The following is a 72,089-nucleotide window of genomic DNA, read 5'->3' as shown; positions in this document are numbered from 1 at the left end:
TGAGTAGTGAGAACATGCTAGCAAACTGACTCCACAGTCTACTTATAAATGAGGAGTATGAGGAGTGATAACATTGTAACAAACTGACTCCACAGACTACTTATAAATGAGGAGTATGAGGAGTGAGAACATGATAGCAAACTGCTGTCCACGGAAACCCGGGGGAAGTAAATTCTTGTCTGCTTCCTCTTTGAACTCCTGGTCTTGGCCATCCAAAATAACAGTATTTTTAATTTAATTTTAATTTTTATACGAAACTTTCAAAGTGGCCAGTAGACCCATGTGGATAAAGCAGAGGACATTCCCATTCCCTTCTGGACCGCTGCTCTGATGATGGCACAGTGTATGTTCTGTGAGTTTATATTCCTGAAACTGTTGGCATCACAGTTTGCATGTCAGCTTGGTCTGTTTCAACGAGAAAGGGATAATGTCCCAATGGAAGAAAGTAGTTAAAATTTGACTCCTTACAGCTCCACTCTCTCATTAGAAGGTTTGCAATTTTTTGCAGCATCCTGTTTGAGGCCTCTGACTCTCCAGAAACCAGAGAGGGTCTGAGAACCCAGAACAGAGATGTAGATGATACTGACTATTAATATTAGTATCACTATATTTTTCTTTCCAATGACGAAACCCAGAAACTGAATAAATTATACAGGTGGGTGTGTTTAGCTTACAGTTCTGCAGGTACAAGAGCATGGCACTAGCAAACACTTTTCTTTAGTGAATACCCTCTTAGCTGCATTGCGTGATTGGTGGTGTCTGCAGGGATGCAGGTGCAGTAGAGAGACATCACATGGCAAGACACGAAGCCAGCAGGGATCAGTTTATTCATTTGCTCTTCTTATATAACAGGATCTAACAAGGGTTTGAGAAATCTGTATTCTTACTTCTGACTCTCATACCGTCAAATGTCCTCACCACCTCCAAGCAGACCCTTCCTCACACAGATTTCACAAATCTCATTGTGGCCATACTGAGCACCAAGCCTCAATCATACAATCCAGTGTGGGATAAAAAACATCCAACCCTAGCAACCATCATAAGCTAGGTTGTGTAGAAGAAAGAATGAGTCAATCTTAAGTAACTCAGTTGATGATGTCTGTGTCTCTAAAGGTTGGACATGGAGCAAAGATTATGATTCAAGCTGTGACGAGGGAGAGCCTGCAGGTAGGAACAGCACTTGGGGTATGACAAAATGGGAAAGGTTTCATGGCAAGATTTGAGTTCACCTACTCATGTGGGAAATAAGGAATGGGAATAAAATTGAGAAAACAGAAATATGTATTATTTTCATAAAAAGAAGGGTTAGTAGACCTTCTGAAATCCTGTTCATAAGAAGACAACTTTTGCTTTGAAAGGTAAACACAATCTTCCATGTTAAGTCCCATTCTGTCCTAAATTTGCCTCTAATAAACATCAAGTAGCCTGGCTTTCATTATTGATTATTTTTTGGCATTGTGCATGAAAGAAATAAGATCTGCACTTTAGGTTTGACCCACAAGGGAAAGAATCTAGTGGGACATACTTTCTTAGAAGCACTTTGCAAACCTGTAATTGAAGCTCTCACTAGTGATAAGTAGTGAGTAAGAAGTCACAATTCCCCTCTGAATGTTATCTTTTTAGAGCAGCACTTTCTCTTCTGTGTTTTGTCTATTTCTGGTCGAAAATGAACTCCCAAATGTGGGCAACTTAAAGAAAATTGTTTCTGTGCACCCTGGACAGGCCACTGTGTTCTCCTGTAAAAGAGTGGGGAGAAGTTCCTCCGTGAACATGTTTCTAACCTCCAGTCTTTGTCTAATTCCCAAGCACTTGGACTAGGGGAAATCTGAATTTGCTTGTATTTAAGAGGCCTAAGTCCAGAAAATCAGGAAGACTGTGGCTGCCTCTTGGAAGAACAGGATGACACAGAATCCCTACCAAGTACAATGGCAGAATGTGAACTGGTGGAAAAGATCTCTTGGGATGCTAGATCTGTTTCTCATTGCAGAGGTGAGGTGATGGAGACCAGGAGACAGGAATGCAGACAAGAGGAAGAATGGAGAGCTTTGACTGTGCATTCTAGAACACCAGGAGCAGGAGCAACTTAAGTTCTCACCTTGAATTTAACTCTGCCTTTCCTTTTTTTAAGGCCACATCATGACCATCACGGCAATAGTCCACAAAGAAAACATAGAAAGTGATTCAGAGGATGAGGAGGAGGACAAAAGGACAAGAAATCTGCAAGTAATTGATTTTCTATTGGTTTCTCTTAATTATTCTTTCTTATGTAAAAACTCTGTAGATTTTCCATGTTTCATCTTTCCCACATTTTATGACTTTTCTAAAGGTGCTTTCCTCATCCAGATCTTTGAGGTCCTTGGATCTTCAATGTCTGTTAAATCTCTCTGCAAAAACATTCTTAGTCTTTCCCTACTTCTTTTTTACCAAAAGCAACACCACTGAATCATGCTGAGTAATACTGCATACCCATATACTGAGTTTGAGTTGTAGGGAGCATCAGAAATACTGAGTTGTTGCCTGATACATGAGACACAAACAATCTGGTTCTGGTTTACTGACCACTGAATAGCTGGGATCTGACTTTGCTGGCTCTGAGCATGCATGAATGTATCCTTCCTTTCCTAGGTCAAGATTACGCAATTCGAATGTAGGTCCCTTAACATGAATTGTTTCCATGGGCCCTCTCCTGATTTAAATTATGGGCTTAATGCAGCAAAGGCGATAAAGCAGTTTAGGAAGAGGAAATGTGAGTCTGGAGAGAATGGGAAGGAGAGCAGAGGTCAAATCAGTCCACATATTCTCCTTTGCTTTCTCAAGTTTCTTTGTTGCACTTTTTTGCAATCCATCAGAATCAATTAGAGCACTGAAGATTCTATAGTTGCATGTGACCATGGCCATGCAAGGGAAGGTACAATTTGGTAAAAATCAGTGCAGGAAGCTCTCTGAGGAATGGTAATACAGAGGGTAGGGCTGGAGGAGCCAGGGTCCTTGCTCCACCCTGTGTCATCACAGATGCTTCCCTTCAGGATTCCAGATGTATGCTACTCAGCCTTTACACCCAGATGTCCTAGAGAACTCTTCCCATTGCCTCATGTTCACTCTCTAGGAAAGCAGCGTCAAAGGTTCTGAAGGTGAATATCCATGAGAATTTCCTTAGTAGGACATTCATAGACACTCTTCCCACAGACAACACTCTCAGCTTAGGGCAGCATACCAGTCTCAGTGCTCCCTGCCCAGACCCCAGGAGAGATCAGGGCCCAAGTTTATCTTGCATTTCCTGAGGACAATTGTGATCCTGGTCACTCTCTGTGGCCAGTAACTCATCCCAAGTGACCTTTTTACCTTGTTCTGTTTTATAGACCCCATAGGACACCAGGGAGAGCAGAGACTTTGGCCCTGGAACACAGGAGAGATGATACCTGCAGTGCATAGCAGCTGAAATTAACCTGTAAGACTCGGAGCAGGAGCTTGTTTTTCATTTCCAGTGACATGACTGTCTATATTATATGGAATTTGCAGACTTATATGTTCCTTGTTTAATAATTTTAATATTAGTATTTCATGTCAATTTTTTCTATTAAATTATATTTAATGGTAACAGTTGCTTTTAAAATTCATTCTGTATAATAAAACACACTTGGTATTGAGGTGGGGGGGAAAGTGAGGGAGAAGTGGAATTGCACGGAAGAAGGAAGGAGACCCTCATCGTTATACAGAATACATGTATGATGATGTGAGGGAAAAAAAAAGAAGTGTGTCACATTAGATTGGGTAGAGAGAACTGATGGGAGGGGAAGAGAAGGTAAGGAGGTAAAGGAAGGTCAGCTGAATAAAACAGACATTAGTATAGCTGTATGCATATTCATGACTGTATGACCAATGTGATTCTGCAACCTGTACACTCAGAAAAATGAGAAATTATACCCCATCTTATTCAAAAATATGATATGTCAATATCATTGTACTATCATGTTTAACTAATTAAAACAAATTTTAACAACACACACACTAAAAGAGGAATATGTTCCTGAGGCAGATCTTGATGAATTACAAAGATTTTACCTGGTAACTTCTATCACCATTACTCCTCTCCTCCCATACTCCTCAGTTTGCTTTTTTGGTTGTTTTTTAGATTGGTATTATAACATTCACAAAATTATTGATGTGGGTGAATGGATGCAATAAAGAATCAAATAATTAAATTACAAGCTAAATTAAATCCCAACTAAATTTCATAAGTGTTTAATTAATTTATCCATTAATTAGCTAACTGAATCTCAAGTCAAAACACCCAACATAAGAAAGGGCTTCGAAACAATTGGCAATATTCTTTATGAAAAATTGTGGTTTTACATTTTATATCCTTTTTTCAATTAAGAACAATATTTTTGTAATGTATCACATACATATAAAACAAGTTGGAAAACATACATTACAAACTTGTAACAATGGCTTTAAATACATTAACTGACATGTTTCTCATTGGAAATAGGTTGCTTGCTGTATATATATATAGTGCATGAAAACTACTGATATAATAAAGTCTAGACAAAATATAATTGTCTGCTCTATGGTAACATATGAGCATCACTCTAATCTAACTATGCTAAAAGTTACATAATACTGTAAAAATGTCTTAAAATCTATAAACTTTAATAAGAAATAAATTCAATAAAGAATGATAATACAGGGACTGGGGATATGGCTAAGTAGTAGAGTACTTACCTCACACATGTGAGGCCATGGGTTTGATTCTAGCACCACACACAATAAGCCAAACATATAAAGGCATTGAGTCCATTTACAACTAAAAGTATTTTTTTTTTAAAAAAGAATGATGGTGTTGGGTTGTAGCTCAATGGTAGAGCACTCGCCTCGCATATTTGAGGCACTGGGTTTGATTCTCAGCACCTCATATAAATAAATAAAGGTCCACTGATAATTAAAATATATATATATATATATATATATATATATATATATATATATATATATATATATATATATATATATAAAGAATGATAATACTGAGAACCAAGGCATTCAGATTTCAAAATTCATGCTTCTTTTCAGGTGATCCGATGTTTTGCCAACTAAGTTTTCAAAATTTGTTCTAAGCCAACATTACTCATATATGTTACACATCTATTATTTCATAAATTTACTTTCCTCATGAAAGACCTTTGATAAACATCCAAAATATTTAGGTTAATTATATTTGAAATGGAGCTGAAAGAAATACTGGTATCAAAGAAATATATTTGAAATGGAGCTGAAAGAAATACTGGTATGGTTTTTCACTGTGACCTCAAGTATTTAAGTATTGCAAGTTATTCAACCAACACAACAAAGTTAAAATCATAATGGCACAGCATGTATTGTAAATAAAACAACAGAATGTGTAACACAAAGACAGAGCAGTGGCACATTAAAGGAGAACAGGCTGAATACAAATAATTGACTACTGCAGAGCATAAAATTAAAACAGTTCAAGTGAGACAAGGTGATGGAGAGGTCACCATGAAGGTGACAACTGATGATTCTGCTGACCACTGTTGTCCAGAATGGAAATTAAAAAATCATATTTTTAAAAACTTTGATAGGTATACAATTATCTCCAGAATTAAAAAAAAATAAAGATTTCCAATGCAGCTTCCTTCTCTGAATAGAATAAAGCTCTAAGTTTGCCTGTCAACTGGTGTTTTGATCACACATATTTTTTACCTCTGAATTTTTTGGGTTGACATTGATGACTGTAACAACCAAAATTAGTCCATGATTACATGTTGTTAAAAACTTTTTAAAAACTTACTACTCAGATATTAGAACAGTTATCAATTTTTTTACAATATCAAATTTGTCAAATTTTCATTGAGTTCATGTGGCACACATCATTTAATTCAAAGCCACAACTCATTTGTCCCCGTGATATCTTCTTCACACACACACACACACACACACACACACACACACACACACACATGCACACACACACACACACACATTTCTTCATCAGCAATCTTGTATATTAAAAGTGTCTAGTTTTTGTTCATTTTTTAATGCAATACACTTCTATCTACAATTTGATTACATGCATACAGCAAACAGGAAATTATGGGTTTTACATCCTTCATGATAATTTTATATACAGAGAGATTTAAAACAGTACGTCAACAGTTTGCCTAGTAATGTGACACAGAATGATTGTATCTTGTTCTCAAATTTTAATAAGAAGGTATAAAATACAGGTTCAATAATTTAAAATCAAGTATCCATCTTTTAAAAAATAGTGTTGCAGCATTGTGTTTGCATTACTTTTAAAACTTTTTAAGTTTCTCTCTCATGGCACAATCTTCTAATACTTCATTATGAGAGGAAATTTTTTTAAAAATTGCAACTTCTGCCCCTGGAAAGGCTCTGTAGTGACTGAATGGCATATGAATTTTTATTGATTTTATATATTTACGTATACAACAGTGGAATGTATTCCAATTCTTATTACACATATAGAGCACAATTTTTCATACCTTTGTATATTAAGAATGTTTACACTAATTCATGCCTTAACACAAATACTTTCTGGGGTTTTTTTTGGATTACAATTCTTATCCCACATATATACCACATTTTTTTCATATCTCAGGTTGCATATAAAGTATGTTGACCCCCAATTCAAGTCTTCATACATGTACTTTGAATAATGATGTCCATCACATTCCACCATCATTTCCAATTCCCTGTCCTTCCCTTTACCTCCCACTCCTATTTCCTATGTAGAATTCATTTAATCATCCCATGCTCCCCATCCCTACCCCACTATGAGTCAGCCTCCTTGTATCAGAGAAAACATTTGGCATTTTTTTTGTGTGTGTGTGGATTGGCTAATTTCACTTAGCATTATCTTCTCCAACGCCATTCATTTACCTGCAAATGCCATGATTTTATTCTGTCTTATTGCTGAATAAAATTCTATTGTGTATATGTGCCACATTTTTAAATCCTTTCATCCACTGAAAGGCATCTAGGTTGGCTCCACTGTTTAGCTATTGTGAATTGTGGAGCTATAAACATTGATGTGGCTGTGTCCCTGTTGTATGCTGTTTTTAATTCCTTTGGGTATAGTCCAAGGAGAAGGGATACCTGAGTCAAATTGTGGGTCCATTCCCAGATTTCCAAATAATCTCCATACTGCTTTCCATATTGGCTGCACCAATTTTCAGTCCAACCAGGTATGTACGAGTATAGATTTTTCTCCACATCCTTGCCAACATTTTTGTTGTTTGTCTTCATAATAGCTGTCATTCTGACTGGAGTGAGATAATAACTTAGATTTGTTTTTTTAGAGATAGGGAGAAGAGAGAGAGAGAGAGAGAGAGAGAGAGAGAGAGAGAGAGAGAGAGAGAGAGAGAGAATGAGTATATATATATTAGTTTTCAGTGGACACAACATCTTTTTTTGTTTGTGGTGCTGAGGATCGAATCCAGGCTGCACACATGCCAGGCGAGCGTGCTACCACTTGAGCCACATCCCCAGCCCAAACTTAAAGTAGTTTTGATTTGCATTTCTCCAATTGCTATAGATGATGAGCATTTTTAAAATATATTTGTTAATTGATTGTATATCCTCTTCTGAGAAGTGTTTTTTCAATTCCTTGGCCCATGTGTTGATTAAGTTTTTTGAGGTTTTTTTTGTTGTTGTTGTTGTTTTGTTTTTTGTACTTAGGTTTTTGAGTTCTTTATATATCCTAGAGATTAGTGCTCCATCTGATGTGTGATGGTTAAAAATTTGGTCCCAGGATGTAAGGTCTCTGTTAACCTCACAGATTGTTTCTTTTGCTTCAAGAAACTTTGATTTGATTCTATCCTATATATTGATTCTTGCTTTTAATTTTTATGCTATAGGAGTCTTATTAAGGAAATTGGGCCTAATCCCACATGATGAAGATTAGAGCCTACCTTTTTATTCTATTAGGCACAGAGCTTCAGGTTTCATTCCTAGGTTCTTGATCCATTTTGAGTTTAGTCTTGTGCAGGTAAAAGATAAGGGTTTAATTTCATATTTTTGCATATGTGTTTCCAGTTTTTCTAGTACCATTTTTGAAGATGCTCTCTTTTCTCCAGTGCATGTTTTTGGCACCTTTTTTAATAAAAGATAATTGTAATTTGGGGGGTTACTCTCTGTGTCCTCTATTCTCTATCATTGGACTACAAGTCTGATTTGGTGTGAATAGCATGCTGTTTTTGATACTATTGCTCTGTTATATAGTTTAAGGTCTGGTATAGTGATGCCACCTGCTTCACTTATCCTGCTAAGGATTACTTTAGCTATTCTGAGTCTCTTATTTTTCCATATGAATTTCATGATTGCTTTTTCTATTTCTATGAGGAATGCCATTGGAATTTTGATGAAAAATGCATTAAATATGTATAGTGCTTTGGGTAGTATAGTCATTTTGATAATATGAATTCTGCCTAACCAAGAACAAGGTAGATCTTTCCATCTTCTAAGATCTTCTTTGATTTCTCTCTTTAGGCTTCTGTAGTTTTTATTATACAGATCTTTCACCTCTTTTGTTAAGTTGATTCCCAATTATCTTATTTTTTAGGTTATTGTGAATGGGGAAGTTTTCCTCATTTCCTTATCAGAGGATTTGTCACTGATATACAGAAATGCCTTTGATTTATGGGTTTTGATTTTATATACTGCTATTTGATGAATTCAATTACTAGTTCTAGAAATTTTCTGGTGGAGGTTTGGGGGTCTTCTAGGTATAGAATCATATTGTCAGCAAATAGTGCTAATTTAAGTTCTTCTTTTTCTATGTGTATTCCTTTAATTTCTTTCAACTGTCTAATTGCTCTGGGCAATGTTTCAAGAACTATGTTGAATAGAAATTGTGAGAGAGGGCATTCCTGTCTTGTTCCAGATTTTAGAAGGAATGCATTCAATTTTTGTCTGTTTAGAATGATGTTGGCCTGTGTTTTAGCATAGATAGCCTTTAAGACGTTGAGATATGTTCCTTTTATCCCTAGTTTTTCTAGTGTTTTGATCTTAACTGGATGTTGCATTTTGTCAAATGCTTTTTCTGTGTCTATTGCGGTGACCACATGATTTTTACCTTTAAGTCTATTGATGTGGTGAGTTATATTTTTTTGATTTCTGTATGTTGAACCAAACTTGCATCCCTGGGATGAATCCCACATGATCATGGTGCACAAATTTTTTGATATGTTTTTGCATTAGATTTGCCAGAATTTTATTGAGAAATCTGCATCTATGTTCATTAGACATATTGATCTAAAGTTTTCTTTTCTGAAGTGTCTTTGCCTGGTTTGGGGATCAGGGTGATATTGGCGTCATAAAATGAGTTTGGAATGACTGCCTATTTTACTATATCCTGAAATACATTGAAGAGTGTTGGTATTAGTTCTTCTTTAAAGGACTTGTAGAACTCACCTGTGTAAACATCCGGTCCTGGGCTTTTTATGGTTGGTAAGCCTCTGATGGCGTCTTTTATTTTCGCACTTGATATTGGTCTGTTTAAATTGTTTATATCTTCCTGACTCAATCTGGGCAGATCATATGACTTAAGAAATCTGTTAATGCCTTCAATGCCTTCGATTTTATTGGAGTTTAAGATTAAAAAATAATTTCTAATATTCCTCTGTATTTCTGTAGTGTCAGTTGTGATATTACCTTTTTCATCACTTATGCTGGTAATTTGAGCTCTCTCTTCTCTTCATTAGCGTGGCTAAGGGTCTATCAATTTTATTTATTTTTTCAAAGAACCAACTTTTTGTTTTGTCAATTTTTCAATTGTTCCTTTAATTTTGATTTCATTGAATCCAGCTCTAATTTTAATTATTTCTTGTCTTCTTTTGCTTTTGCTACTGATTTGTTCTTCTTTTCCTAGGGCTTTGAGATGTAGGGTGAGGTCATATATTTTTTGACTTTTTTTTAAGAAATAATGTCCATGCAATGAATTTTCCTTTTAGTATTGCTTTCATAGTGTCTCAGAGATTTTGATATGTTGTGTCTATGTTCTCATTTACTTCTAAGAATTTTTTAATCTCCTCCTTGATTTCTTCTGGAAGTAGCATATTGTTTAGGCTCCAAGTGATGGAGAAAATTTTATTTTTTATTTTGCTGTTGATTTCCAATTTCATACATTTATGATCCAATAAAATGCATGCTAGTATCTCTAACATTTTGTATTTGCTAAGAGTTGCTTTGTGGCACATTGTATGGTCTATTTTAGAGAAGCATCCATGTGCTGCTAGAGGAAAGTGTATGCACTTGGGGCAGGTTGAAATATTCTGTATATGTCAGATAAGTCTAAGTTATTGATTGTGTTATTGAGTTCTATAGTTTCTTTATTCAACTTATGTTTGGAAGATCTATCCAGTAATGAGAGAGGTCTGTTAAAGTCAACCAAGATTATTGTGTTGTCGTCAATTTGACTCTTGAACTTGAAAAGAGTTTGTTTGATGATTATAGCTGCACCAAGTTTTGGGAAATATATATTTTTGATTGCTCTGGAATTTTGGTGTAGGATTCCTTGAGCAGTATTTAATGTCAATCTTTATCCATTTTGATTAACTTTGACTTGAAGTCTACTATATTTGATATGAGTATTGAAACCCCTGCTTCCTTACACAGTCCATGTGAGTGGTATGGTTTTTCCAAACCTATTACTTTCAGTTTGTATATGTCTTTTCATATCAGATGAGTTACCTTTAGGCAGCATATTGTTGGGTCTTTTATTTTATCAAATCTGCAACCCATAACTTTTTTGTTGTTGTTGTTGTTGTTGAGTATAAGCCATTAACATTTAGGGTTACTATTGAGACATGGTTTGTATTTCCAGCCATATTTGCTTATTTTTGTTATTTAACTTGACTTGATTTTCCTTTTTGATTAGTTTTTTCCTTTACTGCATACCTCCCTCTGTTGTTTTTCATTGCTGTTTTTCTTTTTCTGTTCATGAAATATTTTGCCAAGGATGTTTTGTAGCACCAGTTGTCTAGTTATAAATACTTTCAACTTTTGTTTATCATGGAAGGTTTCTATTTCATTTTCAAATCTAAAGCTTAATTTTGCTGGATACAAGATTCTTGATTGGCACCAATTATCTTACAGAGCTTGATATATGTTATTCCAGGATCTTCTAGCTTTCAGGGTCTGGGTTAAAAAATCTGCAATTATCCCAATTGGTTTTCCCCTATATGTAATCTTATTCCTTTTTCTCGTGGCTTTTAAAATTCTCTCCTTATTCTGTATGTTGGGATTTTCATTATACTGTGCCTTTATATGGATCTGTTGTGATTTTGTACATTTGGCATCCTGTAGGCTTCTTGAATTTGGATTTCCAATTTATTCCTCATGTTTAGAAAGATTTCTGGTATTATTTCATTGAATAGATCGTATATTCTTGTGATTTGGTCCTCTATGCCTTCTTCTATCCCAATGACTCTTAAATTTTAGCTCTTAAATAACTCTGAAATTTTAAAAAATCATTTTTTGGACTTTTGTTCTTTGCATTATTTTAAAAACACCTTCTTAAGTTTTTCTCTCATGGCATAATCTTCGTATACTTCAGATATGAGAGGAAATGTATTTTTAAAAATGCACCTTCTGCCCTTGGAGGGCACAGTAGTGACTGAACAGTACATGAAATTTGAATACTTTTCAAATCACTTCACCAATGACTTGCCTGACCGAGTTCATGAATGTTGCATCAGCACACAGTTAATTCATAGAGAATGTGCCTTTGCTATGAGAAGAAAAGTTTTCTAGAAATCTTTCACTGTTACTCCCTCTGTCACTGTGTAGTCAAGGGCCATATGTCTCCCATGGAGGCCTTCTTACCAGTTCCTTGGGGTAGACATTGAAAGATCATCAGTGGTTTGAATTATTTGGTCTCTAACCTTACTATTATTCAGTACAGGTTCTAGAACCACTTTCATCTACACAGGAGTGGAGTTGGTGGACAAAAAGCTTAGCTGGAAGACAATGTTTTCTTTTATTTTGTTTGTCTAGATGGTAAGACAAATGAACAAACAAGTCCCTCATCTTGCTGCACTGAGCACAGGAAAGCAAAGGCAATGATCACTTAAGTGATCAGCAGGCATGCTGGTCAGGTCATTTTTGGGCAAATAGTCCAGAGATAGAAGTTCATAGGTTAGTTGACAGTGTCAGCTCCACATTCAGTCACAATTCTTTGGAAAGGATGGATACACATATTGTGCCTTCAAACTTTAGTAGACACTGCACCTCATACACCATTGGGTTCAAAGGGTACTCAAGGACTGAAGTGGCTGATGCCAATGTGTAAGGTATTTGTAGGGTGTGTAGATCAACCCAGCCTCTGGCCCTGGAGGGACAATCACAGCAGTAGTGTGAGAAGTTCCTTTTGGCATGACAGAGGTCTGTATTTGTCTGATCAAAGGCATTATGGTAGGGTCACCTAGAGAAGAGTACTCAGGGTCACTGGTATGTGCAGCCCCTCTTTACTGAGGGTAAATCTGGCTATTAGGGATTTGGTGCCAAATGAGGTACTTTGCTCATGACAGAGCTAACGCTCAGTGTACTCCAGCATTTCCTGGTGACTGAAGGTAGATATTTTCTAGATTGTCCAATGTATCTTAATCCGTCTACTGATTTGTGACTTTAAAAAGAGAAACTTATAACATGAGTAGCTTTTTATTAAGTGTGTATATAGGTAGAAGAATGATACATAATTTTAACATTTTGCTTTATTTTTAATATCATTTCCCCCCTTAACATCTGCATTTTTTTGTGTGTGTTGCTAAGGTTGTAACCCAGTACCATGCACACTATGCACATAGCTTTACCATTGAATTGTACCACCAGTCCAAAATTTTAACTTTAGATTGATCAGTTTTATGCCTTCATGTCCAATGTTATTTATCCCATGGTTGAATTTAGGTAGTCCTTTCTGTTGCTCTTAACAATACTAAAAGTGGACACAAATATGGATTCTTTGAAGATTGCTTTGGTAAAGTAATTGGTTATTCAAATCCACAGTCTTATCAAGTTAACAAATAAGTAAATAAACCCTCAATTGAAGACCCATTACAGTTTTAAAAAATCTTTATTTGGGACACATAAACCTTACTTAGGAGATATTCATTCTTTTCAATAGCACCTAATTTTATTTTGCTTTCTTCTCATGTGAAAATCTCAGAATGATAAATTAAAATCTTTTAAAAAATTCCCTCCAGTTCTTGAAGAAAAACATTATAAACCATGCATACATCTGAAATAAAACATGAGAAAATAATGATTGATAATACTGAAAATGGAGTTTTGAGACGAACCAAAGTTTCTCAGTTTGCTGATTGCATCTGTGTGCTTGTCTCATAAATTTTGAAGACAAAAATCTGTTTAAGGAAGAAGAAATAGAACTCCCATCATTTGGTATGAGGAATGATACCAGAAAAAAAAAAAAACTCATTTTAGTGTGCCAACTTAGAAGTTTCCTGATGGTTTTGGGCAGAACATGGAGCAAAATGATTTAGAATAGGCTTTGGAAAAGGTATCCTGACTACCATATGGTTTCACTTTCATCTTTTCAGTGACCCATTCTTTTTTCTTCCAAAAGGAATTTGTTGAAGGTGTTCCCACAAGTGGGTTTCAAGGTCTTTTACATTTGAAATAGGCCTTGATGGTGCCAATTAATATATCTTTCAGTTAGACTCCAGGTGTTGTTGAGTGAGGCCCATTATCCTGATTACATGGTCATTATAATATCTATTCTATTTTATACTTATTCACTGTGAACAGAGAATCCTAGATTTGGATATGTGAACAGAGATTTATAAAACTAGGGGTTTATTCTGAGTCCTATGGAGAGCTCAGCTGAAGTTCTGCATTTCAGAATTTTTTTCTGGATTTGAGATACTGCTTCCACTACATTTAAAAATCTCAGTACTCATGAAGAGAATGAGTTAAAAGCCAGCATCATCAAATTAATGACACCCTAAGAAACTCAAAGGGACCCTGTCTCTAAATAAAAAAATAAAAAATGTGTGGGGATGGGAATCAGTGGATGAATGCCTCCGGGTTGAATTTCTGGAACCAAAAAGAAATCAACACACACACACACACACACACACACACATACAAACACACACAAAAACACACACTCACTTACACACACAAAAATAAATTAAATAAATAAACAAACAAACCCTCGTGAGTAACAAGCCCTAAATCAGCATCCTCTCTCATTCAGGAGTACAACAAATGGATTTGGGGTTCTCTCCTGATAATTATTCCAGTCTTCTCCACACAATCTGGGACATGCTGGACTCATGGCACATGCATGCTCACATAGGGCTTCAGAAAGTAGCTGAAAACACCATACAATGATGGAACAAAATGCCAAGGTTTTCAACTGCCAATCTAAGCCTCACTAGACTAGTCAGAGGGAGGTGAAGGCTAAGCTTCCACAGAGTGACCCTGTGGTCACAAGACTCTGGAGAGGACCATGAGGAGTCACTAGCCACAACTCCCATTTTCCACCATTGCCACTCCTGTCAGCTTTAAGCCACCTTCCTACCCAGTCTCAAGGTAGCAAGGCACACTTACCATTTCCTGGCTTTCAGGGTCCTCATCGTTCTCCCTGTGGTTTGTTTTCAGATTCTGCATAGAACAGACACCTGGGCTCCAGATCCAGGACAGAAGAAGTCTACAAAAAGATTGAAAAAATGGCGAGCTCCAGACACCAAGGGAACAGAAGATTGTGGAAGCCCTTCCCCTCATTACCGACTGCATGAGGATTGGACAGTTCTCACCTAAGAGACTGATTGGTCAAGGCTTCAGGCACTGCCTCCAAACTGAGCCAAGTGGGCACAAAATCAATGTCTGAATGACAGGCTGCTCCATTGTCATTGTTAACCAACTACAGATCAGGGCTGAGAATATAGCTTAGTCAGTAGAGTGCTTGTTTTGCTGATATAAGGCCATGGATTCAATCCCTTGTACTATATGCATACTATCCTTCAGCCCCCCCAAAAAATTGAGTAAAAACATTGGAAACTAGGGTTATGGATCAGTGGTAGAGAACTTCCCTAGCATGTGTGAGGTACTGGGTTGAACACCCAGCTCCGCATTACAAAGCCAACCTAGAGGGGATGTGGCTCAAGCGGTAGTGCACTCGCCTGGCATGTGGGCAGCCCAGGTTGGATCCTCAGCACCACATACAAACAAAGATGTTGTATCCGCCCAAAACTAAAAATATTTTTAAAAAGCCAACAAACTATTAATGGTACTGTGTCCATCTACAACAAAAATATTCAAGAAAATAAAAAGACTGTGTATTGGACTTGTGCACCCTCACTACATAACTCATAAACACATTTTAGAAATAATATGTACATATATGTCTTCAGACAGTGTTTAAAATTCTCCTGTGATTTTTTTTCAAGTAACTAATATTACAGGTATGCTTCACAACCCTGAAATCCTCCCCAAATCAATTCTTCTTCTTCTTCTTCTTCTTCTTCTTCTTATTATTATTATTATTATTATTATTATTATAGGCCTGTTAATTGCATTAAATGCCTCTGTATGGGGTTATTTTAAGGCAAAATTTTCTTCTAATAATAGGACCTAGCCCAGAGAGAAATGTATTGACCCTTATAACTGTTTATAAGGTTAAAGCAATTTGTGAATAAATATGTATATCTTTATTTATGAAAATGATATCACAATTATTTTAACATTTTTTAAATCTTTCTATTCTTTGTCTAATAAAAACACAGTTTGAGCCTTAAATTCATTAGCAATGTCCTTATATTCCTTCCTCCAAAAAAGTGACTCACAAGTATAATTCAAATTATTGAGACTCATAAATTTTTGATCCTTTATTTGAACTAGTGAAGTCTAAAGATTTTCTTTTTATTTTCACCTTTAAATGAAGCCCACTTTTTATAGCTTTCTTGTTGTATAACTGACCTTTAATATTCTTCAAATTTTACCCCCATTCTGATCACTTTGGACTATTGATGTTTTGATGGAGGGGATCTCAAAGTGGTCATGCACAAGGTAGGAAATGGATATAGTAAGATATAAGACTGGTGATTCGTGAGTATGTAGATTTTGCAATACAAATAAAGTATTGGTGGATGATATGGGGTAGGGAGAAAAAGAACAATGAAAAAAAAAGAAGAAAATCTTGAACAGTAGAGGCGTTCACAGGTTCCAAGCCTCCAATGACAGTGTGAATATAGAGGGTAGTGTTCTTGGAAGCAGCAATAAAATTTGAGAGAAAGAAAAAGGCAATTTTTTGCACAGTTCCCAAGTGAGAGAGCCAGGTGAATGGTTCTTTGTTCAACTCTTCCCACCTAGGAGTGGAATTTATAGTTCATAGGGTATGTCTCAGTAAGTAGTAAAACACCATTTCTATGTACCTGTACACTTTTTCATGGCTACAAGCTGACTTTGACAATTTCAATCACATTACATGTGATTAATTCATTCATTAAATTATTTATTTGTTTTTTTTTATTAATTCACTTATTCTTTAGTTGTCACTGTTTTTACATTACTCGTGATTACATAATTGCATAAATATTCTGAATGTTGAAGTTTTGTTAAATATTGTTTTATGTTTTTATTCATACATTTAATTTTCATTGAAATGTTTTTTCTTTGCCAAGCCTGATTTATATTACATGTCATTCTTCATTTATGAAGAGTAGATAAAATCACATTATTCCAAATAACTCAAGGATTTATCATCTTGGCAGAACCCTAATCACCCACTAAAATTGACCCAGTCTTTGTCAACTAAAAACTGTGTCAAAAGTTTTCTATTTTCTTATATACAGTTTAATAAAGAATTCCTCTCTCACTTTTATATTTTGGAGAGTAGACTAACGTCCTAAGCAGTAGTTAATAACCTAGGTGAGATTTCCAACTAGCTCATTACTACTTTTAAATTATTTACATCCTTGACACTAAGAGTGTCACTGATTACGTTTTTTTTTTAATTTTTGCAAGATCTCTCTCTCTCTCTCTCTCTCTCTCTCTCTCTCTCTCTCTGTCTCTCTCATATGACAAATTGAAATCAGATATGCTTTTTCACAAAGAAACACTCTCAGCCTTTAATAAATTATTCTATAAAGAAAAAGGGTTTTGCTGTTTTTCTTAGAGCCTCACTAAGTTGTTGAGGCTGGCTGACTTTAATCTAATGTTATAGAAGTTTTATATATATATAGTGAATATAGAGCGTAGTGTTCATTTGACTCTTTCTCTTGGGGTTCATGCCAGAGTTACCTTCTTCTTTTATTTCTACCTTATTTCTGCCTCCAAAGAAACTACCCTTTACCCTCATACTACCATTGATCCACCATTAGACTTTTAAATCTGAACTCTTGAGCTGGTCATTCTTTCCCTCTTTCCTTCAGAGCACTTTTTTTCTCTACCCGTACCTGTTCCACCAATACTTTTTCATGAATACTCCCTACTACATACTAAATATCCACCAATTTCACATCCTGTCCCATCCCTGTTCTGATTTTCCATGGATCACTTTCAGATCCCCTCCACCCAGAGATCAATAGTCCAGAGTAAGGTCAGGCCAGGGTGTTATATATGCAGGTTTTTCAAGTCATTTACATAAAAATAAGCCTATTATTTGGGATGTATTCTGTCTTAGGTTAAAAAAATAAATCTACAGACTGCACTGTTAAACTGAATTGTTTAAAATTCATTAATCTCAATTATTGGAAAAAGAAATTCTATAAAAAGGAGAATAAAGAAAAGAACATAATACATAAAAGTGACAAATTTGAAGACACACCAAGTGTATACATCAAAGAGTGTCATATATTTGTGCTTTCAAAAGACATAATAATTTGAAATAAATGTAGTTAATGTGAGATGTAGTAAACATTTATTAATTATATATAATGGTAGTATATAAGTATATGTACAAAATACATCTCATATAATTATGAGCATACATTGCAAAAAATGAACTCTACAGTATTTTTTTTTTAATTTTGCTGAAAACACTGTAAATAGCTATATCTAGGTTTATGTATTACCAAATGTTCAGGATACATTTTGTACTTTCTAAAGTTTACAACTGACCAACAGACCCTTTTTTTTTCAATTTTTAAAAGGAGCAGTATTTATTTTCAGGTAGAACATTTGCCATCATTTATCTTTAAATTTTAAATACTTTTAAAATTATATATGACAACAGAATGCATTACACTTTTTATTACACATATAGAGCAAATTTTTTTATTTCTATGGTTTTATACAAAATATATTTACATGAATTCACTTCCTTGTACATGTACTTTATATAACAAAATACATCATATTCCACCATCATTTCTAACCCTATGATCCCTCCCCTCACCTCCCACCCCCCCCCAAAAGGTCATTTTGATACATACTGATGTATGCTATAAAGTTATAGAAAAGAGTATATAACTTATATTAATATGAAGAGATAAAGTTTTGTAACTAATACATAGAATAATAATAAAAATAATAATAATAATGAACTTGCCATTTAGACATTAATAAATTATACATTTGGCACTACTGACATCTTTTCCAAAAAAAAAAATTGACATCTTTTCCAAAAACGGGGTGTTTATTTGTGGGGAAAATGGTATTCTATGCTTTCTTAATATCAAGAATATTTTATTTTCAGAAGTAATATATATTTCAATATAATAGTAAAATAGAACCAGGTCTCATGGCACATACCTCTAATCCCATTGGATTGTGATGCTAAGGCAAAATAATCCTGAGTTTAAGGCCAGCCTCAGAAACTTAGCAAGGCCCCAAGCAACTACGTGTGACTCAGTCTCTGTGTGCCCCTAATTTAAATTTCCAGTAAGAAACAACAACAACAAAAAGAATACAATGTATTGATGAGGACACAAAACAAATTCTCATGAACTAAAGATGGAGTAAAAACTGCTGTTATTTCATCATGAAAACTATACACACACACACACACACACACACACACACACACACACATTTGAAATACTCCTCACCAAGCTTTTTAGACCTGTGGAAATTATAGTATGTGTGTACCATTACAGTGTACAAGTATGTGATAGCATAAGACTAGACCTCTACTTGTTAATGCAGTGGAAATCTGAGGCCTAGGAGGAAAGAGGAGGTGATTCAGAAAAATAAAAAAAAATTACAGTTTGAGAAAAAATGGTTTCTGGAGCCCAGAAATATTTTTGGTTTAATTAGAGTACAAAATACCACATAAGTATTATATTGAAGTTACATCTGTTAAATACATCACGTGTATAATGGATTTCAAGGAAAATACGTGGAACTTATCACAAACTAAATAAAAATTTACAAAAGCCCATAAAATAGCATGTGCATAAATAAAACTAATCATTACAATGACAACTATTTTAACTCGATTTAATATATAATATTTTACTATCAAAATTTTAGCCTGTTTTTCTCTAAATACAAGAAGAGAGCTGGACCTGTTGGTGCACAGTTGTAATCCCAGTACCTTGGTAGGCTAAGACAGGTGTATTGTGAGCTCAAAGCCAGCATCAGCAAAAGTGAGGCCCTAAGCAACTCAGTGAGACACCGTCTCTAAATGTCATACAAAATAGGCTTGGGGATGTGGAAAAATTCCCCTGAGTTTAATTCCAAGTACCAAATTAAAGAAAAGAAGGGACCAAAAAAAATAAATAAATTTATCGTAGAAATAAAATATATGTAAAATACTCCAAAACCTTTTTAAAAAACGAAATAATATAGTTATTGTACTGAGACATACTTAATGTATATTATGAAACTATATTGCAATAATACAGACCAATAAATCATAATATTAATCAAATCTGAAACCATATGTAGATCAATAGTATTGTTAAGAGCAATAGAAAGGTGTATGTAAAACTAACCATATGAAAACTAACATTAAACATGAATGAATGAATCTATCCAACCTAAAGTTAGAAATGGGACATAGTGGTAAAGTTCACTGTTAGAGTGTGGTGCAGAATTTGCAAGATAGTCAGTTCCAATCTTAGCAACACTATGAAAAGCAAATATTAAGAGGGAATGATGTTGAAAATAAAGCAGAATATTAAATGAGACACTCTCCCTCCATCTATAGATACATTTAAGGAAAAAAACTACTGTGAGTGTCTCTTTGGCAAAATCATGAGTGAGTAGAGAGATTTAGATGCACTAGATATTAGGGAAAAAATCCCCAAATACCATCATCAGCTCTAGTGAACAGAAATGTGAGAGAGGGGCTGAGGATGTAGCTCAGTTTTCAGAGGGCTTGCCTTGAATGCACAAGGCCCTGGGTTTAATCTCTAGCAACCCCCCTACCAAAAAAAAAAAAAAGAAAAGAAAAGAAAAAGAAAGAAGGAAATATGAAAGAAATGATACAAAAAATGGTGATATCTAGGAGCCATAAACGCCTTCACACGTGTTTCATCAGCTGTGACCAAGACACAAAAATACCCAAATATCAAAGCTGTCAATTTATCTCAGAACAACATCTGCCAGCATATTTTTCCAATTACTGTTGCTGACAGATGAAGTTCACTCTAGCTTTAATTGTAGGTGAAATAAGGAGGAATCCAGTAAACTGCTCTTAGCTTGAGTGAGATTTTAGCACTTCCTGAATCCTGCCCCAACCCTGATACACTAGTAATAAGGCCAGAAGTACCAATTCCTCCTACAAAAAGTTTTGGGTGATTTTGGTGGGTGTGTGTATGTGTGTATTGAATGTTTCAAATTTAACATATTTTGTTTATGTTCCTATGTCCCTGATACACTAGTAATAATGCCAGAACTAACAGTTGCTCCTAGAAAGTTTTTTTTGTGTGTTTGGATGTCTGTGTGTGTGGATGTGTGTACTGAATGTCTCAACTTTAACATATTTTATTTATGTTACTATGTCCTGAAGTACCAACCTCCAGAACAAAAGGTGACTGAGCTTATGTAAATCTCTGTAGATTTCAAACAAATGAATTTACATTCTTTTCCCAGCGCTTTTATGAAATATGATACCAAATAGTAGTTCAGAAAGGAGGTTAAAAAACAATGATTCCTGTTTATTCCAATAAATCTTTACATAATAGTTCTAAATTGGCTACTTCATATAAACTTTCCACAGGGATAAAATGCATCAGTCAAAGAGATTTTCTGTAGCCTGGGCAGTGTTGTTGAAAAGGTTATTGTAATAATCTGAAGGAGCTATTTGTGGTGGAAAATACGCTGGAGGCTAGACAGGCGAGTCAGGAGGATTGTGATTTGAAAGACAGCCTTAACAACATAGCAAGGCTATAAGCAACTTAGTGAGATATTAGTGATATATCACCTGTCTCAAAAAGAAAAAGAAGGACTGGGGACATAACTCAGTGGAAAGCACCCCCCGAGCAACAAAGCACACCAAACCAAACAGATATCTGAAAGACAGTAGAGACCCCAGAGTATATGTGTGTATGTATAGATAAAAATTTTGGTTAAAACATAAAGTTAATAAAGATACTTTTCAAAAAACTAACATGGTTGTTTTTTTTAAGAGAGAGAGAGAGAGAGAGAGAGAGAGAGAGAGAGAGAATTTTAATATTTATTTATTCATTTTTGTTTACAGAAGACACAACATCTTTGTCTGTATTTGGTGCTGGAGATCAAACCCAGCACCACACGCATGCCAGGCAAGCACAAAACAGCTTGAGCCACATTCCCAGGTCCTACCATGGTTCTTAAGACCTCTCTTCATACTTCATCCATTCTTCTATGCCCTTGTTTTTATAAGGAGTGATTGCTGCTTTACATTCCTTGGTGCATTGCTCAAAGAACAATTGCTTGTTAAGGGGCATGGCTCTATCAGGATCCCCAAAAATCTTTCCAGTGGCATCCACCATCCTTGCTACAAAATCTGAAAAAGTTCTGTAGGGCCTTGTAGAATCTTGGTCAAATTACCAGACACCTCTCGTCTATTTGGAAGTGATTCCCATGCCCGAATGCAAATGTTGTTAATTTGATCATATGCCTCAAGAGGGAATCCTGTCTGTTGATTAGCAAATCTACCTTGTCCCAAAAGCATATCCTTGTCATAATGAGGGTGTCCCGCCGCATGGTTTTTGGCGGCCTGCTCTACCGCGCCCTCTAGCACAAAGGCTCTCCAGTCCAAATATTTACCTGGAGAAACACAAGCCCAAACAAGGCTAGCCCAATCAGAGGGAGTCATACAGTATCTAGACAGACTCTCCACCTGAGTTAGTGTGAAGGCGGCATCCACCACATAAGTGCGCACAGACTCCGCCAGGGTCTTCACAATTTTGAAATCTAAGGGCTCATGGAATCTTCCCCTATTGTGATCCTGGAAAACTGGATAAGCAAGACCCATCTCAGAGTTAACAGCCCTCCATGTTTGGGCATGGAAAGCTCTCCCCAAAACACCCCCACCGTACGGCGGTGGATGCGGAGGATCATTTTTCTTGAGCCCCTGTTTATTTTTTATCCCTTCTCCTATAGCTAAACTCCCTAGCTCTTCCTCCTCATCCTCCTCTTCCTCTGACCCACTTTCGTATGGGGGTGTGCGCAGCATACTGAGATCTGGATACAATTGTCTCCTAACCTGTTTCACGCTTCGCACACTCCCATCCTCCTGAAATACCTCACTTCCTGCCGTCTTTGATTTTTCCTCATGTAATTGTTCTAGAAATTCCTGTCCTTTAGTAAGTGCTTCCTGACATCTGACATCTGTGAGGCAACTACGGACCCTGTTCCAAAGGGGTATCACCCCACCCTCTAATATGCCTTGCTCATAAGCAAAGTCAAGATCTTTGCCTAACTTATCCCAGCTAGGTATAGTAAGGCTGCCCGAAAACGCAAACCACGGTGCACCAATATCTGTCTTCTGTAAAAATCTCTGTAAAGTACTACATTTCACTTCTAGGCCCTTGGAACTTAACAGGCCATCTAAGGCCAGGAGAAGCGGACTTGAAGATGCGACACCCATGACACAACAAAAGACGCACAAAAAACAAAAGTGAAACTACACAGTGCAGCTGCAATAAAATGTAACGGTCTCTCTTGCTTTACAGAGGAGCTGCCCCGCTTTGATCGCGGATCCCACTTACCTGGGACTAATCTTCGCTTTGATCGCGGATCCCACTTACCTGGGATTAACCGGTGCACCACCCCTGACTATTGAAAGTTCTGGTTCCAGGGTCTCGGCACCACTTGTCGCGACCCCTTGCCCGCAAGGAAGACACAACTCAGGAATCTTCTTTCAGCAGTTTATTCAGGCCCTTGATATTTCTTCTTCTCACCCCGGATGACCCTCCCAGCCTTAATTAAGCATCTCAAGCACCAATGCGAAGCTGCCACGTGGAACTTTCTCATAGGGTGTTGGAAAACCATGCGCCAACTCTCCCAAATAAGGAGTTGTTTGTCACAGACCACAGAGGAGCCAGCACCATCTTATAATGGCGACCGTAATCTGCAGAAGTGGCTCACCACACCTGTGATAGCTTCCTTGTGGTGCATTCACTCACTTAAGTGCTTATGAGAAAAACAGTTCCATGTAATACATGTTCTTTTATTTAATCTACTTTTTTATTAGTTGTTCAAAACATTATAAAGGTCTTGACATATCATATTTCACACATTTGATTCAAGCCAATTATGAACTCCCATTTTAACCCTATATACATATTATTGCAGATTCACACCGGTTACACAACCATTTTTTACCTACTGCCATACTAATGTATGTTATATTCTGCTGCCTTCCCTATCCTCTACTATCCCCCCTCCGCTCCCCTTCCCTCCTCTCCCCTCCCCTCCATTCCCTTCTTCTCTCCCTACCCCATCTACTTAAATTCATTTCTCTCTCTTGTTTATTTTTCCCTTTTCCCCTCACTTCCTCTTATATGTAGTTTTGTATAACAATGAGGGTCTTCTTCCTTTATCATGCAATTTCCCTTCTCTCTCTCTTTCCCTCCCCCCTCTCATCCCTGTTTAGTGGTGATCTTCTTCTCATGCTCTTCCTCTCCATTCTGTTCTTAGTTGCTCTCCTAATATCAATGAAGACATTTGGCATTTATTTTGAAGGGATTGGCTAGCTTCACTTAGCATAATCTGCCCTAGTGCCATCCATTTCCCTGCAAATTCCATGTCATTATTCAGTGCAGAGTATACTCCATTGTGTAAAAATGCCACATGTTTTTATCCATTCATCTAATGAATGGCATCTGGGTTGGTTCCACAGTCTAGCTAATGTGAATTGTGCTGCTATGAACATTGTTGTAACAGTGTCCCTATAGTACGCTCTTTTAAGTTCTTTAGGGAATTGTCCAAGAAGGGGAATAGCTGGATCAAATGGTGGTTCCATTCCCAGCTTTCCCAGGAATCTCCATACTGCTTTCCAAATTGGCTGCACAAATTTGCAGTCCCACCAGCAATGTACAAGTGTACCCTTTTCCCCACATATTCGCCAGCACTTGTTGTTGTTTGACTTCATAATAGCTGCCAATCTTACTGGAGTGAGATGGTATCTTAGGGTGGTTTTGATTTGCATTTCTCTGACTGCTAGAGATGGTGAGCATTTTTTTATGTACTTGTTGATTGACTGTATGTCCTCCTCTGAGAAGTGTTTGTTCAGGTCCTTGGCCCATTTGTTGATTGGGTTATTTGTTATCTTATTGCTTAATTTTTTGAGTTCTTTGTGTACTCTGGATATTAGGGCTCTATCTGAAGTGAGAGGAGTGAAAATTAGTTCCCAGGATGTAGGTTTCCTATTTACCTCTCTTATTGTTTCTCTTGCTGAGAAAAATCTTTTTAGTTTAAGTAAGTCCCATTTGTTGATTCTTGTTATTAACTCTTGTGCTATGGGTGTCCTCTTAAGAAATTTGGAGACTGATCCCACAATATGTAGATCAGAGCCAACATTTTCTTCTATCAGACAGAGAGTCTCTGTATTGATATCAAGCTCCTCGATCCATTTTGAGTTAACTTTTGTGCATGGCGAGAGAAGAAGATTCAGTATCATTTTGTTGCATATGGATTTCCAGTTTTTCCAGCACCATATGTTGAAGATGCTATCCTTCCTCCACTGCATGCTTTTAGGCCCTTAATCAAATATAAGATAGTTGTAACTTTGTGGATTAATCTCTGTGTCCTCTATTCTGTACCATTGGTCCACCCGCCTGTTTTGGTACGAGTACCATGCTGTTTTTGTTACTATTGCTCTATAGTATAGTTTGAAATCTGGTATCGCTATATCGCCTGATTCACACTTCCTGCTTAGAGTTTCTTTTGCTATTCTGGGTCTTTTATTTTTCCATATAAATTTCATGATTGCTTTATCTATTTCTAGAAAAAATGCCATTGGGATTTAGATTGGCATTGCATTGAACCTATAGAGAACTTTGGGTAATATCGCCATTTTGATGATGTTAGTTCTGCCTATCAATGAAGAGGGTATATTTTTCCACCTTCTAAGATCTTCTTCTATTTCTCTCTTTAGGGTTTTGTTGTTTTCATTGTATAAATCTTTCACCTCAATAAACTTAAAGGTGAGGACCATATGATCATCTAGATATGTGTTCATCTTTGTGTCTTGTATTTTTGTGTTATTGTTCCACATGTGTCCTTTGGTACCAACAGCATGCTGTTTTTGTTACTATTGATTCATAGTATAGTTTAAATTCTGGTATTGTGTTGCCTTCTGCTTCATTCTTCTTGCTGAGGATTGCTTTGTCTATTCTAGGCCTCTTATTTTTACAAATGAAATTTGTGGTTTCTTTTTCTAGTTATATGAAGACTATCATTCATTGGTAGAGATATAATGCTAATCACAACTACTCTAAGATTCTCACTCCCATCAGAATGGCAGCCATCAAGATTACAAACAACACTAAGAGTTGTCCAGAATGTAGAAGAAAAGGCACACTCACACATTGCTTGTGGGACTGTAATTTGGTGTAGCCAATCTAGAAGTCAGTATGGAGAGTTCATGGAAACTTACAACATAACCACCATTTGACCATGCTATCCCACTCCTTGGCTTAGATGTAAAGGACTGAAAAACAGCTTACTACAGGAACACAGACACATCAATGTTTATTGCAGCACAATTTATAATAGCTAAATTGTGGAACAAAACCAGATGCCCTTCAGTAGATGAATACACAGAGAAACTTTTATATACATACACAATGGAATATTACTCAGAACTAAAAAAGAATAAAATAATAGCATTTACAAGTAAATGGTTGGAGTAGGAGAATATAATTCTAAGTGAAGTAAGGAAATCAAAAAACATCAAAGGCCAAATGCTTTATTTGATATGAGGATGCTGATTCATAATGATGATAGCAGGGCATGGGAGAAATGGAAGAACTTTAGATAGGGCAAAGGGAAAGGAGGGGAATGGTGAGGGCATGGGGATACAAATGATGGTGGAATGAGTTAGACATCATTACCCTACGTACATATATGAAGACACGAATGGTGTGAAAATGCTTTATGTACAACCAGAGACTTGAAAAATTGTGCTCTCTACATCTAATATGAAATGAATTGCATTCTGCCATCACATATAACAAATTAAAATAAATAAATATTTTAATAGAAAAGTGAATAAATAAACAAGGGGAGGACATCCACCTTGTTTTCATGAAATTAAGAAATAAAGGCCGCCAGAGCCATGGGAGTGGAATTTGGCGAGCATGCCAGTGGCTTTCTCCACAAAAAGGTCGTCCAATTCATTAATAATGAAGCTCTCCTGAACAGTGGTGGCCCCGCATTCTACATGGCCTTTCGCTCTTGTCCCTGGAACAAGGTAGAGGAGTGGATTCGCACTGTGGTGGTGGACTTTCAGGTGCCTCGAGACCTCAAGAGGGAATGCACCTGAAGTGCCCTTGCCCTGGGCATGCGAGTGGTGGCAAGGCAGCGGGAGCAGCAGGGGCATCTTGCCTGTCTGCTGCAGGACCAACTGGAGGAGGGTGAGGCGGCTTGCTGGGCTTCGGCCTCTTAGTTGCAGTGGCTGTGTGAGGACCGTGATGATGCTACTACTCAGCTGCACTTCACTTAGATTATCTTTCAACAGGCAATGGATGAGCGTGAAGTGCTACGTGAGAGGCTACCTCAGGCTGAGAGGTCAGCCTTCGCAGATCCATTGCCCCCAAAGGTTGTACCTGTTATGGGAGCCCAACAGCATGGTGCTGTGGCATGGTCCCTGGAAGGAGAGGAGCAGGCAGAGGTGGTAGCACCTGGAACACAGGGCATACCACATTTGGAGGCCCAGATGCCAGCCCCAACACCTTTGCTTTATGTGCCAGGACACCCAGGTCCTTGGCTCCAGGCACTGCAACCCCATGTGAAAATGTCTGTGCCCCATTCAGTGCCAATCCCAGTCGGATTCCCATACTAAACATCACTAAAAGCCCCTGTAGTAATGAAATCAGAATCATCAGGAACAGCAGCCACAGCAGTGACAGCAATTGCACCCCAGGTGCCTCCTCTTGTCAGCTATCCACCTGGCTTGTGGGCTCCAGTGGGGTGCCAGGAGGAAATGACTCTTCAATGTATCCAGAGTTACCTGTGTGTCCAGAGTTCCCAGAGTTGCCTTGTCCTGAGATGCCTGAGTTGCTGGGGCCAGGATGAATATCCTGAGAACCTTCCATGCAGATGCAACCTGGGAGATAGAAAAAGCCCCAAGCAAAAAGAAGGTCCTGAAGGTCCACATGGAATGACTTCCCTGAGGGAAAGCATAAACCAAAGCCAAAAAGAGGGTCAGGAGAGACCCAAAGGGAAAGACCCCATGTGGCAGAGCATTAGCCTTTGCCTGGTGTTTTTAATTAAAAAACAAGAATGTCATTGGGATTTAATAGGAATTGCATTAAATCTTTGTAAAAGTTTTGGTAGTATGGCCATTTTTGGCTATATTAATTCTGCCTCCCCAAGAGCATGAGAAATCTTTCCATCTTCTAAGATCTTTTTCAATTTTTTTTCTTAGTGTTCTATAGTTTTCATTGTAGAGGTCTTTCACCTCTTTTTTTAGATTGATTCCCAAGTGTTCTATTTATTTGAGGCTAGAGTCAATGGGGAGGTTTTCCTACTTTCTCTTGCTGTGGATTCATCGCTTATATATAGAAATGCATTTGATTCATGGGTATTTTTTTTATATCCTAATTTGCTGAATGTATTTATTGGTTCTAGAAGCTTTCTGGAGGAATTTTTTGGATCTTGTAAATATAGAACTATGTCTTCAGCAAGGGGTGATAATTTGAGTTCTTATTCTATGCAAATCACTTTAATTTCATTCATCTGTCTGATTACTCTGACTAGAGTTTCAAAGAGGGCATCCCTGTCTTGTTTCTGTCCTTAGAGGGAATGCTTTCTCCTTTTCTCATTTAGTAATAATGTTGGCCTTGGGTTTAGCATAGATAGCTTTAACAATGTGAAGACTTTGCATACATTGTTTGTATAGACCTCACCATGTGCATGTTCAAACATGAGTGTTTGTGGTATGAGATGACAGGTTAGGATGAGAATCAAAAGAATGGATTCCACAGCAGGAGTCATGGAAGAGGAAGATGAATTCAAATGATTGGATTAAATCCTACTAAATAGAAAATAGTTTTGTTTTCAAATTTAAAATAAGGGGGATGTGATCTTAAAACTTCTCCTTCCTGAAAATTTCCTCAACTCTTAAAAGATAATACTTTGTATACATTTTCATTCTGAATCAAAAAGACATTTTAATTTTCTCTATCTACAAATGTTTGGAGGTTCAGAAAGATTGAGAAATGTGTTGGTTTAGAATTACAAACCAGAAATGGAATCTTCTTTGATTCTCAAAACTATAGCTATGCATCCCTTTCATCCCATGATTTTTTGATCAATGAAATAATTTTTGAAGTAAATCCTTTTTTTCTTATTTAACTTATTTTTATTAACAACAAATATTAATATATAGTTCTAGGTTTCAGTTTTTGAAGCAATACACAAACTATTCAACAACACACTTGGACATGAAAATACACTTTCTAATAGTAGCAGCTCAGAATGTGGCATGTGCTCACAATGAAAGTTCCATGTTGACCAGTCACCATGGTAATGTGGAATGCACATCTTACCTTCCATTTCCACTCAGTTGGTGTGGTGAGTGAGTTGGTGTAAGTTAAATTTGGAGAAGAGTAGGGAGGTTTTGAGTTCCTGGTTGGCCATGGGAAATCTTAACTGCTGTGGGAAAGGTATGTTGTCAGTGATATTTTTAAGTGTGTTTCTTCAAAGGGCAGTTAATGTTTACTGAATATATTTTCCTCTTGATTTTTTCATCTTCAACACTGAATCTTCTCTCCTGAGATTTAAATATTTGGTGATATTGTTTTATCACTCAATTCATATATTTGCTTGTTCTATTGACCTGGTTACTGAAAATGTTTTTCTAAATTTAGATAAATGAACCATTCCTAATGCCAATAACATGTGTGCCTTTAAAGTGAATTACAGGAGCAGGACACCCACCTTGCTTTCATGAGATGAAAAAATAAGGTGAGACATAGTATATGGATGCTAAGTAAGGCGATATATATACCATGAAAGGGCAATTAGAAATCAAACCAATCTCAATGTATATGAATATTTAAAAATAACGTTAGAGAAGTCTAAATCAAGACTTTTGTAAAAGAAAAGAGGACTGAAATTTCAGAAAACGTTTCCAATTGGTTGATAACTACAGGATCCCAGGTGTTTGGGGGTTACTGGGAAGAAGGCAAAAAGGAAAGTGCCTTGAGGTCAGTGGAGTGGATGTCTGATAATGGAGGAAATGAGGGCCTCAGTGGTTTCAGGGAGAATTCATTCGTTGAGGTTCACAGGTTATAGTTAGTGGTGGTTCCATCTAGGTAGGTAAGTCTCTGGCCCCTGGCCATGCAGGGTCTAGGAAGAGGCTTGGAAAGCCAGGAGCAGGAATATGCCTGATCAGAGCTGGTGCATATGGAGAAATGATATTTCAACCAGGCCTTGTCTGACTGCTCAGATTATGGCTCAGAATATTACACTGCAGACATGGGGCAGGCCAGCTTCTGATATGGAAACATCCAACCATCAGCCCAGAGTATCTGTTTCCCTGATTAATCCCCACTAACAGGCCATCCAGGAGGGAAAAGCTCAAGGAAACTTCATTCTTGGCACAGCCATCAAGTGGCAGTTGGTTTAGAATGTCCCAAGTTCTGAAACAGTTGGTGAGCCCCAGAGAACTCTGATGATTTAGATGGTCAACTGCTCGTCAGGAAGGATCACTTGGAGACAGCTGGAAGTGAGAAGACCCTGGGGGAGGATGGTTCCAAGTGTGGACTCTACCCTTTGTAAAGGTCGGGCGAGCGTCGGAGGAAGAGACCACCAAGAGACTGTCTCATGCAACAGCAAAGGGTTTATTGGGGGGTCCAGCATGCTGGGGCTGAGAGCTCTCTTGAATAGAGCAGAGAGCCCCGGAAACAGCTTAAGCAGAGCTTATATACATTCCTTGGAGAGGGCAGGGACTTCACATACAGCATAGCCAATCATTGCATGGATTCTGGGAGGGGGGTTGTTTTCGTAGAGCAACCAGATGATCAGGGGAGATTTCAACATACATTTAGTGGGCATTTCTGGGAGTTGTTTTCGACTTCTACATGAGTTTCAGGTTGCAGGAAAACAGAACTTAATTCTTACATTCTTAACCTTTTCACCTTGACCTCCAGATAGGCTTCATTTACATGAAATGATCATTTTTGAGTCAGTAATTGCAATGAAGAGACAGGAGCCCGGGGTTATAACTTGAACATTTCTCATGGTGTCTGCTACTGAAACCTCATGCCAAAGAGGCCTGAGGGAAGGAGTATTCAAAAAGTACTGAGAAGAGTTCTGGTTTCCTGGTTCTAGGATATCCACTAGAGGACTCAAGTGCTCAGGGATTTTTGGTCCCAGGTAAATAGCTACATTCCTGTCCCATATCCACCCCTCATCATTCTTGTGAATCTGGGCAAGACACATAAAATCTCCAAATTACAAACACCTAAACTCTAAATTGTGCTGGACAGACTCTGCTCCACCCATCCCTTTAGGCTGATATGGAGTCATAGGAGGTCACAGATATTCTCCATGAGCTTTACAAATATCCATCTGTAAAGAATGAGGAATAGACTTTCTTTACCCATTGCTCTGGAGGATGACCTCTGTTTGACCCCTCTCTGTTCAAACACTGTCAACGATTGAGCTTATTTTTCCACACATTTAATGAAGTGTACTGTTTAATGTCAGGACACATTAGCACCCATATGAAGCACCAGTCCTCTTAAGAATGCATGGATGTGATCATTGTCAGCCTTATACCATTACATGGATCAGATGCCACACTTTTTGCAACAATTGAGAAGGGGTTTATTTAACTGAACAGGTATTTAATTTTTGAGGTAGGATTTGAACAAAAGCCACATTACCACAGCCTCTGCTTCTGGTCACTGTTTTCTCTGATTTCTATGATTCCGCCTCAGTAGTTCTTTTTGACCACACAATATTGTGTTGGGTTGTAGAACTCACACATTGCATTGTTATCCTAAAGATCAATCTGACGCAGGTGCTTTGCTGCCCCAATGGTGAAAAATAAACTCAGTAGTGTGAAATCTAAGAACATTCACATCCCTCCTTCAAAATTTATTAAGCATCGATTTTGTTATTTTAAAATATTTTATTAGTTATTCATGGACCTTTATTTATTTATTTATATAAATGTGGTGCTGGGAATCAAACCCCATGCCTCAGACATGCAAGGCAAGCTTTCTCCAAATGAGCCACATCACGAGACCCAGATTTTACTGTTTTTAACTCTGTTAACAGACTGCAAAAATACATCAGAACTTTTTTTCTAATATTCAATTGTAACATTGTCTCCCCTGCTCTGCTAACTAATACTCTACTCTCACCTTCTATGATCAATTTTTCAGTATCCACGAAAGAGTGATACTATGCAGCATTTATCTTTGTGTCCTAGACCTATTTCTGATAAAATAATTATCACCTCTTGTTGTTGAAAATGACAGAAAAAAAACATACAAGAAATATATAAGTTTCTGGGCATGCTATTAGGGTATAAATACATACTTGAATTCAAAGCTCAAATTATACCCCCAGATATTTACAATGATCACTTATCAATTAAAACTTGTTGAACTGTTATTTGAATTACTATTGATGACCCTATGTTTTCTTGCCAGCACATTGTCAACAGCTAACTCTGTTTTTTTACATTTCCCAGGCTGTTGCCTCTGGCCTTGGTCCAGAGGAGACCTCTGGCCATCAAACAGTGCTGTTCCAAATGAGAATTCCAACGAAGGTACTGTGGAAATACTGTCATTGTGTCCATTCTGCAATAAGGATTCTAGTTGATTTAGATTTCCAATTCTTCTTTTATTTAACATGTACAAATTTACGTGCTTTGAGTCATTCAGCAGTGCTATAGCTCCAGAAGTAAAGATCCAGTTACCTTTTAATTCTGTGCACTTGATTATTTCAACTGCTGGTGGACATCTGGGTTGATCATACAATGTATTTATGGTGAATGCTAGAAACATTGAAGTGATTGTATCACTATAGTATGCTGACTTGTAGTTTTATAGAATAAGCCGGGAGGAATGTAATAGCTGAGTCCTATGAGTTCCACTCTTGGGCTTGTTCAGGAATCTGCACATTGCTTTCCAGAGTTGTCATAATAATTTACAAACCCACCAACATTGTGTCAGTGTACCTTCTTTCTCTCATCCTTCCTGGTATTTCTATGATTATCCACTTTCTCCAGCACCATTTGTTTAAACCATAATGTCCTCTTTAACATGTATTTTGGTGCTGTTGTCCAGTATCAGGTGAATGTAAGTATCAGGTGGGTTGTCTCTGTGTGGTATATTCAATTCAAGAATCTTCATATCTATTTTCAGTTCAATGAGATACTGTTTTTGCTACTCATCTCTGTAGTAAAATATAAAATTGGTCATTGTGCTGGCTTTCACCTTACTTTTTCTTGCTCAGAATTGCTTTGCCAAATAATAATAATAATAATAATAATAATAATAATAATAATAATAATAGTAATTATTATTATTTAATTAATATAATAATTAATATAATATTATATTATAATAATAATTATTATTACTATTATTATCATCATCATCATCTCAAATGAATTTCAGGGTTAGTTTTTCAATACTGTAAGGAATATCATTTGTAGTTTGAAGGGGATTGTATTGAATTCATTGAACCTGGATATTGTTGATATTAGGCCTCTTTGACAATATTAATTCTGCCTATCCAAGAACACAGAACTATTTTGCCACTTCTGAGGTCTTCTTTCATTTCTTTTTCAGTGTTCTGTAGTTTTTGTTGTAGAGATCTTACATCCTATTTGGTAGATTTATCCTCAGGGGCATTTTTACATTATTATAAAAAAAATCATTTTCTTGAATTCTAAATCATGGCATCAATGTTGGAGTATAGTGACAATATTGATTTATTTGTGTTGATCTTTTATCCTGCTACATTGCTAAATTTATTACTTCTAGAATTATTCTGGTGAAAATTTTTGGGCCTTCTAAATATAGAATCAGGTCACCAGGTAATGTGGACAATTTGAGTTTTTCTTATGGTATCCTACTAATTTCCTACTTTTGCCTGATTGTTCTGACATTTTTTCAGAAAAATATATTGAATAAAATTGGCAAAAGTAGACATTCTTTTCTTGTTCTTGATATTTGAAGAAGACAGTTCATTTTTATCTCTGTTCAGTGTGATGTTGGCTTTGAATTTCTCATATATGTCTTTTATAATATTGAAACTAAGTTCCTTTTTTTCCAGGTTTCTTCTTTATTTTGGAAATGAATTGTTTCTCCTTTTTAATCAAGAGCTTTTCTACATCTATTGAGGTGATTTTCTGAATCTTGTCCTTAATTCCAACTATGGGTGTGCTAGTCAGCTTCTCCCCACCCACTCCGCTGCCTGTGGAGCGACTTTTACATGCTTCCTGGGCTTATGGTCTGGGCATCTATTCCCAGCAGCCCATTTTTACACCTGCTCCTTCAAATTCTCAATCCCTTTCAGCTGGTCCTGGGAGGCACCAGACTCAAGGAGGAAAGGACCAGAGCTTGCCTGCACATCTCTGACTTGAGTTCCCCTGGGGAGAATTCTCTCCATGCCTTTTGCTCTAGCTCAGCCAGGCAAAGCCTAGGTGCTGTGGCAGGTGCCTTTCAGGTCCATGTGTGCCTACCTGCTCAGATCTCCCAGCTCCTGGCTCCTGCAGTGGCAGCATCAGCTTGGCTGTGTCAAGGTGGCTCCTGCCTTGCTCTCTGTGGACAGCATGAATCACAGATCTTTCTTCATGTACAGTGTGCAGTGCAAAGAAGCCTCTTTTCTGCCAAGAAAACGTTGCCTCTCTGATGTCAGGATTTTCACACTGAATCTTTCTATTTTGTTTCTGTCCATGTCTTTCTTTAGGTGATCTAGCTGTGCTACTAATCCTGCTGCAGCTACTGCTGCTTCTGCCACCATCAGATTGGATCTAATGTACTTTCTTTTTTGTCTTTGTTTAATGTAGCCAAGTTTCTGATTCTCTAAGACTCCCTGAGTGTCCACTATTGAGTTTTCGTGAAACCCCTCTTTTGCACACCTGAGAGGAAGGACTATTCACACTGTTTGCATTACAGGTTGTGGAGCTGCAAGAAATAAAGGTTCTATCTTAAATTTGCTTCTGTCTTGCATCATTTCTTTTGCTTGAGTTTTTGACTTTATATTCCTCTATAATTTTTTCCATTCACTATTAAGTTTGGGTGACTTCCTTTAGTTCCCCTCTCACTGAGAAGCAGTCTTCTTGCCTTCTAAGTCTGGCACTGAAGAACTGTCGTGGGTGCATCCTTCCTCCATTTGCCAACTTCTCTTCTCCTGACAGCAAATTTGCACAATTTCTCAACATGCCAAGGAACGTTTTGGGCCAAAATATATTTTATCTTGATGAATACCTCATGTTAACTTGAAAACAAATTTTATTCTCTCACTGTCGTATGAAGTATTTGTACAAATGCCAAAAGATCTATGTGATTGATAATGGTTTTGGTAAATTCCTAGGATTGCCATAACTAAGTACCAGCTTTCTTGGGTTGAAGTAATGTATGTGTACTATCTTAGAGCTCTATTTCCTAGGAATCCCACATTGACCTGTTAGCAGAAACATGTTACTTCTGAAAACTTTAAGGAAGGATTTTTCCTGCCCATTCTTAACTGTTACTGGTTTCGTGGCCATCCTGATCTGCTTGGTTTTCAACTGCAGTACTTTCCTCTCTGCTTGCATCATCACATGGCATTAGTCTCTCATGAATGTGCCCCATCTTCATGAGAACAGATGCCCTATTTGGAGAATGGGTCCACCCTGTTCAAAGAGGATACTTTTAATTGCCAAGATCACAATGACTCTCATTTTAAACCCAGTAAAATTTGGAGGTACGGTTTAAGTTCTAACACAACCATGTTTAGAATTTAAACATGTATTTGTGTGGAAGTAATTTGACCCATAACAGAAATGATTGATTCAAAATTATACTTTTTCTTTACTTCCTGATGGATCTGTCAAGTGTTATAAAGGAATGCTGAAACCTTCTAGTGTAACAGTAGAATATTTAATTTCTCATTGTAGTTCCTTCCATTTTTTGTCTATTTTGAATTTTTGTTTCCTGATCTGCTCCTTCTCTTGCCATTCAGAAACAATCATGTTCTAGCACTAATTGAACCTGTGTGTGTTAAACAACCGTCTCCATAAACTCTAGACCCATGTCCACAGTTAGGAAGCCCCTGGAGTGTTTCTTCAGCAAACCAATATACTGACAGTTACTCTATATTTCCCTAGATTGCTATCAAGTCATAATAGAGGTGGTACCCATTGTGGCAGAAGACCAAAAAAATTACATTGCTAAGGTAATGTGACCCTTCTTTGTCTTAGATATAAGTGTTGTTTTCTTCCTTTTAATTCAAATTCCTTCATGAAAATATGACAGTGTTCATTATAGGTGACTCATAGGTGATGGAATTACAACTGCACATCTATTCCCTGTGAGAATGATTCAAGATGACATTCACATATGAGAACAACCATTGTCAAATAATTGTAGTGAGCATTTTCTTCAGTGGCACTTTTCCTTGATAGAAAAAGAATTTTATGCATGTCATCAAATTGTACCTGAGAAATCCCTCATGCAATGCTCATGTATTTTCACAAGTGCCTTCTCTGCCTTACTTTGTGATCTTTGCCCCAACTGCTGTTTCCCATCTAGTTATCTAATGTCAGCACAGCCAACAGTAGACTTGTGCAAATGATCTCCTGCTCACGCTGTCTTCCTTTCTGTAACTACAGGTAGCCTCTGCAACAAATGAGCAAAGTAAGTATTCTCAACTCCCTAACATGCTGAGCAAAACCTCTGTACTTAGATAGGACACACATTCCTTCCTGTTTCTATGTAAAACATTATCCTGGATTTAGATTTTGTTTGGAAATGAGAATAGGCATATGGTGACAAAGTGATAATCCAGTGAAGAATTGTGGCCCACTACCATGATCCTGAAACAGCTGTCTTTTGTGTGGTGTGCATTTATGTGAATGAGCATGGGGTGGTATCTCTGAGCATGTCCATGTGTAATAATTGTGTATGTGTTTGTGAGGCTATGGGAGCTTCTTCAGAAATTCTCTTCTAAATTGCTCAGAACAAGCATCCATTTTCTAAAAATAAAAACCCACACTAATGCATGATTTGCTTGATATAATTTTTTCCCACTTCATGACACCCAAATGTAGTTTTGGTTAGTAGGCCCTCTCTGTAGACAGAGATGTTGCTGAGCCAAAAGATCCAGGTTCTTCACTCTGTAAGTGAAAGAAGCATTAAGAGTTCAGGAAATAATCCTGATGGTGATGCTTTGGGTTAGGGAACTGTGTACATCACTTAGTGATATAACACACTCCAGGTTATTACAATATATTAGTAATAACTAATCTCCTATAGAGATGTGAAATATTTTGCATATTTTAAAGTGGCCTCAGTGGTCATCTCTAGAGAAAAACATACTCCTAAAGGTACAAAATACAAAAAAATATATCACACCTGGTTCCAATCTACTGGAAACCCAAAGCTGTGCTTCCCATTCATTCTTGTTCTTTTTTATTGGTTATTCAAAATATTACAAAGCTCTTGACATATCCTATTTCATACATTAGATTCAAGTGGGTTATGAACTCCCATTTTAACCCCAAATACAGATTGCAGAATCACATCAGTTACACATCCACATTTTTACATAATGCCATATTAGTAACTGTTGTATTCTGCTACCTTTCCTATCCTCTACTATCCTCCCTCCCCTCCCCTCTCATCTTCACTCTCTACCCCATCTGTTGTAATTTAATTCTTTCTCTGGATTTTATTCCCTTCCCCCTAAAATTATCTTTTTTTAATTGTTGGTTGTTCAAAACATTACATAGTTCTTGATATATCATATTCCACACTTTGATTCAAGTGGGATAGTAAGGATAGGAAAGGCAGCAGAATACAACAGACACCAGTATGGCAATATATAAATCAACGGAAGTGTATCTGATGTGATTCTGCAATCTGTATACGGTGTAAAAATGGGAGTTCGTAACTTAAATTATCTTATATGTAATTTTGTATATCAATGAAGGTCTCTTTCCATTTCCATGCAATTTCCCTTTTCTCTCCCTTTCCCTCCCACCTTATGTCTCTGTATAAAGTTGATCTCTTCCTCCTGCTCTTCCTGCCTGCTCTGTTCATAGTTGTTCTCATTATAACAAAGAAGACATTTGGCCTTTGATTTTTTAGGGATTGGCTAGCTTCGCTTAGCATAATCTGCTCTAATGCCATCCATTTCGTGGCCAATTCCATGAATTTGTCATTTTTAGTGCTGCATAATACTCCATTGTGTATAAATGCCACTTTTTTTAATCCATTCATCTATTGAAGGGCATCTGGGTTGGTTCCACAGTCTAGCTATTGTGAATTGTGCTGCTATGAGCATCGTTGTTGCAGTATCCCTGTAGTATGCTTTTTTAAGGTCCTCAGGGAACAGTTCGAGAAGGGCAATAGCTGGGTCAAATGGTGGTTACATTCCCAGCTTTCTCAGGAGTCTCCATACTGCTTTCCAAATTGGCCTCACCAATTTGCAGTCCCACCAGCAATGTACAAGAGTACCCTTTTCCCCACAACCTCTCCAGCACTTGTTGTTGTTTGCCTTCAGAGTGGCTGCTAATCTTACTGGAGTGAGATGGTATCTTAGGGTGGTTTTGATTTGCATTTCTCTGAATGTTAGAGATGATGAGCATTTTTTCATGTACATGTTGATTGATTGTATGTCCTCCTCTGAGAAGTGTCTGTTCAGGTTTTGACCCATTTGTTGATTGGGTTATTTGTTATATTATTGTTTAATTTTTTGAGTTCTTTGTATACTCTGGATATTAGGGCTCTATCTGAAGTGTGAGGAGTAAAAATTTGTTACCAGGATGTAGGCTCCCTATTTACCTCTCTTATTGTTTCTCTTGCTGAGAAAAAACTTTTTAGTTTAAGTAAGTCCCATTTGTTGATCCTAGTTATTAACTCTGTGCTATGGATGTTCTATTAAGGAATTTGGAGCCCAATCCCACAATATGTAGATTGTAACCAACTTTTTCACTTTAAGGTGCAGAGTCTCTGATTTGATATCAAGGTCTTTGATCCATTTTGAGTTAACTTTTATGCATGGCGAGAGAAAGGGATTCAGTTTCATTTTTTTGCATATAGATTTCCAGTTTTCCCAGCACCATTTGTTGAAGATGCTATCCCTCTTCCATTGCATCCTTTTATTCCCTTTATCAAATATAAGAAAGTTGTAATTTTGTGGATTCGTCTCTGTGTCCTCTAATCTGTACCATTGGTCCTCCTGCCTGTTATGGTACCAGTAACATGCTGGTTTTGTTACTATTGCTCTGCAGTACAGTTTGAAATCTGGTATCACTATACCTCCTGATTCACACTTCCTGCTTAGCATTTCTTTTGCTATTCTGGGTCTTTTATTTTTCCATATGAATTTCATGATTGCTTTATCTATTTCTACAAGAAATGCTGTTGGGATTTTGATTGGCATTGCATTAAACGTATAGAGAACTTTTTGTAGTATCGCCATTTTGATGATGTTAGTTCTTCCTATCCATGAACAGAGTATATTTTTCCATTTTTTAATGTCTTCGTCTATTTCTCTCTTTAGGTTTCTGTAGTATTCATTGTATAAATCTTTCACCTCTTTTGTTAGATTGATTCCCAAGTATTTTATTTTTATTGAGGATATTGTGAATGCAGTGGTTGTCCTCATTTCCATTGCAGAAGATTTGTCACTGATATACAGGAATGCCTTTGTTTTATGAGTGTTCATTTTATATCCTGCCAAATTGCTAAATTCACTTATTAGCTCTAGTAGTTTCTTTGTACAACCTTTTTGTTCTGTTAGATATAGTATCATATCATCTGAATATGTGATAATTTAAGTTCTTCTTTTCCTATTTTTTAGCCATTAATTTTTTTTATCTCTCTAATTTCTCTGGCTAGTATTTCGAGGACTAAATTGAAGAGAAGTGGTGAGGGAGGGCATCCCTGTCTTGTTCCAGATTTTAGTGGGAATGCCTTCAGTTTTTCTCCATTCAGAATGATGCTAGACTGAGGCTTAGCATATATAGCTTTTACAATGTTGAGGTAAGTTCCTGTTATCCCTAGTTTTTCTAGTGTTTTCAACATAAAGGGATTCTGAACTTTGTCCCAATGCTTTTTCTGCATCTATTGAGATGATCATGTGGTTCTTATGGTTAAATCTATTGATGTGGTGAATAACATTTATTGATTTCTGTATATTGAACCAGCCTTGCATCCCGGGGATAAATCCTAATTGATCATGGTGCACAATTTTTTTGATATGCTTTTGTATTCGATTCAAACGATTTTTTTTGAGGATTTTTGCATCTAAGTTCATTAGAGATGTTGGTCTGTAGTTTTCTTTCTTTGAAGTGTCTTTATCTAGTTTTGGGATCAAGGTGATGTTGGCCTCATGCAATGAATTTGGAAGAGCTCCTTCTTTTTCTATTTCTTAAAATAACTTGAAAAATATTGGTATTAATTCTTCTTTGAACGTTTTGTAAAACTCTGCTGCATATCCACGTCGTCCAGGGCTTTTCTTGGTTGGTAGTATTTTCATGGCTTCTTCAATTTTTTCTTTTGTTATTGGTCTGTTTAAATTGTGTGCATCTTCCTGACTCAATCTGGGCAAATATATGACTTAAGAAATTTATTGATATCTTTGCTATCTTCTATTTTATTGGAATATAGGGTTTCAAAATAATTTCGAATTATCCTCTGTATTTCTGTAGTGTCCGTTGTGATATTACCTTTTTCATCCCGTATGTTAGTAATTTGAGATCCCTCTCATCTTCTTTTCATTAGCATGGCTAAGGGTCTGTCGAACTTATTTATTTTTTCAAAGAAATAACTTTTTGTTTTATCAATTTTTAATGTTTTTTTTGTTTGTTTCAATTTCGTTGATTTCTGCTCTGACTTTAAATATTTCTTGCCTTCTACTAAATTTGCTTTTGTTTTGCTCTTCCTTTTCTAGGGCTTTGAGATGAAGTGTGAGCTCATTCATTTGTCATTTTTTTTTCATTTTTTGAGGAATGACGTCCAGGAAATGAATTTCCCTCTTAAAACTGCTTTCATTTTGTCCCATAGATTCCAATATGTTGTGTCTGTATTTCCATTCATCTCCAAGAATTTTTTGATTTTCTCCTTTATGTCTTTTGTAACCCATTGATCATTCAGTAACATATTGTTCATTTTCCATGAGATGTATGATTTTTCCATCTTTCGTTTATAATTGATACCCAGTTTCATTCCATTGTAATTAGATAAGTTTCATGGTATTATCTCCACACCTTTATATTTACTATTAGTTGTCCTATGGCATAATATACGGTCTATCTTTGAGAAGGACCCATGTGCTGCTGAGAAGAATGTGTATCCACTTGATGATGGTTGATATATTCTATATATGTCGGTTAAGTCTAGGTTATTGATTGTGTTATTGAGTTCTATAGTTTCTTTATTCAGCTTTTGTCTGGAGGATCTGTCAAATGGAGAAAGCGGTGTGTTGAAGTCACCCATAATTATTGTGTTGTGGTCTATTTGACTCTTGAACTTGAGGAGAGTTTTTTTTATGAATGTTGCAGCAACATTGTTTGGTGCATATATATTGATAATTGTTATGTCTGGTTGATGGATGGTTCTTTTTAATAGTATGTAGTGTCCTTCTTTATCTCTTTTGATTAACTTAGGTTTGAAGTTGATTTTATTAGATTTGCGTATGGCCACTCCTGCTTGCTTCGAGGGACTATGTGAGTAGTATGATTTTTCCCAACCTTTCACCTTCAGTCTGTGTATGTCTTTTCCTATCAGATGAGTCTCCTGAAGGCAGCATATTGTTGGATTTGGTTTTTTAATCCAGGTTATTAGCCTATGTCTCTTAATTTGGGAATTTAAGCCATTAACGTTTAAGGTTACTATTGAAATATGGTTAGTACTACCCGTCGTGCTTGTTTACTTATTTATTTTTATATGGGTAGTATTTTCTTTTGGTTATTTTTTTTCCTTTCTTTTACTGAGTTATTTCCCACTGTTAGTTTGGCTAGCTGTTTTTCAATTCCTCTTCTTGTAGTGTTTTGCTCAAGATGCCATGCAGTGCTGGTTTCTGGCTGCGAATTCTTTTAACTTTTATTTATCATGAAATATTTCAATTTCATTATCAATACTGGATACAGTATTCTTGGTTGGAATCCATTATTTTTTATCGTTTGAAATACGATGTTCAAGGATCTTCTTGTTTTCAACATCTGTAATGAAAAATCACCCATTAACCTAATTGGTTTAACCCTGAATGTAATCTGCCTCCTTTCACTCATAGCTTTTAATATTCTCTCCTTGTTTTCTATGTTGGATATCTTCATAATTATGTGTCTTGGAGTTGGTCTATTATGCTTTGAATGTCCGGGGTCCTGTAGGCTTCCAGGATTTGGCAATCCCTTCCACCTTTAATATCTCGGAATTATTCTTGGATTATTTCATTCAATAAATTGTACATTCCATTGGTTTGATGCTTTATGCCTTCTTCTATTCCAATGACTCTCAGGTTTGGTTTTTTTATGACATCATATATATCTTGGATAGATTGCTCATGTCTTTTAAGCATCCTTTCTGTGTTGACTATATTCTTTTCAAGTTGATAAACTTTGTCTTCATTATCTGATGTCTGGCTTCTACTTGATATAGTCTATTTGTAATATTCACGTTTGAGTTTTTAATTTGGTTTATGGTTTCTTGCATTTTTAGGATTACTGTTTGTTTGTTTTTTTCTAAATCTCTATTTCATGATAGAGAGCGTTCTTTGACATTTGAATTTTCTTAATTAATTCGTTTTCAAAATATACGTTCATTGTTTGAACTTGCTGTCTAAAGTCTTCTCTAAGATTACATTCCATCTGAATTAGGTATGCCTTGACTTCTCTCTCCATCCATTTTTCTGGTGCCTTTAGGTTCTCCTTTGTATTTAAGTTGTCCTGATTTGTTTGTGTTCCTTTTTTACTTGTTTTTTTTATGGTGCTCAAGTTACTTTCCAACACTTTTTCACTGCTGTGTCTCTGTTTTCTCCTTTAATTTTCTTTTGGTTTTTATACTTCCACTATCTCTCCTTTGTGTTAGGAGAAAATGTTTCGAGATTTTGGATTTAATTGTGATTTAATGTAAATTCATTGGTTTCATTACAGGCCTTCAGATTTTGATGGCATATAGAGAACAGAGGTTTGGACTTAGGATTTTATGTTAAGGTCCAGTGATTTGAGTGTTTGGAGGTTAGGATACGTTAGCTTCTTTGGGGGGGGGTAACTCAAATGCAGCCGGATATTAACAAGAAAATAGACAGGAGTAATTGGGGGTAGTAAAGGGCTTAGGTGGACTATAGACCTATTCGTAGTATTCATCTATTTGCATTTAGTAAGTTATAGGTAGTCTGGTTGTTCATGCTGTTTTATTTTTGCAATCTGTCGGAACCTGGCGATGGTGACATCAGCTTTCCAAGATGTTGGCCTCTGGCTTCCTTGGTGGACTTTCCGTTGTGAGGGATACAACTTGACCGCTTCCTTAACCCATCTCAAACCCCAAACTCTTCCCAGATCTCAGTGAGGGCACAGCCAGCAGGACTCCACAGAATCCGTAGCGCCATTTTCCTCTGCTTGCTGGTAGCTTCTCGGCGGCACCCCACCATCTGTAGATGCGGGGTGGGCCGCAGGGCCGGCGGTGGATCAGTCAGCCTGAATCTATGGTGGCACAGTTAGCTTGCGTTTGAGACTCAGTAACCGGTCCTCGGTGATGGAAATCTTTCCCCTAGGTTTCGGTGCACCGCAATTTTGCTGGAAATTCCTAACAAGATAGGTTTTCGTCGTTCTAACCCTGTATTCATCTGTGCAGTGATGCGGTACACTGGGTGTGATACACTCTATTCTCAGCCATCTCTCATTCTTGTTCTTATCTTTGCTGTATATTTTCACTGATGTCCATATCAAGAAATGCCCTGAACTATTCATAAGCCTAATCCTCATTCTGCATCCTCCTAGTTCACCCAAATGACATGGTGGAGTTCATTCCTGGAGAAAGCATGAGTCAAAGGACCCCAACAAAATCCATGGTAAGGTTGCTTATCTTCCTCTGAAATCCAGTGTTGCTCTTTAGTTTCTCTTTCTCTTGTGTTATGATCTGGTTTCCTGGAGATGACATAAACAATTTCCTGACTGTGCAGTTTCTCATTGGGGTGTCTGTTGCCAAATGAGACCTCACTGAAGGCAACATTAACAAGAAACAGTATAAACTACACACTGTATGATAACAAGCTTTGTGCCTGGCTATGGTTTTCCCTCCTGGCCATCGAATTCCTTAATTATCACCTAATATAGACCTGTGACACATCCCCTAGAAAAAGCTTGTGTCATTTGGTGAGAGTACATTTGGTATCTGTTCCCTTGATTTGCCCACATTCTCATTGGATATTTGAATGTCACCAAGTAAACAAAAGACTTGTGCACACACGTCAGAGCATGGCTTGATGTGCATAGTGACTCCTTTTCTCTATTCACAGGATGATTCAAAAGGATCCATAATTGGTATGTATCCTGGGCTCACTCTCTTCCTGTTGAAAATGTAGATGATGCCCAGGGTCAGAGAGTCTTCCTTCATTTTGAGTGCAGAGTCTCAGTGATTCCACTACTTCCTTGAGAATGAGAAGTGAGGGGTTTGATATCTAAATTGATTTAAAAATATCTATGGTCATTCTGCATATTTCCTTGAAGCACCTGTGTGAGTTGAGCAACATGGTTAGGTCAATGAAAGTTTTATACATGTGTCTCTGTGTGCATTCATGCAACATGATTCTGAGTGTGACTTTTTGTTCGTCTTTGCACATTTGTTTGTTTCTTTAGATACATACATGCCAAGATGCCAATGTCCACATGTTTAAACAAAAAAAGCCATCTCCATTAGATCATGATTTTGTATATGTGTAAATAGATCAAACTGTAAACTTTCCATGTGTGCAGTTCATTCCACACCAATACCTCAATTAACATGCAAAACATATCCCATCAAAACCCAGAAAATTTTCTCGACACTCTATAAAGAAAAAGCTCCACTTCATTCCTGTCACTGCACCAGTAGCAACTTCATTTAATAGCAAACCTCACCTGTCAGTAGGTCCACTGCATGTGATTATTCACAACACTTCACTCATGAAAAATATTCACGTTCATATACATTTTTTGTGAGAGGTGTCAGAATTCATCTTCCAATCCCCATTCTAGGCAAAAGTTTCTGGACAGGGCCAATCCTTAACAGTGACCCTCAGGTTGCCCAATGCACTATGCTCACTTATTGTGGGCATCTGTGTCAGAGGAGATGCACAGGCCAGATATTACTATAACTAAGGAAGGTCTTACTTTGCATGTTCCAACTGACACTGAAAGCTACCTTTTTGTGTATTTTTGTAGACACTACTTTGTAGACACATGTTTTAAGTGGATGGGTTTTCATGGGGCCAGATCAGCACAATTTCATTTCATCCAGTTACAGAGCAAAAGTTGGACTCTAGTGAAGATCCCATTTATCATTCAGTAACATATTGTTCATTTTCCATGAGATGTATGATTTTTCCTTCCTTCTTTTATCATTGATTTCCAGTTTCATTCCACTGTAATCAGATAAGATGCATGGTATTATCTCCGCACCTTTATATTTTCTAAATGTTGTCCTATGGCATAATATATGGTCTATCTTTGAGAAGGATTCATGTGCTGCTGAGAAGAACGTGTAACCACTTGATGATGGTTGATATATTCTATATATGTTGGTTAAGTGTAGGTTATTGATTGGGTTATTGAGTTCTATAGTTTCTATTCAGCTTTTGTCTGGAGGATCTGTCCAATGGAGAGAGCCGTGTGTTGAAGTCACCCATAATTATTCTGTTGTGGTCTATTTGACTATTGAACTTGAGGAGAGTTTGTTTTATGAATGTTACAGCACCATTGTTTGATGCATACATATTGATAATTGTTATGTCTTGTATGTGGATGGTTCCTTTTAATAGTATGTAGTGTCCTTCTTTACCCCTTTTGATTAACTTAGGTTTGAAGTTGATTTTATTCGATTTGACTATGGCCACTCCTGCTTGCTTCGGGGCACCATGTGAGTGGTATGATTTTTCCCAACCTTTCACCTTCAGTCTGTGTATGTCTTTTCCTATCAGATGAGCCTCCTGAAGGCAGCACATTGTTGGATTTGTTTTTTTTCATCCAGGTTATTAGCCTATGTCTCTTAATTGGGGAATTTAAGCCATTAACGTTTAAGGTTACTATTGACATATGCTTAGTACTAACCTCATGCTTGTTTTTATTTATTTTATTATGGCTAGTTTTTCCTTTTTGTTTATTTTTTCCCTTCCCTTTACTGAGTTACCTCCCACTGTTAGTTTGGTGTGGTGTTTTTCAATTCCTCTTCTTTTAGTGTTTTGCTAAGGATGCCATGCTGTACTGGTTTTATGGCTGTGAATTCTTTTAAGTTTTTTTATTATCATGAAATATTTTAGTTTCATTGTCAAATCTGAAGCTAAATTTTGCTGGATACAGTATTCTTGGTTGGAATCCATTATTTTTTAGCAGTTGAAATACGTTGCTCCAGGATCTTCTCGCTTTCAAAGTCTGTGATGAAATAGCAGCCATTAACCTAATTTGTTTACCCCTGAATGTAATATGCCTCCTTTCTCTCGTAGCTTTTAATATTCTCTCCTTCTTCTGTATGTTGAATATCTTCATAATTATGTGTCTTGGAGTTGGTCTATTACGGTTTTGTAAGTTTGGGGTCCTGTAGGCTTCCAGGATTTGGCAATCCATTCCATCGTTCATATATGGAAAATTTTCTAGGATTATTTCATTCAATAGATTGTTCATTTCTTTGGTTTGAACCTCCATGCCTTCTTCTATCCCAATGACTCTCACGTTTGGTTTATTTATGACATCCCATTTCTCTTGGATAGATTGCTTGTATCTTTTAAGCATCATTTCTCTGTTGACTATATTCTTTTCAAGTTGATAAACTTTTTCTTCATTATCCGATGTTCTGGCTTCTGCTTGATCTAGTCTATTTGTAATATTCTCGTTTGAATTTTTAATTTGCTTTATTGTTTCCTGCATTTCTAGGATTACTGTTTTTTTTTTTTTTTTTTGAAATCTCTATTCCGTGATAGAGCTCGTTCTTTGACATTTGAATTTGCTTATTTAATTCATTTTCAAAATATACTTTCATTGTTTGAACTTGCTGTATAAGCTCTTCTCTGAGATTCCATTCCATCTTAATTAGGTATGCCTTGACTTCTTTCTCCATCCAATTTTCTGGTGCCTCTAGCTTCTCTTTTGTATATAAGTTGTCCTGCATTGTTTGTACTCTTTTTTTTCCCTTGTTTTTTCATGGTGCTCAAGTTACTTTCCAACTCTCTTTGACTGCTGTGTTTCTGTTATCTCCTTTAAATTTGTTTTGTTTTTTATAGGTCCACTATCTCTCCTTTGTGTTAGGAGATGATGTTTAGAGATGTTTTATTTAATTGTGATTTAAGGTAAATTCATTGGTTTTATTAAATCCTTCAGATTTTGATGGCATATAGAGAACTGAGGTTTGGACTTAGGAATTTATGTTAAGGTCGGGTGATTTACTTGTATGGAGGTTAGTATATGTTAGCTTTTTTGGGGTGTTACGCAAATGCACGTGGATATTACCAAAAGAATAGACAGGAGTACTTGGGGGTAGTTAAGGGCTTAGGTGGAGTATAGACCTGTTCGTAGAATTCATCTATTTGCATTTGATAAGTTACATGTAGTCTGGTTGTTCATGCTCTTTTATTGTTGCAATCTGTCGGAACCTGGCGATGGTGAAGTCAGCTCTTCAAGATGGTGTCCGCTGGCTTCCTTGGTGGATTTTCCATTGTTCGGGATAGAACTGGACTGCTTCCTTCCCCAATGTCAAACCCCAAACTCAGCCCAGAGCTCAGTGAGGGCACAGCCGGGAGGACTCCACAGAATCTGTAGCGCCATTTCTCTCTGCTTGCTGGTCGCTTCTCGGCAGCACCCCAATGTCTGTAGCCGCGGGGCGGGCCGCAGTGCGTGCGGCGGATCAGTCAGCCTGGATCTCTGGTCGCACTGTTGGCTCATGTTTGAGACTCAGTAACCGGTCCTCGATGATGCAAATCCTTCCCCTAAGATTCGGTGCACCCCAATTTTGCTAGAAATTTCTAACAAGATAGCTTTTTGTCGTTCTAACCCTGTATCCATCTGTGCAGTGATGTGGTACACTGGGTGTGATACACTCTATTCGCAGCCATCTCTCATTGTTGTTCTTATCTTTGCTGTATATTTTCACTGATGTCCATATCAAGAAATGCCCTGAACTATTCATAAGCCTTAAATCAGTATACTAATCATTATTCTGCATCCTCCTAGTTCACCCAAATGACATGGTGGAGTTCATTCCTGGAGAAATCATGAGTCGAGAGACCCCATCAAAAGCCATGGTAAGGTTGCTTATCTTCCTAAGAAATCCAGTGTTGCTCTTTAGTTTCTCTTTCTTTTGTAATATGATATGGTTTCCTGGAGATGACATACACAATTTCCTGACTGTGCAGTTTCTCATTGGGGTGTCTGTTGCCAAATGAGACCTCACTGAAAGCAACACTGTATGATAACAAGCTTTGTGCCTGGCTATGGTTTTCCCTCCTGGCCATCGAATTCCTTATTTATCACCTAATATAGACCTGTGACACAAATTCCCTAGAAAAGCTTGTGTCATTTGGTGAGAGTACATTTGCTATCTGTTCCCTTGATTTGCCCACATTCTCATTGGATATACGAATGTCACCAAGTAAACAATAGACTTGTGCACACAGGTGAGAGCATGGCTTGATCTTCATAGTGACTCCTTTTCTGTATTCACAGGAGGATTCAAGAGGATCCATAATTGGTATGTATCCTGGCCTCACTCTCTTCCTGTTGCAAAATGTAGATGACGCCAAGGGTCAGAGAGTCTTTCTTCCTTTTTGTGCAGAGACTCAGTGATTCTACTACATCCTTGAGAATGAAAAGTATTGGGTTTGTGGTCTAAATTGATTAAAATAAATCTATGGCCATTCTGCATGTTTCCTTGAAGCACCTGTGTGAGTTGAGCAACGTGATTAGGTCAATGAGGGTTTTATACATGTATCTCTGTGTGCATTCTTGCAACATGATTCTGAGTGTGACTTTGTGTTCGTTTTTGCATATTTGTCTGTTTCTCTAGATATATACATTCCAAGATGCCAATCTCCACATGTTTAAACAAAAAAAGCCATCTCCATTAGATCATGATTTTGTATATGTGTAAATAGATCAAACTGTAAACTTTCCATGTGTGCAGTTCATTTCACACCAATACCTCAATTAACATGCAAAACATATCCCATCAAAACCCAGAAAATTTTCATGACACTCTATAAATAAAAGCTCCACTTCATTTCTGTCACTGCAACAGTAGCAACTTCATTTAATAGCAAACCTCACGTGTCAGTAGGTCCTAGATTTAATCAGTGCATGTAATTTTTCAGAACACTTCACTCATGAAAAATTTTCACGTTCATATACATTTTTTTGTGTGAGGTGTCAGAATTCATCTTCCAATCCCCATTCTAGGCACAAGTTTCTGGACAGGGCCAATCCTTAACAGTGACTCTCAGGTCCACCAATGCACTATGCTCACTTATGGTGGACATCTGAGACAGAGGAGATTCAAAGACCAGAGATTACTTTAGCTAAGGAAGGGCTTACTTTGCATGTGCCAACTGACACTGAAAAATACCTTATTGGGTCTTTTTGTAGACACTACTTTGTAGAAACATGTTTTAACTGGATGGATTTTCATGGGGCCTGATCAGCACAATTGCAGCTCATCTAGTTACAGAGCAAAAGGTGGGCTCTATTGAAGGTCCAGCTCAGTACAGCAGTGGTGTCTGATCCTTTGTTTGGGTCTGTGCTGCCCCCTGTGTGGCCTGCAGAATATCACAATGACAGTATATATGAAACGTCTTCATACTGTCAGTCTCAAGTACTGTCTAGGTTCTTCTATTCCTACATACATGGATACTGACACTGACTGGTCACTGTGAGAATAGAACCACTGTGGTCATCATTCCTTCTCATCCTAGAACTCCTCCCTGTGCAGAGTGTCTTAATCTTAGTCCACGTCATCATTTGATAAATGCAACTCTGTGCTAAGATCCCGCTTGTTCAGCATGTGGGGCTCTACAATGAACCAGGAATCCACCAGAGATCTGACCAGGACCAGCCAGAATCAGTAGGGAAGTTAAGATAGCATTGTGTCCAAGCTTTTCACACACATTTCTTATGAGCTCTAGGTGGGATGTGCTTGAATTTGAGGGGACCCATCTGGATCTTAATGTTGACTATGTTTATGTCGATTCCTCAGGCCCTCAGAGAGTTCCTGGCACTTTTCACTTTTGCATGACACCGCAGTCTACTTATAAATGAGGAGTATGAGTAGTGAGAACATGCTAGCACACTGACTCCACAGTCTACTTATAAATGAGGAGTATGAGGAGTGATAACATTCTAGCAAACTGACTCCACAGTCTACTTATAAATGAGGAATATGAGGAGTTAGAACATGCTAGGAAACAGCTGTCCACGGAAACCCGGGGGAAGGAAATTCTTGTCTGCTTCATCTTTGAACTCCTGGTCTTGGCCATCCAAAATAACAGTATTTTTAATTTAATTTTAATTTTCATACGAAACTTTCAAAGTGGCAAGTAGACCCATGTGGATAAAGCAGATAACATTCTCATTCCCTTCTGGACCGCTGCTCTGATGATGGCACAGTGTATGTTCTGTGAGTTTATATTCCTGAAACTGTTAGCATCACAGTTTGCATGTAAGCTTGGTCTGTTTCAACGAGAAAGGGATAATGTCCCAATGGAGGAAAGTAGTTAAAATTTGACTCCTTACAGCTCCACTCTCTCATTAGAAGGTTTGCGATTTTTTGCAGCATCCTGTTTGAGGCCTCTGACTCCCCAGAAACCAGAGAGGGTCTGAGATCCCAGAACAGAGATGTAGATGATACTGACTATTAATATTAGTATCACTATATTTTTCTTTCCAAAAACGAAACCCAGAAAGTGAATAAATTATACAGGTGGGTGTGTTTAGCTTACAGTTCTGCAGGTACAAGAGCAGGGCACTAGCAAACACTTTTCTTTAGTGAATACCCTCTTAGCTGCATTGCCTGATTGGTGGTGTCTGCAGGGTTGCAGGTTCAGTAGAGAGACATCACATGGCAAGACACGAAGCCAGCAGGGATCAATTTATTCATTTGCTCTTCTTATATAACAGGATCTAACAAGGGTTTGAGAAATCTGTATTCTTACTTCTGACTCTCATACCATTAAATGTCCTCACCACCTTCAAGCAGGCCCTTCCTCACACAGATTTCACAAATCTCATTGTGGCCATACTGAGCACCAAGCCTCAATCACACAATCCATTGTGGGATAAAAAACATCCAACCCTAGAAACCATCATAAGCTTAGTTGTGTAGAAGAAAGAATGAGTCAATCTTAAGTAATTCAGTTGATGATGTCTGTGTCTCTAAAGGTTGGACATGGAGCAAAGATTATGATTCAAGCTGTGACGAGGGAGAGCCTGCAGGTAGGAACAGCACTTGGGGTATGACAAAATGGGAAAGGTTTCATGGTAAGATTTGAGTTCACCTACTCATGTGGGAAATAAGGAATGGGAATAAAATTGAGAAAACAGAAATATGTATTATTTTCATAAAAAGAAGGGTTAGTAGACCTTCTGACATCCTGTTCATAAGAAGACAACTTTTGCTTTGAAAGGTAAACACAATCTTCCATGTTAAGTCCCATTCTGTCCTAAATTTGCCTCTAATAAACATCAAATAGCCTGGCTTTCATTATTGATTATTTTTTTGGAATTGTGCATGAAAGACATAAGATCTGCACTTTAGGTTTGAACCACATGGGAAAGAATCTAGTGGGACATACTTTCTTAGAAGCACTTTGTAAACCTGTAATTGAAGCTCTCACTAGTGATAAGTAGTGAGTAAGAAGTCACAATTCCCCTCTGAATGTTATCTTTTTAGAGCAGCACTTTCTCTTCTGTGTTTTGTCTATTTCTGGTCGAAAATGAACTCCCAAATGTGGGCAACTTAAAGAAAATTGTTTCTGTGCACCCTGGACAGGCCACTGTGTTCTCCTGTAAAAGAGTGGGGAGAAGTTCCTCCGTGAACATGTTTCTAACCTCCAGTCTTTGTCTAATTCCCAAGCACTTGGACTAGGGGAAATCTGAATTTGCTTGTATTTAAGAGGCCTAAGTCCAGAAAATCAGGAAGACTGTGGCTGCCTCTTGGAAGAACAGGATGACACAGAATCCCTACCAAGTACAATGGCAGAATGTGAACTGGTGGAAAAGAGCTCTTGGGATGCTAGATCTGTTTCTCATTGCAGAGGTGAGGTGATGGAGACCAGGAGACAGGAATGCAGACAAGAGGAAGAATGGAGAGCTTTGACTGTGCATTCTAGAACACCAGGAGCAGGAGCAACTTAAGTTCTCACCTTGAATTTAACTCTGCCTTTCCTTTTTTTAAGGCCACATCATGACCATCACGGCAATAGTCCACAAAGAAAACATAGAAAGTGATTCAGAGGATGAGGAGGAGGACAAAAGGACAAGAAATCTGCAAGTAATTGATTTTCTATTGGTTTCTCTTAATTATTCTTTCTTATGTAAAAACTCTGTAGATTTTCCATGTTTCATCTTTCCCACATTTTATGACTTTTCTAAAGGTGCTTTCCTCATCCATATCTTTGAGGTCCTTGGACCTTCAATGTCTGTTAAATCTCTCTGCACTAACATTCTTAGTCTTTCCCTACTTTTTTTTACCACAAGCAACACCACTGAATCATGCTGAGTAATACTGCATACCCATATACTGAGTTTGAGTTGTAGGGAGCATCAGAAATACTGAGTTGTTGCCTGATACATGAGACACAAACAATCTGGTTCTGGTTTACTGACCACTGAATAGCTGGGTTCTGACTTTGCTGACTCTGAGCATGCATGAATGTATCCTTCCTTTCCTAGGTCAAGATTACGCAATTGGAATGTAGGTCGCTTAACATGAATTGTTTCCAGGGGCCCTCTCCTGATTCAATGTATGGGCTTAATGCAGCAAAGGCGATAAAGCAGTTTAGGAAGAGGAAATGCGAGTCTGGAAAGAATGGGAAGGAGAGCAGAGGTCAAATCAGTCCACATATTCTCCTTTGCTTTCTCAAGTTTCTTTGTTGCACTTTTTTGCAATCCATCAGAATCAATTAGAGCACTGAAGATTCTATAGTTGCATGTGACCATGACCATACAAGGGAAGGTACAATTTGTTAAAAATCAGTGCAGGAAGCTCTCTGAGGAATGGCACTACAGAGGGTAGGGCTGGAGGAGCCAGGGTCCTTGCTCCACCCTGTGTCATCACAGATGCTTCCCTTCAGGATTCCAGATGTATGCTACTCAGCCTTTACACCCAGATGTCCTAGAGAACTCTTCCCATTGCCTCATGTTCACTCTCTAGGAAAGCAGCGTCAAAGGTTCTGAAGGTGAATATCCATGAGAATTTCCTTCTGAGGACATTCATAGACACTCTTCCCACAGACAACACCCTCAGCTTAGGGCAGCATACCAGTCTCAGTGCTCCCTGCCCAGAACCCAGGAGAGATCAGGGCCCAAGTTTATCTTGCATTTCCTGAGGACAATTGTGGTCCTGGCCACTCTCTGTGGCCAGCAACTCATCCCAAGTGACCTTTTTACCTTGTTCTGTTTTATAGACCCCATAGGACACCAGGGAGAGCAGAGACTTTGGCCCTGGAACACAGGAGAGATGATACCTGCAGTGCACAGCAGCTGAAATTAACCTGTAAGACTCGGAGCAGGAGCTTGTTATTTATTTCCAATGACATAACTGTCTATATTATATGGAATTTGCAGACTTATATGTTCTTTGTTTAATAATTTTAATATTAGTATTTCATGTCAAATTTTTCTATTAAATTATATTTAATGGTAACAGTTGCTTTTAAAATTCATTCTGTATAATAAAACACACTTGGGAAGAGAGGTGGGGGTTGAAGTGAGGGAGAAGTGGAATTACACGGAAGATGGAAGGAGACCCTCATCGTTATACAGAATACATGTATGATGATGTGAGGGAAAAAAAGAAGTGTGTCACATTAGATTGGGTAGAGAGAACTGATGGGAGGGGAAGGGAAGGTAAGGAGGGAAAGGAAGGTCAGCTGAATAAAACAGTCATTAGTATAGCTTTATGCATATTCATGACTGTATGACCAATGTGATTCTGCAACCTGTACACTCAGAAAAATGAGAAATTATACCCCATCTTATTCAAAAATATGATATGTCAATATCATTGTACTGTCATGATAACTAATTAAAACAAATTTTAACAACACACACACTAAAAGAGGAATATGTTCCTGAGGCAGATCTTGATGAATTACAAAGATTTTACCTGGTAACTTCTATCACCATTACTCCTCTCCTCCCATACCCCTCAGTTTGCTTTTTGGGTTGTTTTTTAGATTGGTATTATAACATTCACAAAATTATTGATGTGGGTGAATGGATGCAATAAAGAATAAAATAATTAAATTACAAGCTAAATTAAATCCCAACTAAATTTCATAAGTGTTTAATTAATTTATCCATTAATTAGCTAACTGAATCTCAAGTCAAAACACCCAACATAAGAAAGGGCTGGGAAACAATTGGCAATATTCGTTATGAAAAATTCTGGTTTTACATTTTATATCCTTTTTTCAATTAAGAACAATATTTTTTGTAATGTATCACATACATATAAAACAAGTTGGAAAACATACATTACAAACTTGTAACAATGGCTTTAAATACATTAACTGACATGATTCTCATTGGAAATAGGTTGCTTGCTGTATATATATATAGTGCATGAAAACTACTGATATAATAAAGTCTAGACAAAATATAATTGTCCGCTCTATGGTAACATATGAGCATCACTCTAATCTAACCATGCTAAAAGTTACATAATACTGTAAAAAATGTCTTAAAATCTATATACTTTAATAAGAAATAAATTCAATAAGAATGATAATACAGGGACTGGGGATGCGGCTATGTAGTAGAGTACTTACCTCACACATGTGAGGCCATGGGTTTGATTCTAAGCACCACACACAATAAACCAAATATATAAAGGCATTGAGTCCATTTACAACTAAAAGTATTTTTTTTTTTAAAAGAATGATGGTGTTGGGTAGAGCACTCGCCTCGCATATGTGAGGCACTGGGTTTGATTCTCAGCACCTCATATAAATAAATAAAGGTCCATTGATAATTAATATATATATATATATATATATATATATATATATATATATATATATATATATATAAAGAATGATAATACTGAGAACCAAGGCATTCAGATTTCAAAATTCATGCTTGTTTTCAGGTGATCCGATATTTTGCCAACTAAGTTTTCAAAATTTGTTCTAAGCCAACATTACTCATATATGTTACACATCTATTATTTCATAAATTTACTTTCCTCATGAAAGACCTTTGATAAACATCCAAAATATTTAGGTTAATTATATTTGAAATTGAGCTGAAAGAAATACTGGTATCAAACAAATATATTTGAAATGGAGCTGAAAGAAATACTGGTATGGTTTTTCACTGTGACCTCAAGTATTTAAGTATTGCAAGTTATTCAACCAACACAACAAAGTTAAAATCATAATTGCACAGCATGTATTGTAAATAAATCAAAACAACAGAATGTGTAACACAAAGACAGAGCAGTGGCACATTAAAGGAGAACTAGCTGAATACAAATAATTGACTACTGCAGAGCATAAAATTAAGACAGTTCAAGTGAGACAAGGTGATGGAGAGGTCACCATGAAGGTGACAACTGATGATTCTGCTGACCACTGTTGTCCAGAATGGAAATTAAAAAATCATATTTTTAAAAACTTTGATAGGTATACAATTATCTCCAGAATTAAAAAAATAAAGATTTCCAATGCATCTGCCTTCTCTGAATAGAATAAATCTCTAAGTTTGTCTGTCAACTGGTGTTTTGATCACACATATTTTTTACCTCTGAATTTTTTGGGTTGACATTGATGACTGTAACAACCAAAATTAGTCCATGATTATTGTTCTTAAAAACTTTTTAAAAACTTACTACTCAGATATTAGAACAGTTATCAATTTTTTTACAATATCAAATTTGTCAAATTTTCATTGAGTTCATGTGGCACACATCATTTAATTCAAAGCCACAACTCATTTGTCCCCGTGATATCTTCTTCACACACACACACACACACACACACACACACAAACACACACACACACATACACACACACACACAAACACATTTCTTCATCAGCAGTCTTGTATAGTAAAAGTTTTTGTTCATTTTTTAATGCAATACACTTGTATCTACCATTTGATTACATGCATACAGCAAACAGGAAATTATGGGTTTTACATCCTTCATGATAATTTTATATACAGGGAGATTTAAAACAGTGCTTCAACAGTTTGCCTAGTAATGTGACACAGAATGATTGTATCTTGTTCTCAAATTTTAATAAGGAGGTATAAAATACAGGTTCAATAATTTAAAATCAAGTATCCATCTTTTAAAAAATAGTGTTGCAGCATTGTGTTTGCATTACTTTTTAAACTTTTTAAGTTTCTCTCTCATGGCACAATCTTCTAATACTTCGTATATGAGAGAAAATTTTTTTAAAAAATTGCAACTTCTGCCCCTGGAAGGGCTCTGTAGTGACTGAATGGCATATGAATTTTTATTGATTTTATATATTTATGTATACAACAGTGGAATGTATTCCAATTCTTATTACACATATAGAGCACAATTTTTCATACCTTTGTATATTAAGTATGTTCACACTAATTCATGCCTTAACACAAATACTTTCTGGGTTTTTTTTGCATTACAATTTTATCCCACATATATACCACATTTTTTTCATATCTCAGGTTGCATATAAAGTATGTTGACCCCCAATTCAAGTCTTCATACATGTACTTTGAATAATGATGTCCATCACATTCCACCATCGTTTCTAATTCCCTGTTCCTCCCTTTACCTCCCACTCCTATTTCCTATGTAGAATTCACTTAATCATCCCACGCTCCCCATCCCTACCCCACTATGAGTCAGCCTCCTTGTATCAGAGAAAACATTTGGCATTTTTTGTGTGTGTGGATTGGCTAATTTCACTTACCATTATCTTCTCCAACGCCATTCATTTACCTGCAAATGCCATGATTTTATTCTCTCTTATTGCTGAATAAAATTCTATTGTGTATATGTGCCACATTTTTAAATCCTTTCATCCACTGAAGGGCATCTAGGTTGGCTCCACTGTTCAGCTATTGTGAATTGTGCTGCTATAAACATTGATGTGGCTGTGTCCCTGTTGTATGCTGTTTTTAATTCCTTTGGGTATAGTCCAAGGAGAAGGGATACCTGAGTCAAATGGTGGTTCCATTCCCAGATTTCCAAATAATCTCCATACTGCTTTCCATATTGGCTGCACCAATTTGCAGTCCAACCAGGTATGTACGAGTGTAGATTTTTCTCCACATCCTCGCCAACATTTTTGTTGTTTGTCTTCATAATAGCTGTCATTCTGACTGGAGTGAGATAATAACTTAGATTTTTTTTTTAGATAGAGAGGGAGAAAGAGAGAGAGAGAGAGAGAATGAGTATATATATATATATATATATATATATATATATATATATATATATATATATATTAGTTTTCAGTGGACACAACATCTTTTTGTGTTTGTGGTGCTGAGGATCGAATCCAGGCTTCACACATGACAGGCGAGCGTGCTACCGCTTGAGCCACATCCCCAGCCCAAACTTAAAGGAGTTTTGATTTGCATTTCTCTAATTGCTATAGATGATGAGCATTTTTAAAATATATTTGTTAATTGATTGTATATCCTCTTCTGAGAAGTGTTTGTTCAATTCTTTGGCCCATGTGTTGATTGAGTTTTTTGAGGTTTTTTGTTGTTGTTGTTTTGTTTTTTGTACTTAGGTTTTTGAGTTCTTTATATATGCTAGAGATTAGTGCTCCATCTGATGTGTGATGGGTAAAAATTTGGTCCCAGGATGTAAGCTCTCTGTTCACCTCACAGATTGTTTCTTTTGCTTCAAGAAACTTTTTGGTTTGATTCTATCCTATATATTGATTCTTCCTTTTAATTTTTGTGCTATAGGACTCTTATTAAGGAAATTGGGCCTAATCCCACATGATGAAGATTAGGGCCTACCTTTCTATTCTATTAGGCACAGAGTTTCAGGTTTCATTCCTAGGTATTGATCCATTTTGAGTTTAGTCTTGTCCAGGAAAAGATAAGGGTTTAATTTCATATTTTTGCATATGTGTTTCCAGTTTTCCTAGTACCATTTTTGAAGATGCTCTCTTTTCTCCAGTGCATGTTTTTGGCACCTTTTTAAATATAAGATAATTCTAATTTGGGGGGTTACTCTCTGTGTCCACTATTCTCTATCATTGGTCTACAAGTCTGATTTGGTGTGAATAGCATGCTGTTTTTGATACTATTGCTCTGTAGTATAGTTTAAGGTCTGGTATAGTGATGCCACCTGCTTCACTTATCCTGCTAAGGATTACTTTAGCTATTCTGAGTCTCTTATTTTTCCATATGAATTTCATGATTGCTTTTTCTATTTCTATGAGAAATGCCATTGTAATTTTGATGAAAAATGCATTAAACATGTGTAGTGCTTTGGGTAGTATAGTCATTTTGATAATATTAATTCTGCCTAACCCAAAACAAGGTAGATCTTTCCATCTTCTAAGGTCTCCTTTGATTTCTCTCTTTAGGCTTCTGTAGTTTTTATTATACAGATCTTTCACCTCTTTTGTTAAGTTGATTCCCAATTATCTTATTTTTTAGGTTATTGTGAATGGGGTAGTTTTTCCTCATTTCCTTCTCAGAGGATTTGTCAGTGATATACAGAAATGCCTTTGATTTATGGGTTTTGATTTTATATACTGCTATTTGATGAATTCAATTACTAGTTCTAGAAATTTTCTGGTGGAGGTTTGGGGGTCTTCTAGGTATAGAATCATATTGTCAGCAAATAGTGCTAATTTAAGTTCTTCTTTTTCTATGTGTATTCCTTTAATTTCTTTTATCTGACTAATTGCTCTGGCCAATGTTTTAAGAACTATGTTGAATAGAAATGGTGAGAGAGGGCATTCCTGTCTTGTTCCAGATTTTAGAGGGAATGCATTCAATTTTTGTCTGTTTAGAATTATGTTGTCCTGAGGTTTAGCATAGATAGCCTTTAAAACGTTGAGATATGTTCCTGTTATCCCTAGTTTTTCTAGTGTTTTGAACTTAACTGGATGTTGCATTTTGTCAAATGCTTTTTCTGTGTCTATTGCGGTGACCATATGATTTTTACCTTTAAGTCTATTGATGTGGTGAGTTATATTTTTTGATTTCTGTATGTTGAACCAAACTTGCATCCCTGGGATGAATCCCACATGATCATGGTGCACAAATTTTTTGATATGTTTTTGCATTAGATTTGCCAGGATTTTATTGAGAAATCTGCATCTATGTTCATTAGACATATTGGTCTAAAGTTTTCTTTTTTGAAGTTTCTTTGCCTGGTTTGGAGATCAGGGTGATATTGGTGTCATAAAATGAGTTTGGAATGACTGCCTATTTTACTATATCCTGAAATACATTGAAGAGTGTTGGTATTAGTTCTTCTTTAAAGGACTTGTAGAACTCACCTCTGTAAACATCCGGTCCTGGGCTTTTTGTGGTTGGTAAGCCTCTGATGGCGTCTTTTATTTTCTCACTTGATATTGGTCTGTTTAAATTGTTTAAACAGACTCAATCTGGGCAGATCATATGACTTAAGAAATCTGTTAATGCTTTCAATGCCTTCGATTTTATTGGAGTTTAAGATTTCAAAATAATTTCTAATATTCCTCTGTATTTCTGTAGTGTCAGTTGTGATATTACCTTTTTCATCACTTATGCTGGTAATTTGAGCTCTCTCTTCTCTTCATTAGCGTGGCTAAGGGTCTATCAATTTTATCTATTTTTTCAAAGAACCAAATTTTTGTTTTGTCAATTTTTCAATTGTTCCTTTAATTTTGATTTCATTGATTCCAGCTCTAATTTTAATTATTTCTTGTCTTCTTTTGCTTTTGCTACTGATTTGTTCTTCGTTTCCTAGGTCTTTGAGATGTAGGGTGAGGTCATATATTTTTTGACTTTTTTTTAAGAAATAAAGTCCATGCAATAAATTTTCCTTTTAGTATTGCTTACATAGTGTCTCAGAGATTTTGATATGTTGTGTCTATGTTCTCATTTACTTCTAAGAATTTTTTAATCTCCTCCTTGATTTCTTCTGGAAGTAGCATATTGTTTAGGCTCCAAGTGATGGAGAAAATTTTGTTTTTTATTTTGCTGTTGATTTCCAATTTCATACCTTTATGATCCAATAAAATGCATGCTAGTATCTCTAACATTTTGTATTTGCTAAGAGTTGCTTTGTGGCACATTGTATGGTCTATGAAAGTGTATGCACTTGGGGCAGGTTGAAATATTCTGTATATGTCAGATAAGTCTAAGTTATTGGTTGTGTGATTGAGTTCTATAGTTTCTTTATTCAACTTATGTTTGGAAGATCTAACCAGTGATGAGAGAGGTCTGTTAAAGTCAACCAAGATTATTGTGTTGTGGTCAATTTGACTCTTGAACTTGAAAAGAGTTTGTTTGATGATTATAGCTGCACCAAGTTTTGGGAAATATATATTTTTGATTGCTATGGAATATTGGTGTAGGATTTTTTGAACAGTATGTAATGTCAATCTTTATCCATTTTGATTAACTTTGACTTGAAGTCTACTTTATTTGATATGAGTATTGAAACCCCTGCTTCCTTACACAGTCCATGTGAGTGGTATGGTTTTTCCAAACCTATTACTTTCAGTTTGTATATGTCTTATCATATCAGATGAGTTACCTTTAGGCAGCATATTGTTGGGTCTTTTATTTTATCAAATCTGCAACCCATAACTTTTTTTTTGTTGTTGTTGTTGTTGTTGTTGAGTATAAGCCATTAACATTTAGGGTTACTATTGAGACACGGTTTGTATTTCCAGCCATATTTGCTTATTTTTGTTATTTAACTTGACTTGATTTTCCTTTTTGATTAGTTTTTTCCTTTACTGCATACCTCCTTCTGTTGTTTTTCATTGCTGTTTTTCTTTTCCTGTTCAAGAAATATTTTGCCAAGGATGTTTTGTAGCACCAGTTGTCTAGTTATAAATACTTTTAACTTTTGTTTATCATGGAAGGTTTCTATTTCATTTTCAAATCTAAAGCTTAATTTTGCTGGATACAAGATTTTTGATTGGCACCAATTATCTTACAGAGCTTGATATATGTTATTCCAGGATCTTCTAGCTTTCAGGGTCTGGGTTAAAAAATCTGCAATTATCCCAATTGGTTTTTCCCTATATGTAATCTTATTCCTTTTTCTCGTGGCTTTTAAAATTCTCTCCTTATTCTGTATGTTCGGATTTTCATTATACTGTGCCTTTATATGGATCTGTTGTGATTTTGTACATTTGGCATCCTGTAGGATTCTTGAATTTGGATTTCCAATTTATTCCTCATGTTTGGAAAGATTTCTGGTATTATTTCATTGAATAGATCGTATATTCTTGTGATTTGGTCCTCTATGCCTTCTTCTATCCCAATGACTCTTAAATTTTAGCTCTTAAATAACTCTGAAATTTTAAAAAATCATTTTTTGGACTTTTGTTCTTTGCATTATTTTAAAAACATCTTCTTAAGTTTTTCTCTCATGGCATAATCTTCGTATACTTCAGATATGAGAGGAAATGTATTTTTACAAATGCACCTTCTGCCCTTGGAGGGCACTGTAGTGACTGAACAGTACTTGAAATTTGAATACTTTTCAAATCACTTCACCAATGACTTGCCTTACCGAGTTCATGAATGTTGCATCAGCACACAGTTAATTCATAGAGAATGTGCCTTTGCTATGAGAAGAAAAGTTTCCTAGAAATCTTTCACTGTTACTCCCTCTGTCACTGTGTAGTCAAGGGCCATATGTCTCCCATGGAGGCCTTCTTACCAGTCTTTTGGAGTAGACATTGAAAGATCATCAGTGCTTTGAATTATTTGGTCCCTAATACCTTACTATTATTCAGTACAGGTTCTAGAACCACTTTCATCTATACAGGGGTGGGGTTGTGGACAAAAAGCTTAGCTGGAAGACAATGTTTTCTTTTATTTTGTTTGTCTAGATGGTAAGACAAATGAACAAACAAGTCCCTCATCTTGCTGCACTGAGCACAGGAAAGTAAAGGCAATGATCACTTAAGTGATCATCAGGCAGGCTGGTCAGGTCATTTTTGGGCAAAGAGTTCAGAGATAGAAGTTCTTAGGTTAATTGACAGTGTCAGCTCCACCTTCAGTCACAATTCTTTGGGAAGGATGGATACACATATTGTGCCTTCAAACTTTAGTAGACACTGCACCTCATACATCATTGGGTTCAAATGGTACTCAAGGACTGAAGTGGCTGATGGCAATGTGTAAGGATTTATAGGGTGTGTAGATCAACCCAGCCTCTGGCCCTGGAGGGACAATATCAGCAGTACTGTGAGGAGTTCCTTTTGGCATGACAGAGGTCTTTATTTGTCTGATCAAAGGCATTATGGTAGGGTCACCTAGAGAAGAGTACTCAGGGTCACTGGTATGTGCAGCCCCTCTTTACTGAGGGTAATTCTGGCAATTAGGGATTTGGTGCCAAATGAGGTACTTTGCTCAAGACAGAGCTAACACTCAGTGTACTCCAGCATTTCCTGCTGACTGAAGGTAGATATTTTCTAGATTGTCCAATATATCTTAATCCATCTACTGATTTGTGACTTTAAAAAGAGAAACTTATAACCTGAGTAGCTTTTTATTAAGTGTGTATATAGGTAGAAGAATGGTACATAATTTTAACATTTTGCTTTATTTTTAATATCATTTCCCCCCTTAACATCTGCATTTTTTGTGTGTGTTGCTAAGGTTGTAACCCAGTACCGTGCACACTATGCACACATGCTTTACCATTGAATTGTACCACCAGTAAAATCTTTTAAATTTAGATTGATCAGTTTTATGCCTTCATGTCCAATGTTATTTTTCCCATGGTTGAATTTAGGTAGTCCTTTCTTTTGCTATTAACAATACTAAAAGTGGACACAAATATGGATTCTTTGAAGATTGCTTGGTAAAGTAATTGGTTATTCAAATCCACAGTCTTATCAAGTTAACAAATAAATAAATAAACCCTCAATTGAAGACCCATTACAGTTTTAAAAAATCTTTATTTGGGACACATAAACCTTACTTAGGAGATATTCATTCTTTTCAATAGCACCTAATTTTATTTTGCTTTCTTCTCATGTGAAAATCTCAGAATGATAAATTAAAATCTTTTAAAAAATTCCCTCCAGTTCTTGAAGAAAAACATTATAAACCATGCATACATCTGAAATAAAAGATGAGAAAATAATGATTGATAATGCTGAAAATGGAGTTTTGAGATGAACCAAAGTTTCTCAGTTTGCTGATTGCATCTGTGTGCTTGTCTCATAAATTTTGAAGACAAAAATCTGTTTAAGGAAGAAGAAATAGAACTCCCATCATTTGTATTAGTCACCGAATAGTGTGGTTCATGATTGGGTTGTCAGACTCTTACCTTTTGGGCTTGATTTTTGTTATTGATTTAATTCTATGTTTTCAACATGGTTGTTGTTTATGTGGTTCAAATATAAACCCATGTTAAAGACTCAACTCTATTCCATCCCCACTAACCTTTTCCCATTGCCCTTCATGAACATCTGTTTTAATTGTTTTTAGTATATATTCTTACTGTTTCTTGTTCGGGTAGGAGTCAATAACAATAATAAGTTATTAGGTAAATTTCTTTCTTACACAAATGGGAGTGCTCCTGTATATCCTGTCTGCCCCTTATTTATTACTCAATGAAACAACCTGGAAAACACCCCACATATGCAAAAATCTTAACTTTTCATGGTGTAGATAGACCAAAGTTGGAACTAAACAAATGATGGACATTTGGGCTATTCCTGAGCTTTATGTATTAACAATATTTCTGTATTGAATAGCTCTGGGAATCTATTTTATATTCTTGCAAATGTACATTGAATGTTCAGTCCTGCAAGAAATATTGCTTTATCAATAGCTACTTTTTATAATTTCAAGTAATAAAGCCCAATTCTTTGGAAGGTTAGAACATTTTTTTTTCTGCCAGAAAGTATACAACTTCATGCTTTCTGTAGATGCCCCAGTAGACAGAGGCCACATTTTGGATATTCTTTGCACTATTACAGAGTGCTGGTAATGCCTTCTTTTTCTGTGGGAACCATTTTCTCTTTCTGTAATTTTTTTTTCTTTTTACATATGATTGATACCATGTCATGGTTACAGAAGAAAACATCAGTGTCCTACCCTTAATAAATCCATGGCTTGGTGAGAGTCCAATGCTGAAACCAATAGTTTCTTCCCAGTACAATGATCACCAAGGACACAATGCATTTTGGTAGTTTGTGTCTCCCAAAAAATTGATCTTTGTAATCTAAGTCCTTAAACCTATGGGCTGAGAGATTTAAATATTTTTTATTTATATTAATGTTCACGTTTTAATAGTGATAACATCATTTATTTTTTAGTTAGAGGTTTATCTATTTATTGAATTTTAGAAAGACCTGAGGACATGAACCCTATAAAAAGAATTCCTGGAACATCCCAAATATTTAAAATAAATGCCTTAGAAAGTAATGCATCTGTATAATTATTCAGCATACAGTAATAAATATAAGATCACATCAGGTCACATACATGGAGAATACCCACAAGAAACAAGGAACCACAGGCTCTGATGTGAGAATATATGGTTGAACGTTGCCAAGCAAGAGCTTCTGGGGCTGAGGTGTATGTCATAGAGAACACTCAAGAGGCAGATGGTAAAAATGGAGAAGCCCCCTCTCCAAACCTGTGAAAGTAGATTATTAATTCATATTTGATGTCATCTCCAAAATTCTGAGACAAAAACATCTGTAACTTTAAACCCCATAATTATCAGCATCCCTAGATATGTTACGGCCAAGATACCAATGGTAAAGTTCTTGGGTTAGATCTTGTGCTAGAAAAGGCAAGTGAAGTTGCAGAAGAAAATTATGGTGTTAGTTGAGATCTCAAGATGAACTTCAGAGGAAATGTTTCTTATACTAATAAAATAATATATTTTGTTGATCTTTATTTTCAAATTCCATATTAATAGTATATATCTTAAGAGAAAATGAAGCAGAAGCCCTTATTTCAAATTGTGTCATCTTTATCAATCTCAGCCTATCCTATTACTAGGGATATATGTGGATTCACCCAACACACATTTTTCCCACTTCAATTATCAACTCTCTCTAATATTCTCCAGGTGCCATTCGAATATTATTACCAAATCATGTCTGGATTGTGTAATAGTAGCTGTGCTCCCACTGTACATAGCCTTTCTTATAGATTCAGAATTACCATATATTCTCAAAATATTTCTTGATATTATCTTCTTTTGAGATTTTCTGAGGTAGAGTGTTAAGTTGATTTCATCTTTCTCTTCTTGATTAAGAAGTAGGAATATATTGAAAACTCTACAATTTTCAATGAATTGAAATGGAATGATTGTACAAAAGTAAAGAATTGCTACCTTCTCAAAAAATGAATCTCAATGTAGTAGGTGTGCACATAGATGTATTTTTTAGATCTATCTTTTGACCATTTATTATCAGACTTAATGCCTTTAATATATTATCTAAGATGACACTGAGAAGCATATCCTCTAAGATGATTTTTTAATTTGTATTTGTAGTCTTTTATTGAGTTCAAGTGTTATGTTGGTGCTAAATCTGATCATCTTGTATTACATATATGGAGTCTTATTACATATATTCTAGAGTTATTGTGTATGAAAGAAGAACAAGGATTAAATATGGATGTGTTTCTGAAATAAAAAGTACTCAGTAGAAATGCTGGCCATTATCTTTTAATTATGTACTTCATCATCTATGTGATTTAATAGATTTAAAACTTTTCTTTTCATAATGGCTACATATGTTGTGGATTCAAATTATTTTCATGATATTAAAATTTTCTAGCAATATGTGTAGAAAGCTTTTTGACAGTATTTAAGGCCTGTCTTTGAATCCCCAATGTAGCTATCCACCTTGCATATATGCTATTATCATGACCAGAAAAAATATCTTAAGTGACCAAAGTCCAGCTATTGAATATCAGTAGAAATATATTATTATTGTTTTCTCCTTAGTCGTCTGGAATAAAGGTGTAATTAAAGTCTCAGTTCAGATAGACTCAAAGTCATTCAATTGTAAGGTTTCTAAATTAAAGGACAAGAGTTTGACCCAAGCCTACAAGACAAACTTCCATAAGAGTCCCAATATTCATCTGCTTGAAGTAAGCGATGCATTTCTCCAGTAAAGAAACCATGCATAAAATTGATACAAAAAAATTGATGTTAATCTGATGGAATATTTTTTTTATACAAGGCATGTTGGACTTTAAGTCAAGTACCTGAAATAGTAGGTATGTATTTTAGCTTTTTTCCAGCCACATATTAAAAAATACCAGTCATCAGGGCTAAGATTGTGGTTCAGTGGTAGAATGCTTGCCTAGCACATGTGATGAACTGTGTTCAATCCTCAACACCACATAAAAATAAAATAATAAAATAAATTGTAAACAAGTTTTGAAAATAAATATCAGTCATGAGAAATCCATGTAAATAAGTCTAAATCATTCCATGACTCTTTAGACCTTGCAGATCTAAAAGACATGACAGTAAGAGAAACCAAAACAGTGAAACATTCATGAACATAGGATACCATTTAAAAATCTGAGGTAATGTAGATATTTGGCTAAAACATCAAAGAATTTACTTCTATTTATTTTTATTTTTACCTAGAATCTACTCTTTTTACTTGGATATGAGACCCATTATTATAACTCAGCATGTATACATAGTGTGTAATTATCAGATCAGGGTAATTTTCATCTCATTAAAATTATTATTCTGTGTTTGAAACTTTCTAAGTTCTGGCTATTTTGATTTATTTAAGTAGTTATTATATAATGTAATCACCTTATTGTGCTCTAAAACCTAAGAGTTACTTTCTGGACTTAATTTTTTTTTTGCACTCCCTACACACAATCAGTCAGTTTCTCATTCTTATCATAAATCCGGGAAGTGTTTCTGTTCTCAGTTTCTGTGTGATTTACTTTTCAGCTTCAACACATAAATGCCACATGCAGTATTTGTGGAAAAATAAATGCCACTACTAGGAAAAATAGAATATTATTCTCAATTAATAATTATGGAAATTGGCATAAACCTCTGCATTCACTCATTCAGTATTTAGAACTTGTCTACAATAATAAATATGGAAAAAAGAATAAAATATATAAATCAAATTTCCAAATGTGTTTAACATTTTATGGGTCATATTTGGTCACTGGGAACAAGTGTTGTGACATCTATTTTTATAAAAATGATATATTCTAATTCTTATAACTTTATTTATAATAAGGGAATATATTATAAGTATGTTTTTATATTGTAAGTTTCAATAGATCAATATTACCATGGAATAAATAACTTTAAAAATTGTATAAGAGTTGGCTCAGTGGTGCAGGCCTGACATCCCAGGGGAAAAATATTTAAAAAAAAATATTTTAAAAAATGGGGATGTATCTCAGTGTCTAACCACCAAAATGCACTCACCCTCTACCCCTTCTCCACCTGAGATGCCCATCACAACACATGAAAGAACAGTATCTCAGTCTGCCACCTATCCAGCAGTTCTCCTTTCACAGCCCATCCGAACCCATTCCTCACTTGATGCCCATCTTTTTATGCCACCCTGTGAGTATGCATTGGGCCTGCACTAAGGCACACCAGCACAACTGGTTGCTAAGGTCCAGGTGGCAGGTATCCCTCATTCATTCCACTGGGACCTTATATTTTTTTAAAATGGGTTGCTAATAATTCAAAATGACAAGTTTATGGCTGAAATTACAGCTCAGTAGTAAACAAATTTCACATGTGCCTGTCTCTGTGTTCCAACTCCAGCACCTAAAAAAACACAGGCTGGCCTAATGGCACATGCCTATAATCCCAGTGACTATAGAGGCTGAGGCAGGAGGCTCACAAGTCTAAGGACAGTTTCAGCAATCTAGTAAAGCCCTAAAAAATCTGTCTCTAAAATTTAAAAAGGTTTGGGGATGGTTATTCAGTGATTAAGCAATCATAGATTCAGTCCCCACAACCAAATACAAAAACAAAACCAAAGTAAAAGTGAAAAACAACTGTATTCCCCAATATCCTTTGCAGGTAGGGGTCTCTGTGATTTTGTGCTGGCCAATGAGATAACATTGGAAGCAACTGGGACTCTAGCTCTTTGTTTTTTTTTCCCTTTTTCTTTTTCCCCTGATTGCTCTATTAAATGGATGGCACAATGAAAAACAGGAAGGGCCCTGGGGCATGATGGAATAGCTGGATAGCCATAGCAGCCCAGACTACCAATCACTGGGCTTTGTGATTTTCAAGTAAAAGGAAATATTTTTTAGTATTTGATTGGTTTACCTTTCTAGTATTGGAAAGACAGATGCATTGATTTTCCTCCTTGTTCTGCTTTATGTTCATTGTCTTCAGGTTCAGGAACAATGTAGGTAGGTCAAGAAAACCAGCCATCTTTGTCACCAATTGTTTTTCAGGTCTCTGAGGATGGAAGGAAAGTACAACACAGAACCTCTATAGACCTAATCTGAGCCATTGGGACAGAGTTAGACCTGAGTCATCTCCAGGGTCCCTCATCTGCTGCAGAATGTTCACAGAGAGTGAGTATCTTTTCTCCTGATGACAACACTCAAGTCCAAAATCTCAGGGCTCCCATGGTTCTCCTGAGAACTATTCCACAAGAGGCTGACACTGGTCCCAATCTCCATTTCTGCACTGATGGGCCATTGGGAAATTGAGTTTAAGCAAGCTTTACTGTCCCCAATTTACAAGTGTATCTTCTCAAAAAAAAAAAAAAAAAACTTGAAACTAAATGAGCACTGAAGGAAGAAGTCAGGTTTCAAGGACTGAAGAAGAACCCTGCTACCAGAGAAACCTAGGATTTGAAAAAAAATCCAATTTAAGTGAGGTGGCAGTTAAATTATAGACCTTGACATAAAGCAATAGCCTTACAGCAAAAGGTCACGTGTGGGTATGGAAGTATGTATGAAAGACTGACTTTTCATAGCCTCCACAACAGGTAAACATGAACGCTAAATTTGTAACACATAACATAAGAAAAAGGAACCACATTTTTTTCTTACTTGCCTATTTTTCTTTCTTTATTCTTTTTTTCTTTTTCTTTTTTTTTCTTTTTTCCTTTTTCTTTCTTTCTTTCTTTCTTTTTTTTGTACAAGGGTTTCAAACTAGGGAAACATAACGACTGAGCCTCATCCTCAGATTTTCTAATGTAATTTTTTAACTTTTGAGAAATATTGTTAATCACAATATTGAGGTATTCTTATATCAAACAAGCCATACTACAAAGGTTCCAGAGCTAGAGAGAAAATCCTGCAATCCCAGAGTGTTAAATATGTCTCTGGAAGATGAGCCACATTGACACAATGTAGAAGATCAAATGGGTGGAGTGGGCATGGCTCTGCAGAACAGTGCAGGTAAGAGGCCAGATGCTGGGTGGAGCCTATGAAAAAAAGTGGAGAGGACATAGTGGGGCTTTGTTGTTTGGCAGGGCTGGTGAGGCAGAGTCAGGCTGAGTGAGTGGATCCCAACCCATAAGAACAGTGGATGGGGAGAAGATGATATCTGTAAAGGTTAATGTTAAAGGCTCTGGCCAATGTCCTCAGCTGCTGAGGACAGCTTGTGACTTTTTCCACGGCCTCGTCCATCCCAGGCCTGGGTTCCCAATGGCTGGGGGAGCCTGGAACCAGCCAGGAACTCCTGGCAGCCTCTAGACAGTCCTTGGGCGCAGGCTGCCCTTCCTGTGCTCGCTGCTTCCTGAGTGCTCTGGGCTCCAGGGAAAAAAAGTGGGTTCTCAGTGAGCCCCACAGCTCTCCAGGAAGGAAGAGATTGCTTTCTTCCTCCAGGTGGGGCTTGGGCCTGACTCTCCAGGGCAGAGTGGAGGGCTGTAGGCTCTCTGCTGAGATCACCCTTCCCAGGTGGCTCCTGGGTGGGATGTGTGTGGAGATGTGCTTGGTCTTAGCGGCTGTCTTAGTAACAGGGCGCTCTCCTGTCCATCAGGGTTCAGGGTGCACATGACAGAGGTGACAACATAGGCCCAAGAGGGATTTCCTGGCCGGGGAAAGCTGCTGAGATGAATGGGAGGAGTACTAGGGCTTGGTTGGCTCCAGACCCTAGGGGACCAGGAATGGACCACCCTCCAGGGAACCCCATCGTGGGGAGAGGCCCTTGTCCTGGTGTCGCTGTGTCCCTGGGCCTCAGAACAAGGGCTTGGTGAAGCATATGTATCCTGCGTTAAAAGGGAGAATCCCTCAAGGTCCGCACAGGGAATAGTTGGGTCTTAGGGCACAGTCAGGGTGCTGGCAGCAGAGGCGGGGCAGAGGCTGCCTGGAGGCGGAGACACCTGCCCAAGCACTGCTGCTGTTTGGCTGTGCTGTCCCAACATCTTGGGAGGCTTCAGTGGCCTAGGTCGGGGTCATGGGGTGGACTGGGTAAAGAGGTTTTTTGCACATCAGACCAGCTTTGGGCCCTGGATTGGGTTTACCAAGTCACAGCACATGGGACATTGGGATGGGAGGGCTCTTGGGGGAAACCTGGTCCAGTCTCACCTTGTACCACAGGGAAATGGGAGTCCAGAGAGGCCAAGAGTTTCTCCAGGACCCCACCACCCAGCAGGGACAGGTTGGAGAGAGGGGGTGTAGGTGGAGCACCACAATACCCTGTCCTCAAGGGAATATGGGCACCGTGGGGATGGGGCAAAGGTTGTAATGAGGACACACACACACTTTTAAAAACACTGACTGCTCATGAGTGCTTACGGGATAAAATTAAAAACAACCCTCAGCCACCCTCCTGCCTTTCCCAGAGGAAACCGCCATTCTAGTTTCTGATGCCTGGTAATAGTCAATTGCGTGTTTGACCACATGTGTGACAGACACAGACATTTTCCTCCTGTCACTGCACCGCGCTGTGGTCTGTGTTGGTAACAATTTCAAACCCGTTCATTCAGCACCACTTCAGTACTTTCTCTTTCCTTCCCTTCTTCTCTGCCTCCTTCCTTCCTTTCTCTCTCTCTCTTCCCTCTTTCTTTTTTGGTACTGGATGTGAACCCAGGGCCACACCTGCTTGAGAAGCACTTGACCACATAGCCACACCCTCAGCCCCTTCTGTTATTTTGGGAGGAGATTGAACTCAGGGGCACTCCACCACTGGGCCACCTCCCCAGCCCTATTTTGTATTTTATTTAGAGACAGAGACTCACTGACTGCTTAGCACCTCCCCGAGGCTGAGGCTGGTTTTGAACTTGGAATTCTCCCATCTCAGCCTCCCACACGTGTGTGGCCCCTACTGTTTTTGAGACAGGGCCTCACTGAGTTGTCCAGGCAAGCCTGGAACTTGCGATCCCCCAGTTTCAGCCTTCCAAGTCACTGGGATTGTGGGTGTGTGACACCACAACTGGGACTTTAGTACTTTGTAAGTCAACTTGTTTTTGTTGACACTCGAAACACAGACAAGTCCACTGGCCACCAGCATGTTCCAATGAGGAACAACAGGTCAAGCTTCCCAGGTGCCGACTGTGCTCCACCCTCTGCCCAAGGACAGTGGCTGCCCTCACTAGGAGGTTTTAATTGATATGTGTTTGTTTTAGTTGATTTGTGTTTGAAAAACCAAACCAAACCCCAAACCAAAACAAAACAAAACAAAAAACCCAGCCAGCACACCCCACAAGAAATTTCCCAGGGAGGATTGCTTGGGATGGCAAGTGGGGTGCTAGGCCTGGGGCTCTGATTCTGTGACACATG

This window comes from Callospermophilus lateralis, unplaced genomic scaffold, assembly GCF_048772815.1.
Source record: "Callospermophilus lateralis isolate mCalLat2 unplaced genomic scaffold, mCalLat2.hap1 Scaffold_93, whole genome shotgun sequence".
Classification (NCBI taxonomy): Eukaryota; Metazoa; Chordata; class Mammalia; order Rodentia; family Sciuridae; genus Callospermophilus; species Callospermophilus lateralis.
The sequence above is the reverse complement of the archived record's forward strand: the minus strand, read 5'-3'. Positions refer to the sequence as shown.